At 47.8% G+C, this 72,089-nt stretch overlaps 3 long non-coding RNA genes across 4 annotated transcripts; all 3 read right to left on the reverse strand.

The window, feature by feature from the left end:
• Positions 1-41,225: 41,225 nt before the first annotated feature.
• LOC120975005 (uncharacterized) lies at positions 41,226-43,551 on the reverse strand. Its single transcript, XR_005770786.3, has 2 exons — positions 42,506-43,551; positions 41,226-41,557 (listed from the first exon to the last, which is right to left on the reverse strand). It is a non-coding gene; the product is annotated as an uncharacterized lncRNA (long non-coding RNA).
• Positions 43,552-46,726: 3,175 nt separating this feature from the next.
• On the reverse strand, positions 46,727-49,568 carry LOC123497339 (uncharacterized). Its single transcript, XR_006671029.2, has 4 exons — positions 48,926-49,568; positions 48,734-48,816; positions 48,545-48,625; positions 46,727-47,001 (listed from the first exon to the last, which is right to left on the reverse strand). It is a non-coding gene; the product is annotated as an uncharacterized lncRNA (long non-coding RNA).
• An 11,496-nt stretch (positions 49,569-61,064) lies between these two features.
• Positions 61,065-65,713, reverse strand: LOC109758549 (uncharacterized). Of its 2 annotated transcripts, XR_012202008.1 has the most exons (7): positions 65,343-65,713; positions 65,122-65,273; positions 64,109-64,316; positions 63,443-63,869; positions 63,266-63,372; positions 63,012-63,136; positions 61,065-61,573 (listed from the first exon to the last, which is right to left on the reverse strand). It is a non-coding gene; the product is annotated as an uncharacterized lncRNA (long non-coding RNA). The 2 variants fall into 2 exon arrangements; XR_005770794.3 differs by lacking the exons at positions 63,266-63,372; positions 63,443-63,869.
• Positions 65,714-72,089: the final 6,376 nt, after the last annotated feature.

Consider the following 72,089-nt stretch of genomic DNA (forward strand, 5'->3'; position numbering starts at 1 on the left):
TTTGAAGCACAAGTGTGGAAAAAGATAGTAGCATTGTCCCCTTTTTTGTTTTGGGCCTTTCCCTTCTTTTTATTGGCCTTTCTTTTTTATATATTTTTATTTGGAATTTCCCCTTTTTTTATTTGGCCTTTCTTTTTTTTCAAGGGACAATGCTCTAATAATGATGATCATCACACTTCTATTTATTTACAACTCATGGATTACAACTCGATACTAGAACAAAATATGACTCAATGTGAGTGCCTCCGGCGGTGTACCGGGATATGCAATCAATCAAGAGTGACATGTATGAAAGAATTATGAATGGTGGCTTTGCCACAAATACGATGTCAACTACATGATCATGCAAAGCAATATGACAATGATGAAGCGTGTCATAATAAACGGAATGGTGGAAAGTTGCATGGCAATATATCTCGGAATGGCTATGGAAATGCCATAATAGGTAGGTATGGTGGCTATTTTGAGGAAGGTATATGGTGGCTGTTTTGAGGAAGGTAGTGGGTGTATGGTACCGGCGAAAGTTGCGCGGTACTAGCGAGGCTAGCAATAGTGGAAGGGTGAGAGTGCGTATAATCCATGGACTCAACATTAGTCATAAAGAACTCACATACTTATTACAAAAATCTACAAGTCATCAAAACCAAGCACTCCACGCATGCTCCTAGGGGAAGGGTTGGTAGGAGTTAACCATCGCGCGATCCCGACCTCCACACAAAGGATGACAATCAAAGAAATACCTCATGCTTCAAATTTGTTACACAACTGTTACCATATGTGCATGCTACGGGACTTGCAAACCTCAACACAAGTATTTCTCAAATTCAAAATTACCCTACTAGCATGACTCTAATATCACCATCCTCATATCTCAAAACGATCATAAAGAATCAAACTTCTCTTAGTATTCAATGCACTTTATATGAAAGTTTTTATTATATCCCTCTTGGATGCCTATCATATTAGGACTAGTTTTATAACCTAAGCAAATTACCATGCTGTTTAAGACTCTCAAAATAATATAAGTGAAGGATGAGAGTTCATATATTTCTTCAAAATTAAACCACCATTGTGCTATAAAGGATATAAGTGAAGCACTAGAGCAAACGACAAACTACTCCGAAAGATATAAGTGAAGATCACTGAGTAGTTGAATAATTATGTAACTATGTGAAGACTCTCTAACATTTAAGAATTTAAGATCTTGGGATATTATTCAAACAGCAAGCAAAACAAAATAAAATAAAATGACGCTCCAAGCAAAACACATATCATGTGGTGAATAAAAATATAGCTCCAAGTAAAGTTACCAATGAACGAAGATGAAAGAGGGGATGCCTTCCGGGGCATCCCCAAGCATAGGCTCTTGGTTCTCCTTGATTATTACCTTGGGGTGCCTTGGGCATCCCCAAGCTTAGGCTCTTGGCACTCCTTATTCCATAGTCCGTCGAATCTTTACCCAAAACTTGAAAACTTCACAACACAAAAGTCAATAGAAAACTCGTAAGCTCCGTTAGTATAAGAAAATAAAACCACCACTTAGGTACTGTTATGAACTCATTCTAAATTCATATTGATGTAATATCTACTGTATTCCAACTTCTCTATGGTCCATACCCTCCGATACTCCTCATAGATTCATCAAAATAAGCAAACAACACATAGAAAACATAATCTGTCAAAAACAGAACAGTCTGTAGCGATCTGTAACTTTAGAATACTTCTCTAACTCTAAAAATTCTGAAAGATTAGGAAGTCCTAGGTAATTTGTCTATTAATCATCTGCAAAAAGAATCAACCTAAAAGCACTCTCCAGTAAAAATTGACAGCAAATCTCGTGAGCGCAAAAGTTTCTGTTTTTACAGCAAGATCGTAAAGACTTCACCCAAGTCTTCCCAAAGGTTCTACTTGGCACAAACACTAATTAAAACATAAAAACACAATCATAACAGTATAATAATTGTGTAAACACACAAGAACAGAAAGAAAAAAAGCAAAAATAAATTTTATTCGTTGGGTTGCCTCCCAACAAGTGCTATAGTTTACGCCCTTAGCTAGGCATGATGATTTCAATGATGCTCACACATAAAAGATAAGAATTGAAACATAAAGAGAGCATCATGAAGAATATGACTAGCACATTTAAGTGTAACCCACTTCCTATCCATAGGGATTTTGTGAGCAAACAATTTATGGGAACAAGAATCAACTAGCATAGGAAAGCAAAACAAGCATAGCTTCAAGATTTTCAACACATAGAGAGGAAACTTGATATTATTGCAATTCCTACAAGCATATATTCCTCCCTCATAATAATTTTCAGTAGCATCATGAATGAATTCAACAATATAACTATCACATAAAGCACTCTTTTCATGATGCATAAGCATAGAATTTTTATTACTCTCCACATAAGCAAAAAATTTCTCATGAATAGAAGTGGGAGCAAACTCAACAAAATAATTATCATGTGAGGCATAATCCAATTGAAAACCAAAATCATGATGACAAGTTTCATGGTTATCATTATTCTTAATAGCATACAAGTCATCAAAATAATCATTATAGATAGCAACTTTGTTCTCATAATCAATTGGAACCTCTTCCGAAATAGTGGATTCATCACTAAATAAAGTCATGACCTCTCCAAATCCACTTTCATAAATATAATCATCATAAATAGGAGGCATGCTTTCATCATAATAAATTTTCTCATCAAAACTTGGGGGACAAAAATACCATCTTCATCAAACATAGCTTCCCCAAGTTGCATATCATTAGCATCATGGATATTCAAGGAATTCATACTAACAACATTGCAATCATGATCATCATTCAAATATTTAGTGCCAAACATTCTAATGCATTCTTTCTCTAATACTTTGGCACAATTATCGGAATCCTTATTTTCATGAAAGACATTAAAAAGATGAAGCATATGAGGCACCCTCAATTCCATTTTTTGTAGTTTTCTTTTATAGACTAACTAGTGATAAAACAAGAAACTAAAAGATTCGATTGCAAGATCTAAAGATATACCTTCAAGCACTAACCTCCCCAGCAATGGCGCCAGAAAAGAGCTTGATGTCTACTAAACATCCTTCTTCTTGTAGACGTTGTTGGGCCTCCAAGTGCAGAGGTTTGTAGGACAGTAGCAAATTTCCCTCAAGTGGATGACCTAAGGTTTATCGATCCGTGGGAGGCGTAGGATGAAGATGGTCTCTCTCAAGCAACCCTGCAACCAAATAACAAAGAGTCTCTTGTGTCCCCAACACACCCAATACAATGTTAAATTGTATAGGTGCACTAGTTCGGCGAAGAGATGGTGATACAAGTGCAATATGGATGGTAGATATAGGTTTTTGTAATCTGAAAATATAAAAACAGCAAGGTAACTAATGATAAAAGTGAGCACAAACGGTATTGCAATGCTTCGAAACAAGGCCTAGGGTTCATACTTTCACTAGTGCAAGTTCTCTCAACAATACTATCATAATTGGATCATATAACTATCCCTCAACATGCAACAAAGAGTCACTCCAAAGTCACTAATAGCGGATAACAAACGAAGAGATTATTGTAGGGTACGAAACCACCTCAAAGTTATCCTTTCTGATCGATCTATTCAAGAGTCCGTGGTAAAATAACACGAAGCTATTCTTTCCTAGAGTTCGTACTAGAATAACACCTTAAGACACAAATCAACCAAAACTCTAATGTCACCTAGATACTCCAATGTCACCTCAAGTATCCATGGGTATGATTATACGATATGCATCAAAACAATCTCAGATTCATCTATTCAACCAACACAAAGAACTTCAAAGAGTGCCCCAAAGTTTCTACCAGAGAGTCAAGACGAAAACATGTGCCAACCCCTATGGATAAGTTCACAAGGTCACTTAACCCGCAAGTTGATCACCAAAACATACATCAAGTAGATCACGTGAATATCCCATTGTCACCACAGATAAGCACATGCAAGACATACATCAAGTGTTCTCAAATCCTTAAAGACTCAATCCGATAAGATAACTTCAAAGGGAAAACTCAATCCATTACAAGAGAGTAGAGGGGGAGAAACATCATAAGATCCAACTATAATAGCAAAGCTCGCGATACATCAAGATCGTGCCGAATCAAGAACACGACAGAGAGATCAAACACATAGCTACTAGTACATACCCTCAGCCCCGAGGGTGAACTACTCCCTCCTCGTCATGGAGAGCGTCGGGATGATGAAGATGGCCACCGGTGAGGGATCCCCCCTCCGGCAGGGTGCCGAAACAGGGTCCCGGTTGGTTTTTGGTGGCTACAGAGGCTTGTGGCGGCAGAACTCCCGATCTAGGTTATGTTCTGTGGGTTTCTATATTTATAGGAATTTTTGGCATCGGTTTCACGTCAGGGGGGTCTCCGAGTCGTCCACGAGGCAGGGGGCGCGCCCTCCACCCTCGTGGACGGCTCGGGACTCTTTTGGTCCATCTCTGATGCTCCGTGGGCTTCTTCTGGTCCAAAAATAATCTCCGTAAATTTTCAGGTCAATTGGACTCCGTTTGATATTCCTTTTCTGCGATACTCAAAAACAAGGAAAAAAACAGAAACTGGCACTGGGCTCTAGGTTAATAGGTTAGTCCCAAAAATCATATAAAAGAGCATATTAAAGCCCACTAAACATCCAAAATAGATAATATAATAGCATGGAACAATCAAAAATTATAGATAGTTGGAGACGTATCAGTCACATGTCGATGTGAACTATGGGTGTTAACCACATAAAGATGTGAACTATTGATGTTAAATCACATGGCGATGTGAACTAGATTATTGACTCTAGTGCAAGTGGGAGACTGAAGGAAATATGCCCTAGAGGCAATAATAAAGTTATTATTTATTTCCTTATTTCATGATAAATGTTTATTATTCATGCTAGAATTGTATTAACCGGAAACTTAGTACATGTGTGAATACAGAGACAAAACAAAGTGTCCCTAGTATGCCTCTACTTGACTAGCTCGTTTATCAAAGATGGTTATGTTTCCTAACCATAGACATGGGTTGTCTTTGATGAACGTGATCACATCATTAGGAGAATGATGTGATAGACAAGACCCATTCGTTAGCTTAGCAATATGATCGTTACAGTTTCATTGCTACTGCTTTCTTCATGACTTATACATGTTCCTCAGACTATGAGATCATGCAACTCCCGAATACCGGAGGAACACTTTGTGTGCTATCAAATGTCACAACGTAAATGGGTGATTATAAAGATGCTCTACAGATGTCTCCGAAAGTGTTTGTTGGGTTGGCATAGATTGAGATTAGGATTTGTCACTCCGTGTTTCGAAGAGGTATCTCTGGGCCCTCTCGGTAATGCTCATCATTATAAGCCTTGCAAGCAATGTGACTAATCAGTTAGTTGCGGGATGAAGTTTTACGGAACGAGTAAAGAGACTTGCCGGTAATGAGATTGAACTAGGTATGATGATACCGACGATCGAATCTCGGGCAAGTAACATACCGATGACAAAGGGAACAAAGTATGTTGTTATGCGGTTTGACCGATAAAGATCTTTGTAGAATATGTGGGATCCAATATGAGCATCCAGGTTCCGCTATTAGTTATTGACCGGAGATGAGTCTCGGTCATGTCTAAATAGTTCTTGAACCCATAGGGTCTGCACGCTTAATGTTCGATGATGATCGGTATTATGAGTTATGTGATTTGATGTACCGAAGCTTGTTCGGGGTCCCGGATGTGATCACGGACATGATGAGGAGTCTTGAAATGGTCGAGGCATGAAGATTGATATATTGGAAGGCTATGTTTGGACACCGAAAAGGTTTCGGATAGGTTCAGGCATTTTCCGGAGTACCGGGGGGTACCGGAACCCCCGGGGGCTTAATGGGCCTACATGGGCTTTAGTGGAAGAGAGAGGAGAACACCAAGAGGAGGGGCGAGCCCCCCAAGTCCAGTCCAAATTGGGAAGGGGGGTGGGCCCCCTTTCCTTCTCTCCCTCTTCCCCTTCCTTCCCCCTCCTAGTTGGACTAGGAAAGGGGGGAACCTACACCTAGTTGGAGTAGGATTCCCCCCCCCCTTGGGGCGCGCCCCATGAGGCCGGGCGGCCCCCTCCTCCACTCCTTTATATACGAGGGAGGGGGCACCCCATAGACACACAAGTTGATTTCTTAGCCGTGTGCGGTGCCCCCCTCCACAGATTTCCACCTCGATCATATCGTCATAGTGCTTAGGCGAAGCCCTACGCCGATAACTTCATCATCACCGCCACCACGCCGTCATGCTGACAGAACTCTCCCTCGACCTCAACTGGATCAAGAGTTCATGGGACGTCATCGAGCTGAACGTGTCCTGAACACAGAGGTGCCGTACATTCGGTGCCGGGATCGGTCGGATCGTGAAGACGTACGACTACATCAACCACGTTGATATAACACTTCCGCTTTCGGTCTACGAGGGTACGTAGACAACACTCTCCCCTCTCGTTGCTATGCATCACCTAGATAGATCTTGCGTGATCATAGGAATTTTTTTGAAATTACCGCGTTCCCCAACATCATATGTATCAAACATATCTATAAATTTTCCTTGTTTGATGCTACTTTTATATCATTATTGCATATCTTTGACACCAATTTTATCAAATTAATTTTACCGGGACCAAAAAATCATAAAAATATGATAACAGATTCAAGTCCATAAGATTCCAAGTAGCACGAGAGCCACGGGAGGGGTGCCCATGAGGCCCGCACAACCCCATCTAATGGCCCGGATCTGAGTTTGGCAGCTCCAAATCCATCGACTGGGACCTCGTCCCATCGGAGGACGAGGAGGAGTTAGCCGTCCAGCTCGCTCTCCGTCAACCCCATTGGTGTGATGGCGGTCTGATGTCGCTTGAACCTATGTTGCAATTTCCCCAAAGAGGAAGGGATGATGCAGCACAGCGGCGGTAGGTATTTCCCTCAGATATGAAACCAAGGTTATTGAACCAGTAGGAGAACCAAGCAACACAACATAAACAGCCCCTACACATAAATAACAACACCTCGCAACCTGACGTGTTAAAGGGGTTGTCAATCCCTTTCGGGGTACGGCGCCTCAAGGTAGGCAAACGAACGTGAAGAAAATTTTAGTAGATTGATAGATCGAATGCCAAACAAAATAAATAAGAATAAATTGCAGCAATTAATAGATCTGAAAATAAAAGCAAGGAAAAATAGGTCGCAAAGGCAAATATATGAGAAAGAAGACCCGGGGGCCGTAGGTTTCACTAGTGGTTTCTCTCGATAAAAATAGCAACGGTGTGTAAACAAATTACTGTTGGGGAATTGATAGAACTTCAAATAATTATGACAATATCCAGGCAATGATCAGTACATAGGCATCACGTCCAAGATTAGTAGACCAACTCCTGCCTGCATCTACTACTATTACTCCACACATCGACCGCTATCCAGCATGCATCTAGTGTATTAAGTTCATGGAAAAACGGAGTAATGCAATAAGAACGATGACATGATGTAAACAAGATCTGTTTATCTATTGCGTAGATATAGATCCCATCTTTTTATCCTTAGTAGCAACGTTACATACGTGTCGTTTCCCTTTCTGTCACTGGGATCGAGCACCGTAAGATCGAACCCACTACCGGGCACCTCTTCCCATTGCAAGATAAATAGATCAAGTTGGCCAAACAAAACCCAAATATCGGAGAATAAATACGAGGCTATAAGAGATCATGCATATAAGAGATCAAACAAACTCAAATAACTTTGATGGATATAAAAAGATATGACTGATCATAAACTCGAAGTTCATCAGATCCCAACAAACACACCGCAAAAAGAGTTACATCATATGGATCTCCAAGAGATCATTGTATTGAGAATCAAGAGAGAGAGATGAAGCCATCTAGCTACTAACTACGGACCCGAAGGTCTACAAAGAACTACTCACGCATCATCGGAGAGGCACCAATGGAAGTGGTGAACCCCTCTGTGATGGTGTCTAGATTGGATCTGGTGGTTCCGGACTCTGCGGCGGCTGGATGAATATTTCGTCGACTCCCCTAGGGTTTCTGGATTTTTGGGGTATTTATAGAACAAAGAGGCGGTCCGGGGGGCACCCGAGGTGGGCACAACCCACCAGGGCACGCCTGGGCCTCCTGGCACACCCTGGTGGGTTGTCCCCTCCTCGGGACTCCCCGAAGGTGCAACTAGGGCCCAACTTCTTCCTTTTGGTCCATAAAAATCATCCTAAAGTTTTGTGACATCTAGACTACGTCTGATATTGATTTCCTGTGATGTAAAAAACATGCAAATAACATGCAAAAAACAGCAACTGGCACTTGGCACTATGTCAATAGGTTAGTACCAAAAATGATATAAAATGACTATAAAATGATTATAAAACATCCAAGATTGATAATAAAATAGCATGGAACAATAAAAAAATATAGATACGTTGGAGACGTATCAGCATCCCCAAGCTTAATTCCTTCTCGTTCTCGAGTAGGTAAGTGATAAAAACAGAATTTTTGATGTGGAATGATGCCTATCATGTCATATCATATTCTTTTTCTTTATAGCATGGACATTTGGACTTTTATGTGATTCAAAGCAATAGTCTAGTTTTGACATGATAATTTAGATACTCAAGCATATCAACAAGCAACCATGTCTTTCAGAATATCAATGCTAAAATAAGTTATCCCTAGCCCATCATGCTCAAACATTGATCCATTCATGAAACACACTCGAATATTAACTATACCCAATACTTGAGTACGATCATATTTCCCCCTGGTTGGTGTTTTTTATAAGATAAGATGGAGACTCAAATTCAAAAAATAAAAATTGCATAAATTAAAAGAAAGGCCCTTCGCAAAGGGAAGTAGGGATTTGTAGAGGTGCCAGAGCTCAAAGCAAAAAATTAGATATAAAAACATTTTGGGAGGTGTATCCATCCCACTAACGAAAACGACTTAGAGTTCCCAACACTTTCCATGCTAGATATATCATAGGCGGTTCCCAAACAGAAAATAAAGTTTATTCCTTTCTCCACCATACTTTCACTTTCCATGGCTAACCATATCCACGGGTGCCCTCCATACCAACACTTTCCAAGGAATTTATTATTTGACAACATAAAGTAAAAAAAATCTTTTTGAATTCGGGACTGGACATTCCTAAAACCTTTGCCTTACTCTCATGCAATGACAAGTGAATAAACACTCATCGTGAGAATAACATATCCAGCATGGAAAATATTAGCCACCCCTCATCGTTCCGCGAGCGAAACGAACACATAAAAGATAAATTTATTTTGAAAATTAGAGATGGCACATACAAATTTGCTTAGAACGGCACGAAAATACCGCATATAGGTAGGTATAGTGGACTCATGTGGCAAAAACTGGGTTTAAGGATTTTGGATGCGCAAGTAGAGCTCATACTTAGTGCAAAATGAAGGCTAGCAAAAGACTGGGAAGCGACCAACCAAGAAATGAATAATCTCATAAGCAAACATTAAGCATAATTAATACCAAATAATGCACCACAAGTAGTATATAATTTTCATTGCATGATTATTGACTTTCGTGCATGCATAGGGAATCACAAACCTTAACACTAATATTCTTACTAGAGCACAATTACTCATCAACATAACTCACATATCACATCATCATATCTCAAAACTATTACTAAGAATCAAGTTTATTTTGTCCAATGATCTTCATGACATTTTTTTTTTCTTTATCCTTCTTGGATATCTATCACTTTGGGACTAATTTTCATGTGTTGCTTTTCATAAGCTCAAACAAATATAAGTGAAGATCATGAGCATAACAAATTTTCTTTCTCTCAAAATAATTTAAGTGAAGCAAGAGAGAATTTCTTCAAAAATTTACTAACTCTCAAATAAACCTAAGTGAAGCAAGAGAACATTTCTTCAAAAATACTAAGCACACCGTGCTCAAAAAGATATAAGTGAAGCACTAGAGCAAGTCCTAGCTCATAAAAGATTTAAGTGAAGCACATATAGCAATTCTAACAAGTCATGATATAATTTTGTCTCTCTCAAATAGGTGTGTCCAGTAAGGATTGATGACTTAAAACACAAAATAAAACAAGCAAAGACTCATATCATACAAGACGCTCCAAGCAAAACACATATCATGTGACGAATAAAAATATAGCCTCGAGTAAAATACCTATGGTTGTTAGAAGAAAGAGGGGATGCCACTCGGGGGCATCCCCAAGATTAGTTGGTTGCTCATTCTTGGATAATAGCTTGGGATGCCAGGGCATCCCCAAGCTTAGGATCTTCTATCCTTCTTTCATCCATCGTAAGATAACCCAAAACTTGAAAAATTCAATCACAAAAAACTCAACAAAACCTTCATGAGATCCGTTAGTATAAGAAAACAAACCACTACTATAAGTGTTGTGTCAAAATGATTCATATTTTGTTTTTGTATTATATCTACTGTATTCCAACTTTTCTATGGCAAAAACTCATCAAATAAAACAATAGAGCCATCAAAATAAGCACACAACACAAAGATAACAGAATCTGTCAACAACAGAATAGTCTGTAGTAATCTGAATTGTTCGAAAACTTCTGGAACTCTAAAAATTCGGCAAAATTATTACGTCCTAGGAAATTTGTATATTGATCTTCTGTAAAAAAAACTCAGATCATAATCACGTTTCTGTGATTTACTAAAATTGTTTTCGAAGGCGCATAAGTTTCTGTTTTCTCAGCAAGATCAAACAGCTATCACCCAAGATCCTAAAGGCCTTACTTGGCACAAACACTAATTAAAACAAAAAACACAACATAACAGTAGCATAATTGTGTAAACACACAAGAACAGAAAGCAAAAAGCAAAAATAGATTTTATTCATTGGGTTGCCTCCCAACAAGCGCTATAGTTTTACGCCTCTAGCTAGGCGTAAGGCAAGGATCTAAATTTTGTCATCTTTAGTTTGAGATCCATAAGATGCCCTCATGATTGATTCATAAGGTTGCTTAAATCTTGTTCTAGGAAAGTGTTCCATACCCTTCCTCAAAGGAAATTGGAACTTAATATTGCCTTCTTTCATATCAACCACGGCACCAATAGTGTGTAAAAACGGTCTACCAAGGATAATTAGACAACACGGATTGTAATCAATATCAAGAACAATAAAATCTATGGGCACATAATTTCTATTTTCAAGAATAAGAACATCATTAATTCTTCCCATAGCCTTTTTAATAGTAGAATACGCCAAGTGCAAATTCAAGGAACATTCTTCAAGATTGGTAAAACCAAGCACATCACATAAAGATTTCGGAATTGTAGAAACATTAGCGCCCAAGTCACACAAAGAAAAACACTCATAATTTTTAATCTTGACTTTGATGGTAGGTTCCCACTCATCATGTAACTTTCTAGGAATTGATACTTCTAATTCCAATTTTTCTTCAAAAGCTTTCATCATAGCATCAACAATATGTTTAGTAAAAGCTTTATTTTGTTCATAATCATGGGGTGAATTTAGCATGGATTGCAACAAAGAAATACAATCAATCAAAGAGCAACTATCATAATTAAAGTATTTGTAATCCAAAAGAGTGGGCACATCACTAGTTAAAGTTTTGACCTCTCCAAACACACTTTTATCAATTTTCTCAACAAGATTTTCACCCTCTGAAATATTGGGTCGCCTTCTACCTAAAGTTGACTCTTCTCCAGTCCCTTTTTCATCAATCTTAACTTTACTAAACAAGGAATCAATAGAAGAAACACCAATCATTTTAAGATCTTCATCACTTTTTTCATCTAACGAGATTGGTTTAGCGGCCATTTGATTCACTAAGGTAGCTTGTGCATCGGATATTTTTCCTAGCAAACTTTCAGCAAAAGCATATTTAGATTGGAGATTGCAAACTTCTCTACTAATATCATCAAGTTGTTTTGTGATAGCATCTAGCACAACAGAGTGCTCCTTAAGTTCTTCAGTAAAATACTTATTATGCTCAAATTGTGTAGTCATATATTCCTTAGTACTTTTCTCAATCTCAAGAAAAATATTTGGGTAAGGAACATCATAATATTTTTTTTGAGTCATCATGACTACGCAAGCAAGAACGCAAACAAAAACAGATCTGGCGAGAAAACGGCGAACGGAAAAAGAGAGGCGAATAAAACGGCAAATTTTTGTGAAGTGGGGGAGAGGAAAACGAGAGGCAAATGACAAATAATGTAAATTGCGAGGAGATGAGATTTGTGATTAGGAACCTGGTTATGTTGAAGATCCTCCCCGGCAATGGCGCCAGAAATTCCTTTTGATGTCGCTTGAAGCTACGGCGGTAGGTATTTCCCTCAGATATGAAACCAAGGTTATCGAACCAGTAGGAGAACCAAGCAACACAACGTAGACAGCCCCTGCACACAAATAACAACACCTTGCAACCCGAGTGTTAAAGGGGTTGTCAATCACTTTCAGGGTACGGCACCTCAAGATAGGCAAAGGAACGTGAAGAAAATTGTAGTAGATTGATAGATCGAACGACAAAAAAAATAAGAATAAATTGCAGCAAGGTATTTTTGGGTTTTTGGTTTAATAGATCTGAAAATAAAAGCAAGGAAAAATAGATCGCAAAGGCAAATATATGAGAAAGAAGACCCGGGGGCCATAGGTTTCACTAGTGGCTTCTCTCGAGAAAATTAGCAACGGTGGGTAAACAACTTATTGTTGGGCAATTGATATAACTTCAAATAATTATGACGATATTTAGGCAATGATCATTACATAGGCATCACGTCCAAAATTAGTAGACAGACTCCTGCCTGCATCTACTACTATTACTCCACACAACGACCTCTATCCAGCATGCATCTAGTGTACTAAGTTCATGAAAAAACGGAGTAATGCAATAAGAACGATGACATGATGTAGACAAGATCCGTTTATCTATTGCGTAGATATAGATCTCATCATTTTATCCTTAGTAGCAACGATACATATGTGTCGTTTCCTTTCTGTCACTGGGATCGAGCATCATAAGATCGAACCCACTACCGGGCACCTCTTCCCGTTGGAAGATAAATAGATCAAGTTGGCCAAACAAAACCCAAATATCGAAGAAGAAATTGTTGGGGATCGTTGTAGAATTTTAAAATTTTCTACGCATCACCAAGATCCATCTATGGAGTTTACTAGCAACGAGGGGAAAGGAGTGCATCTACATACCCTTGTAGATCGCGAGCGGAAGCGTTCAAGTGAACGGGGTTGATGGAGTCGTACTCGCCGTGATCCAAATCACCGATGACCGAGTGCCGAACGGACGGCACCTCCGCGTTCAACACACGTACGGAGCAGCGACGTCTCCTCCTTCTTGATCCAGCAAGGGGGAAGGAGAGGTTGATGGAGATCCAATAGCACGACGGCGTGGTGGTGGAAGTAGCGGGGATCCCGGCAGGGCTTCGCCAAGCGCAAGCGGGAGGGAGAGGTGTTGCAGTGGGAGAGGGAGGCACCAGGGGCTAGGGTACAGCAGCCCTCCCTCCCCCCCCCTTTATATAGGCCCCCTGGGGGGCGCCAGCCCTGGGATCCCATCTATGGGGGGGCGGCGGCCAAGGGGGGGAAACTTCCCCCCCAAGTCAGGTGGGGCGCCCCCCACCCCTAGGGTTTCCAACCCTAGGCGCAGGGGGAGGCCCATGGGGGCGCACTAGCCCACTAGGGGCTGGTTCCCCTCCCACTTCAGCCCATGGGGCCCTCCGGGATAGGTGGCCCCACCCGGTGGACCCCCGGGACCCTTCCGGTGGTCCCGGTACAATACCGATAACCCCCGAAACTTTCCCGGTGGCCGAAACTGGACTTCCTATATATAATTCTTCACCTCCGGACCATTCCGGAACTCCTCGTGACGTCCGGGATCTCATCCGGGACTCCGAACAACTTTCGGGTTTCCGCATACTAATATCTCTACAACCCTAGCGTCACCGAACCTTAAGTGTGTAGACCCTACGGGTTCGGGAGACATGCAGACATGACCGAGACGCCTCTCCGGTCAATAACCAACAGCGGGATCTGGATACCCATGTTGGCTCCTACATGTTCCATGATGATCTCATCAGATGAACCACGATGTCGAGGATTCAATCAATCCCGTATACAATTCCCTTTGTCAATCGGTACGTTACTTGCCCGAGATTCGATCGTCGGTATCCCAATACCTTGTTGAATCTCGTTACCGGCAAGTCACTTTACTCGTACCGTAATGCATGATCCCGTGGCTAACTCCTTAGTCACATTGAGCTCATTATGATGATGCATTACCGAGTGGGCCCAGAGATACCTCTCCGTCATACGGAGTGACAAATCCCAGTCTCGATCCGTGCCAACTCAACAGACACTTCCGGAGATACCCGTAGTGCACCTTTATAGTCACCCAGTTACGTTGTGACGTTTGGTACACCCAAAGCACTCCTACGGCATCCGGGAGTTGCACGATCTCATGGTCTAAGGAAAAGATACTTGACAATGGAAAAGCTCTAGCAAACGAACTACACGATCTTTGCGCTATGCTTAGTATTGGGTCTTGTCCATCACATCATTCTCCTAATGATGTGATCCCGTTATCAATGACATCCAATGTCCATAGTCAGGAAACCATGACTATCTGTTGATCAACGAGCTAGTCAACTAGAGGCTCACTAGGGACATGTTGTGGTCTATGTATTCACACACGTATTACGATTTCCGGATAACACAATTATAGCATGAACAATAGACAATTATCATGAACAAGGAAATATAATAATAACCTTTTTATTATTGCCTCTAGGGCATATTTCCAACAGTCTCCCACTTGCACTAGAGTCAATAATCTAGTTAGATTGTGATGAATCGAACACCCATAGAGTTCTGGTGTTGATCATGTTTTGCTCTAGGGAGAGGTTTAGTCAACGGATCTGCTACATTCAGATCCGTATGTACTTTACAAATATCTATGTCTCCATTTTGAACACTTTCACGAATGGAGTTGAAGCGACGCTTGATATGCCTGGTCTTCCTGTGAAACCTGGGCTCCTTGGCATGGGCAATAGCTCCAGTGTTGTCACAGAAGAGAGTCATCGGGCCCGACGCATTGGGAATCACCCCTAGGTCGGTAATGAACTCCTTTATCCAGACTGCTTCTTGTGCTGCCTCTGAGGCCGCCATGTACTCCTCTTCACATGTAGATCCCGCCACGACGCTTTTATTGCAACTGCACCAGCTTACTGCCCCTCCATTCAAAATATAGACGTATCCGGTTTGTGACTTCGAGTCATCTAGATCTGTGTCGAAGCTAGCGTCGACGTAACCCTTTACGACGAGCTCTTCGTCACCTCCATAAACGAGAAACATATCCTTAGTCCTCTTTAGGTACTTCAGGATATTCTTGACCGATGTCCAGTGTTCCATGCCGGGATTACTTTGGTACCTTCCTACCAAACTTACGGCAAGGTTTACATCAGGTCTGGTACACAACATGGCATACATAATAGACCCTATGGCCGAGGCATAGGGGATGACACTCCTCTTTTCTCTATCTTCTGCCGTGGTCGGGCATTGAGCCGTGCTCAATTGCACACCTTGCAATACAGGCAAGAACCCCTTCTTGGACTGATCCATATTGAACTTCTTCAATATCTTGTCAAGGTACGTACTCTGTGAAAGACCAATGAGGCGTCTTGATCTATCTCTATAGATCTTGATGCCTAATATATAAGCAGCTTCTCCAAGGTCCTTCATTGAAAAACACTTATTCAAGTAGGCCTTTATACTTTCCAAGAATTCTATATCATTTCCCATCAATAGTATGTCATCCACATATAATATGAGAAATGCTACAGAGCTCCCACTCACTTTCTAGTAAACACAGGCTTCTCCATAAGTCTGTGTAAACCCAAACGCTTTGATCATCTCATCAAATCGAAGGTTCCAACTCCGAGATGCTTGCACCAGCCCATAGATGGAGCGCTGGAGCTTGCATACCTTGTTAGCATTCTTAGGATCGACAAAACTTTCCGGCTGCATCATATACAATTCTTCCTTAAGAAAGCCGTTAAGGAATGCCGTTTTGACGTCCATTTGCCATATCTCATAATCATAGAATGCGGCAATTGCTAACATGATTCGGACGGACTTCAGCTTCGCTACGGGTGAGAAAGTCTCATCGTAGTCAACCCCTTGAACTTGTCGATAACCCTTAGTGACAAGTCGAGCCTTATAGATGGTCACATTACCATCCGCGCCTGTCTTCTTCTTAAAGATACATTTATTTTCTATGGCTCGCCGATCATCGGGCAAGTCAGTCAAAGTCCATACTTCGTTTTCATACATGGATCCTATCTCGGATTGCATGGCTTCAAGCCATTTGTTGGAATCCGGGCCCGCCATCGCTTCTTCATAGTTCGAAGGTTCACCGTTGTCTAACAACATGATTTCCAGGACAGGGTTGCCGTACCACTCTGGTGCGGAACGTGTCCTTGTGGACCTACAAAGTTCAGCAGTAACTTGATCCGAAGCTTCATGATCATCATCATTAACTTCCTCCCTAGTTAGTGCAGGCACCACAGGAACATCTTCCCGCGCTGTGCTACTTTCCGGTTCGGAAGGGGTGACTATCACCTCATCAAGTTCCACTTTCCTCCCACTCAATTCTTTCGAAAGAAACTCTTTCTCCAGAAAGGACCCATTCTTGGCAACAAAGACCTTGCCTTCAGATCTGAGGTAGAAGGTATACCCAATGGTTTCCTTGGGGTATCCTATGAAGACGCATTTTTCCGACTTGGGTTTGAGCTTTTCAGGTTGAAGTTTCTTGACATAAGCATCGCATCCCCAAACTTTTAGAAACGACAGCTTAGGTTTCTTCCCAAACCATAATTCATACGGTGTCGTCTCAACGGATTTCGACGGAGCCCTATTTAAAGTGAATGCAGCAGTCTCTAAAGCATAGCCCCAAAATGAGAGCGGTAGATCGGTAAGAGACATCATAGATCGCACCATATCCAATAGAGTGCGATTACGATGTTCGGATATACCATTTCGCTGAGGTGTTCCAGGCGGCGTGAGTTGTGAAACAATTCCACATTTCCTTAAGTGTGTGCCAAATTCGTGACTTAAATATTCCCCTCCACGATCTGATCGCAGGAACTTTATTTTTCTGTCACGTTGATTCTCAACCTCACTCTGAAATTCCTTGAACTTTTCAAAGGTTTCAGACTTGTGTTTCATTAGGTAGACATACCCATATCTACTTAAGTCATCAGTGAGAGTGAGAACATAACGATAGCCACCGCGAGCCTCAACACTCATTGGACCGCACACATCAGTATGTATGATTTCCAACAAGTTGGTTGCTCGCTCCATTGTTCCGGAGAACGGAGTCTTGGTCATCTTACCCATGAGGCATGGTTCGCACATGTCAAATGATTCATAATCAAGAGACTCCAAAAGTCCATCTGCATGGAGCTTCTTCATGCGTTTGACACCAATGTGACCAAGGCGGCAGTGCCACAAGTATGTGGGACTATCGTTATCAACTTTGCATCTTTTGGTATCCACACTATGAATATGTGTAACATCACGTTCGAGATTCATCAAGAATAAACCATTGACCAGCGGGGCATGACCCTAAAACATATCTCTCATATAAATAGAACAACCATTATTCTCGGATTTAAATGAGTAGCCATCTCGAATTAAACGAGATCCAGATACAATGTTCATGCTCAAAGCTGGCACTAAATAACAATTAATGAGGTTTAAAACTAATCCCGTAGGTAAATGCAGAGGTAGCGTGCCGACGGCGATCACATCGACCTTGGAACCATTCCCGACGCGCATCGTCACCTCGTCCTTCGCCAGTCTCCGCTTATTCCGCAGCTCCTGTTTTGAGTTACAAATATGAGCAACCGCACCAGTATCAAATACCCAGGAGCTACTACGAGTACTGGTAAGGTACACATCAATTACATGTATATCACATATACCTTTGGTGTTGCCGGCCTTCTTGTCCGCTAAGTATTTGGGGCAGTTCCGCTTCCAGTGACCACTTCCCTTGCAATAAAAGCACTCAGTCTCAGGCTTGGGTCCATTCCTTGGCTTCTTCCCGACAACTGGCTTACCGGGCGCGGCAACTCCCTTGCCGTCTTTCTTGAAGTTCTTCTTACCCTTGCCTTTCTTGAACTTAGTGGTTTTATTCACCATCAACACTTGATGTTCTTTTCTGATCTCTACCTCCGCTGATTTCAGCATTGAATATACCTCAGGGATGGTCTTTTCCATCCCCTGCATATTGAAGTTCATCACAAAGCTCTTGTAGCTTGGTGGAAGCGACTGAAGGATTCTGTCAATGACCGCGTCATCCGGGAGATTAACTCACAGCTGAGACAAGCGGTTGTGTAACCCAGACATTCTGAGTATGTGCTCACTGACAGAACTATTTTCCTCCATTTTACAACTGAAGAACTTGTCGGAGACTTCATATCTCTCGACCCGGGCATGAGCTTGGAAAACCATTTTTAGCTCTTCGAACATCTCATATGCTCCATGTTTCTCAAAACGCTTTTGGAGCCCTGGTTCTAAGCTGTAAAGCATGCCGCACTGAACGAGGGAGTAATCATCAGCACGTGATTGCCAAGCGTTCATAACGTCTTGGTTCTCTAGGATGGGTGCATCACCTAGCGGTGCTTCTAGGACATAATCTTTCTTGGCAGCTATGAGGATGATCCTCAGGTTCTGGACCCAGTCCGTATAGTTGCTGCCATCATCTTTCAGCTTGGTTTTCTCTAGGAACGCGTTGAAGTTGAGGGCAACGTGGGCCATTTGAACTACAAGACATATTGTAAAGATTTTAGACTAAGTTCATGATAATTAAGTTCATCTAATCAAATTATTCAATGAACTCCCACTCAGATAGACATCCCTCTAGGTATCTAAGTGAAACATGATCCGAGTTAACTAGGTCGTGTCCGATCATCACGTGAGACGGACTAGTCAAGATCGGTGAACATCTCCATGTTGATCGTATCTTCTATACGACTCATGCTCGACCTTTCGGTCTTCCGTGTTCCGAGGCCATGTCTGTACATGCTAGGCTCGTCAAGTCAACCTAAGTGTATTGCGTGTGTTCCGAGGCCATGTCTGTACATGCTAGGCTCGTCAACACCCGTTGTATGCGAACGTTAGAATCTATCACACCCGATCATCACGTGGTGCATCGAAACAACGAACCTTCGCAACGGTGCACAGTTAGGGGGAACACTTTCTTGAAATTATTATAAGGGATCATCTTACTTACTACCGTCGTTCTAAGCAAATAAGATGCAAAACATGATAAACATCACATGCAATCAAATAGTGACATGATATGGCCAATATCATTTTGCTCCTTTGATCTCCATCTTCGGGGCGCCATGATCATCTTCGTCACCGGCATGACACCATGATCTCCATCATTGTGTCTTCATGAAGTTGTCACGCCAACGATTACTTCTACTTCTATGGCTAACGTGTTTAGCAATAAAGTAAAGTAATTTACATGGCGTTTATTCAATGACACGCAGGTCATACAAAAAATAAAGACAACTCCTATGGCTCCTGCCGGTTGTCATACTCATCGACATGCAAGTCGTGATTCCTATTAAAAGAATATGATCAATCTCATACATCACATATATCATTCATCACATCTTCTGGCCATATCACATCACAAGGCACATGCTGCAAAAACAAGTTAGACGTCCTCTAATTGTTGTTGCAAGTTTTTACGTGGCTTCTATAGGTTTCTAGCAAGAACGTTTCTTACCTATGTAAAACCACAACGTGATATGCCAATTTCTATTTACCCTTCATAAGGACCCTTTTCATCAAATCCGTTCCGACTAAAGTGGGAGAGACAGACACCCGCTAGCCACCTTATGCAACTAGTGCATGTCAGTCGGTGGAACCTGTCTCACGTAAGCGTACGTGTAAGGTCGGTCCGGGCCGCTTCATCCCACAATACCGCCGAAACAAGATAAGACTAGTAGTGGCAAGAAAAATTGACAACATCTACGCCCACAACTGCTTTGTGTTCTACTCGTGCATAGTAACTACTCATAGGCCTGGCTCATGATGCCACTGTTGGGGATCGTTGCAGAATTTTAAAATTTTCTACGCATCACCAAGATCCATCTATGGAGTTTACTAGCAACGAGGGGAAAGGAGTGCATCTACATACCCTTGTAGATCGCGAGCGGAAGCGTTCAAGTGAACGGGGTTGATGGAGTCGTACTCGCCGTGATCCAAATCACCGATGACCGAGTGCCAAACGGACGGCACCTCCGCGTTCAACACACGTACGGAGCAGCGACATCTCCTCCTTCTTGATCCAGCAAGGGGGAAGGAGAGGTTGATGGAGATCCAGCAGCACGACGGCGTGGTGGTGGAAGTAGCGGGGATCCCGGCAGGGCTTCGCCAAGCGCAAGCGGGAGGGAGAGGTGTTGCAGGGGGAGAGGGAGGCGCCAGGGGCTAGGGTACAGCATCCCTCCCTCCCCCCCCTAATATAGGCCCCCTGGGGGGCGCCGGCCAAGGGGGGGAAACTTCCCCCCCAAGTTAGGTGGGGCGCCCCCCACCCCCAGGGTTTCCAACCCTAGGCGCATGGGAAGGCCCATGGGGGGCGCACCAGCCCACTAGGGTCTGGTTCCCCTCCCACTTCAGCCCATGGGGCCCTCCGGGATAGGTGGCCCCACCCGGTGGACCCCCGGGACCCTTCCGGTGGTCCCGGTACAATACCGATAACCCCCGAAACTTTCCCGGTGGCCGAAACTGGACTTCCTATATATAATTCTTCACCTCCGGACCATTCCAGAACTCCTCGTGACGTCCGGGATCTCATCCGGGACTCCGAACAACTTTCGGGTTTCTGCATACTAATATCTCTACAACCCTAGCGTCACCGAACCTTAAGTGTGTAGACCCTACGGGTTCGGGAGACATGCAGACATGACCAAGACGCCTCTCCGGTCAATAACCAACAGCGGGATCTGGATACCCATGTTGGCTCCTACATGTTCCACGATGATCTCATCGGATGTCGGGTGGTAGGTGCGACATATGCCAACGGGTGGCTTATCATTGTAGGAGCCAATAAGACGTCGCTGGTGCCTGGAAACGGGATGAGGCGAAGACATGCACGCCGGCGAATCTTACCCAGGTTCGGGGCTCTCCGTGGAGATAACACCCCTAGTCCTGCTCTGCGGGGTCTCCGCATGATCACTAGATTAGAAAGAGTAGCTGCAAATGCTCCTAGAGCTGTTTGGGCTCAAGGGAGAAGAGCAAGGCTAGCTCTCACTTCCCTCTCTCTATGGTTTGTGTATAACTCTAAGAAGCCAACCCTTTGCATGGGTGCCCCGGGGGGTTTATATAGGCCTACCCCCCGGGGGTACAATTGTAATCCGGCTGGGCGCGGGTCCCAGTCGTCAGTGTCTGCGCTCGCCGGCTTCTCCGCCGGCCGTTGGGGCCCTCCAACTGGTGGGTCCCGCCAGCTGCCGGCTTCTTGGTCGACAGGCCGGCCCCACCGCCTGGGGGTCTTGTCGGCGGCTATTTACTGTAGCCTCGCCTCTGATGACGAGGGCTTCGTCGAGGTAAGCGTGGCTACAGTGTGCCGCCTCGCGGGCTCTCACTGTAGCCTTACCTCGTCTTGTCTCCTTAATGTGGCACATGCTTCGAGGGAGGGGGTAGCCGGCTTATGGGGGCCGGCTACGCCCTTGGCTGACTGGGGGAGGCCGGGCCGCCTTCGCGCCTCTCTCTGGCTAAAGGGGCCCGCCGCCCGTGGGCCGTACTGGCGTTGGTCGTGGATGACGTCGAGGCCGGCATGGCTACAGTGCCGAGCCGGACGGGGGATGGCTGACCCGTACGGCGTCCTGTGGCCATGCCTGCCTCGGGCTTCGGGGGTAGTGGGCCGCACTGTGGCCACACCCCGTCTTGTCACCGTTATGTGGGTGTAGTTTTGGTGGGTGCGTTCTTGGCCGGCTTCTTGGAGTCGGCGCTCTTCATGGCCGGCTCTGGGGAGTCGGCGATCTTCATGGCCGGCTATGGGGAGTCGGCATCCTCTATGGCCGGCTCCCTGGAGTCGGCCGTCTCGTGGTTGTCTTGGGGAGGGTGGTTGCTGAGGCCGGGTCACCTTCTGAGAGTCGGCTTCAGAGGTAGCCGACCGGGGAAGGCGGCCCAATGCTTGAAATGCTTGAAGGCCCAAATGGCATGATAATTTTTGGAAGAGCCAGGGGCAGTCGGTTAGGCTACCCGTGGCTATTTACTCCGACAGTAGTCCCCAAAGCTGATTGGGCTTCGAGGTTGGGTGGGAGTCGAGAAGCTCGGTCAGCTTCCTATCTTGACAAGCCGGCAGCTGGGAGTCGACTTTGGTTGGGGGCGCCGTCGCGGCGAAAAAAATTGGAGTCAGAGGGCGGGAGCTCGCCAGCGCGTGCATCGGGCCGCGGGCCGGCCACTTGCCGCCTGCGAACCACGTGGCCTCTCTTGGCTAAAAGACTGCTAGGCCACGCGCGCTACGGGACATCGCCGCAGGTCGGGGGCCCGCCTCGCCTACGCCTGGGCCCAGGCGTGGATTCTCTGCGGCCCGAAGCCGCCCGCACGTCTTCCTGCGGCGGTTTCGGCACGCTTTTAGGGCGTAATAATCGCGAGGCGTGGGGGAGTGGGGGGAGTGGGTGCAGTTAATCCCACGTCTCACCCCACGCCCTGCCTCCCCGGCTTCACCTTGCGAAGCTATAAGTAGGGGGAGGGGGAGAGCGGCAGGCTCTCGCACGCTCCTCCTCTTTCCACCATCTTCTTCCTCTTGCCGTTTCTTGCAACAGCGCCTCGCCGCCGCGCTGTTCCACCACTCGCTCCTCCGCCGCCGCGCGCGTTTTCGCCATGCCCCCCGCCACGGAGCAGTACGGCGGGGATTGGGACGGCTCCAACGTCCACGAGGATCACGTCGAATTCCTCCGCAAGACGCGGCGGCTGCCCGGCACGGACAAGGTGGAGGTCCGTCTCGCGCCGGCGAAGGAGATTACGCCGGAGCCGCAGGAAGGCGAGCGGGTAGTCTTTCGCTCGCATTTCTTGCGCGGCTTCGACCTGCCTGCGAGCGCCTTCTTCCGCTCTTGGCTCGAGTTCTACCAACTCCAGCCGCACCACCTCACCCCGAACGCGGTGGTGCTGCTGTCTGCCTTCGTCACCTTGTGCGAAGGCTACCTCGGCGTCCTCCCTACCCTCGAGCTCTGGGGGGAGTTCTTCCAGTCCAAGCTGGGCACGCGCATGCAAGGCGTGCCAGCTCAGAGTGGCGCCTTCATCGCGATGCGGAGGGTGGCCGCCGACAACCCCTTCCCCGTTATCACGCTGATCCATTCGGTGAAGTTATGGCAAAAATCATACTTCTACGTGAGGAACGTCGCCCCGCAGGGCGACTACGTCAATCTGCCGGCTTACGTAGCCGGCCCACCGGCGGGCAGGCGGCCCCAGTGGTCCTACCGGGCCGTGACGCTGACGCCGGCTGGAAACGCAGCCGTCGCCCGAGTGCGAGCGATGATCCCGTCGGAGGGCATGTCGGGGCCTGACCTGCTGGCCGCCTTCGTCACGCGCCGGGTACTCCCGCTCCAGAGCCGCCCTCATCTGATCTGTCAGATGAGCGGCCAGCTCGATCCAAGCCGGATGTGTACCAAGGACATGCCGCACGACGAGGTGGCCTATATGGTGAACTACCTCACGAACTGCAAACTCTCCGCAGAGTGGCAGTTCGGCAAGGAGCCATATAGCCGAGCCAATCCGCCGCCAACGGTATGTTCTCCTTGTCTCTTCTTCTTCTCTCAGTTTTGTCGCCGAGTTCCTTTTGGCCGACTCTGACTAGCCGGCTTGTTTTCGACAGAGCCCTCTTCTTCGGCCTGCCGGCGGGTCGGATGCGGAGCTCCGATTCGTCCCCGACCGGACGAAGCACGATCTGGAGGACCCCGACTTGGCGGCGGCTGCTATGGACAACAACACCGAGCCGGGCGGTGGCCAAGCCGGCGGCAAAGCAGGCGGCTCCGGGCTTGGAGTCAGCTTCGACGACTGGCCGGACGATGACGAGGCCGAAGTCGTCCCGCGCCGTCAGCCGGCGTCTGGCCGCGGCGCGGGTTCCTCCGCTGCGCCGCCTGCTCGGGGCGGCGGGCAAAAGCGTCATGCCGTGCAGGGTTTGTTCGGCAGTCGGTCGAAGAAGCCCCGAGGCGGGGCAGTGGCGACTAGGCGGGAGGAGGCGGCCGCGAAGGCGGTGAAGCAACCGCAGACGGTGTCGGCGTAAGTTCAAACTCTTTCGTGTACTCTTTTTTCTTTTCTCTGGTGGCTCCTGAATCCTTGTCTTTTTCCCCAAACAACCAGAGCTCCATTGTCGCTCGAGCGGGCGGCTGCCGCCTCTGTCGTTGAGTCGCCGAGGGGATCTAGGAGCACCACTCGCCGCGTGGACCCCCGCGCCGACCTTCAGGCGGCGACGGAACGGAACGCGTGGGAGGTGCGGGAGGAGCGGGAGGCGCGGGAGGCGAAGGCACGGAAGGCGGCCGCTGCCCAGGCGGCGCAGGAGGAGGCGGCGAAGGCGTGCGCGGACGCCGCAGCCAAGGCCCAAGCGGAGGCTGCAACTACGGCGACGGCGGAGGGGGCCTTGTTGGTCACCCCACTGCGCGTCGCAGCGCCTGGGGCCCCGGAGCCTCCGCCAGAAGAAGCCGGCGGTGACCAGCCGGGGCTGGAGAGGGATGACGACGTCGTCATCCTGGAGAGGGCGCCGGTGCCGACCCTGCCGACTGGGGCGGCTCAAGGCGGCCGGCCTGATCTGCCGCCTGCGCAGTTGGCGGGGGGCGAGCCGGCCGCGAGGACTGAGCTGGCGATCCGGACGTCGCCGAGCCGGCGCGCGGGGAAGGCTGCGTCAGAGCCACAGAAGGCTGCGTCGGATCCGCAGCCGGCTGCGGGCTCCAACTCGTCGGCCCAGGATGTGGAGGTGGCCAGCGCCACCTCGGGGTGGACGCCGGGCGGAGGGACGGCCGTGATGAACGTGGCCGTGCAGGACGTCCGGACCCGGCTCCAAGCCCAGGCTACAGCGCTGAGGCGATACACCGACGAATTCCTTGTGACGCGGGCGGCCATCCGGGTTAGTCTTCTTATCTTGCTTCTTCTTGATCTTGATTTCTCCGTGGGGGCGCGTCAGCGCACCCACTGGGTGTAGTCCCCGAGTTCCAAGTCGGCTGCTGAGCAGGCGGCTTGGAACTTCTTAGTGGATTTGGCTTTGCTATTCTTGTTCTTACTTCGATCTTCTGCCTGTCTTGCAGGACTACCACAATCTTCGTGCGGCTGCCTTCAACTCCCAGGCTCGGGAGCTTACCCAGAAGACCGCCGACCTAACTGAGAGCCGGGGTAAGTACTTTGTTCTTTATCTCACGTGGGGGCGCGTTAGCGCACCCACTGGGTGTAGTCCCCGAGATTCGGGCCGACTGCTGAGCAGTCGGGTCGAATCTTCCTTGACGACTTCTTCTTATTGTTTCTTCTTTTTCTGCCGTCCCTGCAGCGGCCAACGCCGGTCTGAGGGCACAGCTGGGAGAGTCTCAGACTGCCCTTCGTGCCAAGGAGGCCGAGCTTGCCGCCTTGGTGCAGGAACGCGACCGCCTGGCCAAGAGGTTGGCCGACCAGGAGGAGGGCCACAAGGCGGCTCTGAAGGCGGTGCAGGACCGCGAAGCCGCCCTCCAGGCCGAGTACGAGACAGAAGCGGCTGGCTGGGCTGAAGCAAGGCAGACTCTGATCAATGCCTATGGCCAGATCGAAGATCTGGTTGACGGTAAGCCGCCTACTTCTTCGTCCTCTCTTGCCGTCTGCCGCTTTTGGCTCGTTTTCTGACTTGGTGTTTTCTCTTCTTTCTCTTTCTTTCTTGCACAGAGTACTTCCCTGGCTACTCTACCGCCGCTAGCCAGATCATCGAAGCCCGCCGCCAAGCACGAAGGCAGGCTGGCGTCGAGATTGCACCAAACGCGGGCCGTTCGCTGGAGGAGCAGCTCTTGGCGATCCAGGCCCGTCTCCAGCCGGCTCACCGACTGCTCCGCCGGCTTCAGCGTGCCGGGGCACAAGTATTGGCCGCCCTCTGGCCCGGCGAAGTGGTTCCTCGCACCCCCAGTCGGACTGCCGACTGGCTGGAGGTGGCAGTCGGCCACTTTGAAGCCTGGAAGGCTTCGGCGGCTCGATCCGGCGCCAGGCGGGCGCTGGAGTTCGTCAAGGCCTGGTACCCCGGCCTGAGTCTGGACCAGCTGGCTATCTGGCGGCAGCAAGCCGACACGGAGCTGGAGCTGGCGTGGCCGGCTATCATCTGGCGGGCTTTGGCGATCGCCGACTACACGGACACCAGCGTCTTCACCCCTGAGGTAGATGACAACGGTGTCGCCCAGCCGGAGGAGTGGTTCGGTCTGAACCCGGCAGACGGTGAAGACTCGGCGGAGGAGATCGACTCCAGTGACGAGGGCGAGGAGGAGGAGGAGGAGGGTGAAGACGCCGAGCCGGATGGTGGAGCGGCCGACCAGCCTCAGCCTGACCGCGCCTCCAGCACCACGTCACGCGCGGGTGCGTCGCCTGCCACCGGTGGTGACCAAGCCGAGACCCACCAGCCGGCGACGCCATCTCCACCGACCAGCCTGGCTCCCGCACCGCGCCTTAGTCTAGTCTGCTACCTTTTGTTTTCCTGTCTTGTCACTTTTGGAACAATATTCTGTTAAGTCTGCACAATTCCACCCACTGGGGGTGTATTCGAACTATGTCGATTGCCGGCCTGTTGGGGGCTTTATATGTATATATGACTTATGCATGCGTTTGGCTTTTCCTCGTTCTTTGCTTTTCATCCTTCTGCTGTTTCCTTTGCCGCCTCCCTTGGTTGCCGCCTCCCCAGTCAGACAGTTGCTCTGCAATCTGTAGCTGGAGAGGTGCTCGGCCAATTGGGAGGGCAAGTACTCTAGCTTTGTTGGATTAGAGCTAAGTGTTTAGGAAGCCGGCCAGCCGGCTGTTCTGACAGCCGGCAAGCGTGGTTGGAGGCCGTCTTTTTGCTATATAAGTTCGTTAGTCCTTAGCCGTTTTTCGTGTGGGCATCCTTTCTGCCTTAGCTCTTGCTAGTCGGACAGTCGGTTCTTTGAGCTGCGACTTTCAACAAGAGAGGACTCGGGAGCCGGCACATTACTTGTCTGACTTCAGGTAGAACTTTTAATATAGCTCAAGGCAGCCAGTCCCCGGGCCGACTAGTCGAACCCGGTGCCGGACATGTAATCAAATGTAGTAAATACATTCATGGATATGACACTCGTCATTCACAGGTAAAAGAAGGCAGTCCCCGAGTGCTCCTCGGGGGGGCTGTTATTTCATACTTAATACAAAAGGGAAGCATGATACGTACTGCTTTCAACTGTAAAATCTTCTCAGGAGATTTGCGTTCCATGGTCGCTCCGACTCCTTGCCGGAGTCATCCCTCTTGCGTGCTCTTGGTTTTTGCGCGTCGATCAAGTAGTAGGAGTCATTGCCTAGTGCCTTGCTGATGACGAAGGGGCCTTCCCAAGGGGCCGAGAGCTTGTGCTGGCCGGCTGTTCGCTGGATCAGCCGAAGCACAAGGTCGCCCTCTTGGAATGATCTTGGCTTGACCTTGCGGTTGTGGTAGCGGCGCAACCCTTGCTGGTAGATGGCAGACCGGCTGAGTGCTAACAGCCGGCCTTCTTCCAGTAGGTCGACGCCGTCTTCTCTTGCTTCCTTGGCCTCCACCTTCGTGTACATGGTGACCCGAGGCGAGTCGAACTCGATGTCGGTTGGGATGACAGCCTCGGCACCATATACAAGGAAGAACGGAGTGAAGCTGGTTGACTTGTTGGGGGTAGTACGCAGACTCCAGAGGACAGCCGGCAGCTCATCGAGCCAGCAGCCGGCCGATCGCTCCAGTGGTACAACCAGTCGGGGCTTGATGCCAGAGAGGATGAGTCCATTTGCTCGCTCGACCTGGCTGTTTGACTGCGGGTGGGAAACGGACGCTAAGTCCAGTCGGATGCCCTGCGTCGCGCAGAAACGTGCCAGTGGTCCTTTGGCGAAGTTTGTGCCATTGTCGGTGATGATGCTGTGCGGCACGCCGTACCGAGTAGTGATGTCGGTGATGAATGTTACGGCAGTCGGCCCGTTCAGCTTCTTGATTGGCTTCGCTTTGATCCACTTTGTGAACTTGTCCACAGCGACGAGCAGATGTGTCAAGCCGCCGCGGGCTGTCTTGAAAGGGCCCACCATGTCCAGCCCCCAGACGGCAAAGGGCCAGGTGAGGGGAATGGTCTTGAGTGCAGAAGCCGGCAGGTGTTGCTTGGAACTGAAGACTTGGCATCCTCTGCAGCTCTTGACTATCTCTTTGGCATCTTCCAAAGCGGTCGGCCAGAAGAAACCATGGCGAAAAGCTTTGGCCACAAGTGATCTTGAGGCTGCGTGGTGGCCGCATTCGCCCTGGTGAATATCTTTGAGGATTGCCACTCCTTTTTCTGGCTCGACACAGCGCTGGAAGACTCCAGTGACGCTGCGCTTGACAAGCTCTCTGTTGATTATTGCATATGCTCCGGCTCATCGTTGCACTAGTCATGTTGTGATCTCATCAGCCGGCAGCTCTCTGCTGACTAGGAACTTGAGGATGGGCTGGGCCCATGATGGAGCAGTGACTTCTTCTTCTGTTAGTGTAGCCACCATGACTCGGGTGGGTGGGTCGGGAGGCGTGGAATTGGAGTCGGCCACCACTTCTTGTGTTGCTGCAGTCCCCGGGCCGACTGCTGCAGTCCCCGGGCCGGGTTCTGAAGTCCCCGGGCCGGGTGCGACCACGGCAGTCCCCGGGCCAGTTGTCGAAGTCCCCGTGCCGCCTGCGGGGTTCCTCCAGTCGGATCCGGCTGCATCTGGCGCAGGCGGTACGAAGATAGAGTCCGACTCTGGAGACGGCTTGATGGACGGCTTGAGGAGGCGCTGGAGGGAGACGCCGGTCGGTATAGCCTGTCGGGTGGAGCCGATCCGTGCCAGGGCATCTGCTTGGTCGTTGTCGGCCCTTGGCACGTGAAGGAACTCGCACCCTTCGAAGTACCCGCTGATCTGTTGGACGAGGAATCGATAGCTCGCCATGTTCGCGTCCTTGGCGTCCCAGTCGCTAGACGACTGCTGGACCACCAAGTCTGAGTCGCCGTAACACAGGATCCGGCGTATGCCGAGCTCTTTGGCTAGCCGGAGCCCATGTACGAGCGCCTCGTACTCGGCCACGTTGTTGGAGGCGGCGAAGTGGATCTGCAGCGTGTATTTGAGTTTGTCGCCTTTGGGAGAGGTGAGGACGATGCCGGCTCCCAAGCCGGTGCGCATCTTGGACCTGTCGAAGTGCATCCGCCAATGGGTAGAGTCGGGAACCGGCGGTAGGTACTGGGTCTCGGCCCAGTCGACGAGGAAGTCGGCCAATGCTTGGGACTTGATGGCGGTGCGGGGTTGGTAGAAGATCGTGTATGGTGCCAATGCAATGGCCCATTTAGCCACCTGGCCGGATGCATCCCAGCTGCCTATGATCTCGGCGAGCGGGGCGGTGCACACGACCGTGATGGGATGCTCTTGGAAGTAGGGCTTCAGCTTCTTGGCGGCGAAGTACACCCCATAGCACATCTTCTGGTAGTGTGGGTAGTTCTGCTTTGAGCTGGATAGCACATCGCTTAGGTAAGACACCGGCCTCTGGACTAGCTGGGCTCGACCTTCTTCCGGGCGCTGGACCACAACAACTGTACTGACTACTCGGCTAGTCATGGCAATGTAGAGGAGCATGGGCTCCTTATCAGTCGGCGCTGCCAGGACAGGCGGAGTGGTCAGCATCTTCTTCAACTCATGGAAGGCTTGGTCGGCTTGGTCATTCCACTCGAAGTGAGTGGACTTCTTCATGAGTCGGTACAGGGGGAGAGCCTTCTCTCCTAGTCGGCTGATAAAGCGGTTTAGGGAGGCCAGGCACCCGGTGAACTTCTGCACATCTCGCAATTTGGTGGGAATCTCCATCCTCTCGATGGCCTTGATCTTCACAGGGTTGCACTCGATGCCGCGTTCGGAGACCAGGAAGCCTAGCAGCTGGCCGGCTGGTACTCCGAACACGCACTTCTCGGGGTTGAGCTTGATTTGGAATCGGCGCAAGTTGGCGAATGTTTCTTTCAGGTCTTCCAGCAGGGTGCCGCGCTTCTCTGTCTTCACCACAATGTCGTCTACGTAGACGTGGGCATTTCTGCCGAGTTGCTTGAGGAGGCATTTCTGCATGCAACGCTGAAAAGTGGCACCGGCATTCCTCAAGCCGAATGTCATAGTCAGGTAACAGAAAGCTCCGAATGGTGTGATGAAGGCAGTCTTCACGCGGTCTGCTGGGTCCAACTTGATCTGATGGTACCCCGAGTAGGCATCCAAAAAACTCAACAGCTCGCATCCGGCTGTGGAGTCTATCACTTGGTCAATCCGCGGCAAAGCAAACGGATCCTTGGGGCAGGCCTTGTTCAGGCTGGTGTAGTCTATACACATACGCCACTTGTTATTCTTCTTCAATACCAGAACTGGGTTGGCAAGCCACTCCGGAAAAAACACTTCCATGATAAAGCCAGCGGCAAGGAGCCAGGCTATCTCTTCTCCCACGATTCTTCGCTTCTCTTCTGACAGTCGGCAGAGGGGCTGCTTGACCGGCTTCGCGTCGGCTCGGACATGTAATTTGTGCTCGGCGAAATCCTTCGGGACACCCGGCATGTCCTTTGGGGACCATGCAAAAATGTCTCGATTCTCACGGAGGAAGTCGACGAGCTCGCCTTCCTATTTACTATCCAAGTTCGCCCCAATGACGGCAAACCTCTCCGGATTCTCCGGGTCCAGAGGTATCTTCTTAGTCTCCTTGGCCGGCTGGAAGGAGCCTTGTGTATCACAATATTTGGGGTTGGGGGACAGGGCCAGCTGCTTGTTGGCCATGGCCACGACCCGCTCCAGCATCTTCTTCTCTTCTGCCACTACGAGGGACTCGGCCAGCCGGCTACTGGCCATGGCACACTCGATGGACTTCTTGTAATCGCCGGCTACCGTGATGATCCCCTTCGAACTCGGCATCTTCATCTTCAGGTAGGCGTAGTGGGGCACAGCCATGAATTTGGCCAGAGCAGGTCGGCCAAGCAAAGCATGGTAGGGGCTCTCCAGATCCACTACTTTGAACCAGATCGCTTCTCGGCGAAAATGATCTTTGTCTCCGAAGAGAACATCCATCTTAATCTTGCCGATTGGGGAGCAAGACAAGCCGGGTACGATGCCATGGAACACGGTCCGGCTTGGCATGAGTTGCTTTGCCTTGATGTTCAGCTTCTCCATGGTATCACGGTACAGTATATTGATAATGCTTCCGCCATCTATCAGGACGCGGGAGAATCGGGCAGCTCGCCTCTCCGTTGCGAGGGTGACATCTAAGACCAGTGCATAGGAGCCAGGGGATGGCATCACCTCTGGGTGGTCGGCCTGGCTCCAGCTGATTGGCTTCTCTGACCAGTGCATGAACTCGGAAGCGCTAGAGGCGACTGCGTTGACCTCTTGGTGCTGACGGCGCCGACTGCGCTTGTCTTCGGCTTGGCTAGTGAAGACGACGTAGGCGGCGTGCTCTTCAGGGAATTCATCTTGAATGGCTCCGACTACCGGCCGAGCCGCCGGCTGCTGAGGGGCTGGAGGCGGCGGGCCGGGAGGTGGAGGCGGCACCAACCCTTCGCCCTTGGAGATTCGCGTGAGCCAGTGGCATTTTCGGGTCATGTGGTTGGACGGCTTCGCGCCGCTGTGGAACTTGCAGGGGGCGTCGAGAGCCTGCTCGTAGGAGAAGGCCGGCTGCCAAGCCGGCCTGCCACCCTTCTTCTTGGGAGCGGGCCGCTCTTCGGGCTGCTCGTCTTCAACTGTGGCCACCTGCCGACTGGTGGAAGTCGGCATGGGGGCCTTGCGCTTGTGATCGTTCTGGTAGGGGCGCCGATTGGAGTCGCCAGCCGGCGTCTTTGGAGCCGGAGCGAGCACCTTCCCAGAGACGTCCACTCGGAGCTCGGTCTTCATCGAGGAGTCGGCCGTGGCGTACTTGTCCGCGATGATCAGCAGTTCATCGAGGGTAGCCGGCTCGTCGCAGAGGAGTCGGTGCTTGAGGAGGGTGCCCTCTCGGCACCCGGCGGTGAAGTACTCGATGGCCTGAACCTCGTGCACCCCCTCGCAGGAGTTGCGGAGCTCGGCCCACCGCGTAAGGTAGTCGCGGGTCGACTCATCGGGCCCTTGGACGCACAGGGAGAGCTGGCGAGGCTTGGGGGGCCGCTTGTACGTGCTGGTGAAGTTGCGGACGAAGACTTCCGTGAAGTCCAGCCAGCTGTTGATGCTGTAGGGCTTGAGGCTGTTGAGCCAGGTGCGCGTCGTGCCTTGCAGCATGAGGGGGACGTACTTCACGGCTACGCATCGGTTGCCGTTGGCTATGCTGACAGCAGTGGAGTAGTCGATGAGCCAATCTTCCAGCTTCACAGAGCCGTTGTACTTGGGCGTGTCTCTGGGGAGCGAGAACCCTTTGGGGAAGGGCCCGTCGCGGATGCGGGGGCCAAAGCATGGCGGGCCGACATCGTCTTCTTCTTCTAACGCCAGGGATCGAGCAAGGCAGTCGATCCGGTGGCGGGCGTCGTTCTCGCCGACTCCTTCTCGGCGGCCTAGTCGGTCACCAAGAGTCGGGTGCGTGACGGGCAGCGGGGTGAGACGTCTCTCTCTTCGAGGCGGAGGAGGAGGCAGGTTTCCTTGGCGCTCCACCGCTCGAGGGCGGCCTTCCGCGTCGCGCTCGATGGTGATACGAGTCCGGCTGCGGCTAGCAGCCGGCTCCTTGTCTTTCCTCTGGCGGGCGCCGCTCGCAGTCGGCGAGCGGGACGTCGCGGCGTGCTCCCGGCGCGGGGGATGACTATCGGCGCGGGCGCCGGCTTCGTGCCGTTCTGCAGCCGCGTCGATCAGCTGCTGGATCCGCCTTGTCATGTAGGGGAGCTCGTCGGCTCCCAGCCCATTTAGCTCTTCGGCGGCCGCCTGAGCGGCTCGCAGATTCTCGAGCGGGGTGGCGTAGACGGGGCGATCTGCCCCCAGCATGCTGGCAATAGCCGCGCCGCGCTTCTAGACGAAGCCGGCTCGGCTCGGCCCGCTAGGCGGCGGCGTACCGAAGGCGGCGCGGTCGACTTCGCGCTGGTGGGCCTCGGTGAGGCGTCTCATGGAGGCTATCTTCTGGCCTTCCGCGACGAGGGCGAGGCGGCGTGCCTCCAGGGTCTCGGCGTCGGCGTCGGCCGGGATGGGGACGGATAGGTCGTGCGTCGCCGCTTGCAGGGCATCGTGGGCGTTGTCGCCCGAGTTGGTGACATGGCTGATGACCAACACTTCGGTGACAGCGCTGCTGCCACTATCAGCTTGAGGGAGAGGATCGTCGAAAACCACCACGTCGGAGGGGTAGGCGTCGAGCGATGCCGTGTCGGAGTCGACGAGCATCAGGTCGGTGGAGCCGACCGACTCCAAGTCCGCAGCAGGCTCGCTGGAGAAGTGAAGCTGGTCGAGGAGGCTGACGAGGCGGCTCTTGGGGTAGTCCGTGCCCGCGTCGGAAACGGGCTCGTCGGAGATGCGAGCCTCGCCGAGCAGATCGGCGAGGCAGCTCGCCGTGCAGGCGTCGTCGACGTCTTGCAGCGCGAGGAGGCAAACGCCATCGGGCGCAGCAGGCTGGCTGCGCTCGCGGGGGAGGAAGAGGGTTCCCGTCCAGAACAGGTCTCCGGACGACGGTGCACCTGGCCCCACGGTGGGCACCAAATGTCGGGTGGTAGGTGCGACATATGCCAACGGGTGGCTTATCATTGTGGGAGCCAATAAGACGTCGCTGGTGCCTGGAAACGGGATGAGATGAAGACATGCACGCCGGCGAATCTTACCCAGGTTCGGGGCTCTCCGTGGAGATAACACCCCTAGTCCTGCTCTGCGGGGTCTCCGCATGATCACTAGATCAGAAAGAGTAGCTACAAATGCTCCTAGAGCTGTTTGGGCTCAAGGGAGAAGAAGAGCAAGGCTAGCTCTCACTTCCCTCTCTCTATGGTTTGTGTATAACTCTAAGAAGCCAACCCTTTGCATGGGTGCCCCGGGGGGTTTATATAGGCCTACCCCCCGGGGGTACAATTGTAATCCGGCTGGGCGCGGGTCCCAGTCGTCAGTGTCTGCGCTCGCCGGCTTCTCCGTCGGCCGTTGGGGCCCGCCGACTGGTGGGTCTCGCCGGCTGCCGGCTTCTTGGTCAACAGGCCGGCCCCACCGCCTGGGGGTCTTGTCGGCGGCTGTTTACTGTAGCCTCGCCTCTGATGACGAGGGCTTCGTCGAGGTAAGCGTGGCTACAGTGTGCCGCCTCGCGGGCTCTCACTGTAGCCTTACCTCGTCTTGTCTCCTTAATGTGGCACATGCTTCGAGGGAGGGGGTAGCCGGCTTATGGGGGGCGGCTACGCCCTTGGCCGACTGGGGGAGGTCGGGCCGCCTTCGCGCCTCTCTCTGGCTAAAGGGGCCCGCCGCCCGTGGGCCGTACTGGCGTTGGTCGTGGATGACGTCGAGGCCGGCAAGGCTACAGTGCCGAGCCGGACGGGGGATGGCTGACCCGTACGGCGTCCTGTGGCCATGCCTGCCTCGGGCTTGGGGGTAGTGGGCCGCACTGTGGCCACACCCCGTCTTGTCACCGTTATGTGGGTGTAGTTTTGGTGGGTGCGGTCTTGGCCGGCTTCTTGGAGTCGGCGCTCTTCATGGCCGGCTCTGGGGAGTCGGCGATCTTCATGGCCGGCTATGGGGAGTCGGCATCCTCTATGGCCGGCTCCCTGGAGTCGGCCGTCTCATGGTTGTCTTGGGGAGGGTAGTTGCTAAGGCTGGGTCGCCTTCTGAGAGTCGGCTTCAGAGGTAGCCGACCGGGAAAGGCGGCCCAATGCTTGAAATGCTTGAAGGCCCAAATGGCATGATAATTTTTGGAAGAGCCAGGGGCAGTCGGTTAGGCTACCCGTGGCTATTTACTCCGACATCGGATGAACCACGATGTCGAGGATTCAATCAATCCCGTATACAATTCCCTTTGTCAATCGGTACGTTACTTGCCCGAGATTCGATCGTCGGTATCCGAATACCTTGTTCAATCTCGTTACCGGCAAGTCACTTTACTCGTACCGTAATGCATGATCCCGTGGCTAACTCCTTAGTCACATTGAGCTCATTATTATGATGCATTACCGAGTGGGCCCAGAGATACCTCTCCGTCATACAGAGTGACAAATCCCAGTCTCGATCCGTGCCAACTCAACAGACACTTTCGGAGATACCCGTAGTGCACCTTTATAGTCACCCAGTTACGTTGTGACGTTTGGTACACCCAAAGCACTCCTACGGCATCCGGGAGTTGCATGATCTCATGGTCTAAGGAAAAGATACTTGACATTGGAAAAGCTCTAGCAAACGAACTACACGATCTTTGAGCTATGCTTAGGATTGGGTCTTGTCCATCACATCATTCTCCTAATGATGTGATCCCGTTATCAATGACATCCAATGTCCATAGTCAGGAAACCATGACTATCTGTTGATCAACGAGCTAGTCAACTAGAGGCTCACTAGGGACATGTTGTGGTCTATGTATTCACACATGTATTACGATTTCCGGATAACACAATTATAGCATGAACAATAGACAATTATCATGAACAAGGAAATATAATAATAACCATTTTATTATTGCCTCTAGGGCATATTTCCAACAGAAATACGAGGCTGTAAGAGATCATGCATATAACGAATCAAAGAAACTCAAATAACTTTCATGGATATAAAGAGATATGACTGATCATAAACTCGAAGTTCATCGGATCCCAACCAACACACCGCAAAAAGAGTTACATCATATGGATCTCCAAGAGATCGTTGTATTGAGAATCAAGAGAGAGAGATGAAGCCATCTAGCTACTAACTACGGACCCGAAGGTCTACAAAGAACTACTCACGCATCATCTGAGAGGCACCAATGGAACTGGTGAACCCCTCTGTGATGGTGTCTAGATTGGATCTGGTGGTTCTGGACTCTGCGGCGGCTGGATGAATATTTCGTCGACTCCCCTAGGGTTTCTGGATTTTTGGGGTATTTATAGAGCAAAGAGGCGGTTTGGGGGGCACCCGAGGTGGGCACAACCCACCAGGGCGCGCCTGGGCCTCATGGCGCGCCCTGGTGGGTTGTCCCCTCCTCGGGACTCCCCCCAGGTACAACCAGGGCCCAACTTATTCCTTTTGGTCCATAAAAAATTATCGTAAAGTTTCGTGGCATTTGGACTCCGTCTGATATTGATTTCATGTGATGTAAAAAAATGCAAAAAACAGCAACTGGCACTTGGCACTATGTTAGTAGGTTAGTACCAAATAATGATATAAAATGACTATAAAATGATTATAAAACATCCAAGATTGATAATAAAACAACATGAAACAATAAAAAATTATAGATATGTTGGAGACGTATCATGGTCCGATACCAGCTCTTTCGCGCGACCAGCATCGGATTTTCACTGATTATTGTTGTGATTGCTGCATACATCTTTGAAACGAGCGCTCACTGATCTAATACATGTTTTTCACGGGAATTTGGGTCTCGAGATTTATTTGGTGGCTTAAAAAATTAATCTACCAGATTTCGAAAATTGAAGTAGGTACAGTCTAAGGAATTGATCTAACCTATGGAACCGACCTAGTCTTTGTCTGGTCGGGTGTCGTGCCCTGAGATGAGGAGACTAATCTGCCCGGGGCCGCGTTGCGGAAAAGGCGAGGAAACATAGAATCAACATTGTTGTACTAATCGATCTGATACCGTGTGGAAGCCTAAAATATGTCTTGTGTATTGTATTGATTTGACCCCTGTATGTTGTATTTGTGTGTGTGTGTGTGTGTATAGGACGGCAGTTTGGGACACCTAGGTGCCCAGGCTCCTTGCCTTTCCACCGTTCGATTGCATTTAGATGTGTGCTATTGCAACGGGTATGTGTATTAATGCATTAATCGCTAATTGGATACCATAAATAAGGCTCATGCACACCATGCATGGGAACAATTGAAAAAGGAAAGAGAATAACATGCATGGCGACGTTGCATATTTGGAGTCATTAATAGAAATAGGAGAGAGAAATCAGAAATAAATGCCTCATGATTTGTATACATTCATGTTCTTAGGTATATGGAAAAAAAATCGTGCGTGTATTAATAGGAGGTATACGGTACTGTTATGTGGGACGTATTTTTTCAACACTATCTAATTTAAACAAAATGGTAGTGATGTGTTTAAGGAGAATAATTCATAGTTCACATATTAGACCAAATATCTCATGCATATCCATAAATTTCACATACCCACAGTTGTCTCGTGGCTGAAACATTTCCGCTTTTATTATCAGATACCTATTAGAAAACTATCGTATAAAAATGCAATGCGTTTTTTTGTCACTTTACAAAAGCATTCCAAATCGAATACCCACAAATATTTTAAAATATTGTGGGTATGTCATATCCAATGCATTTTACATTATAAAAGTAAATAAGTGTGACATATTTAAAATATATAAAGAACAGTTGCCATATTTAAAATATATAAAAAATGATATAACAAGAAAACTAGCAAAACTATCGACATGCCTAGAAATTATTAAACAACACAATAAATAAAAAATGATATGACCATCAGTTCTTTATACACAGTAGAGAGTATGTGATACGTACGATGAATATATCATACAAAAATGGCTATCTAGTAATTAGGATATAACGTCCATTTTTTGCGGGAATAGAATATAACGTCCATACAAAAACTTGCGACTCAATGTAAATATTTTAAGAATTGAAGGTATCATATACCCACAGATGTTTAAGACATTTAAGAAAATTACAGGTATTATATACCCACAGTATGAGACCAGACGTATGTAGGTATTTTTTTTTCATCGAGCCCAACATTATGTATATCTCCATCAGTTCTTCATAGATAGTGGAGAGTATGTCACACCTACGTATATCCTTTGAGCCCAATGTACCATGTATCTCCATCAGTTCTCCATACGTATGCCCTTTGATTTTGTATATTTCTTTGGTATATCATTTCCATCTACCGTACCTTGGTTATATCAAGCATGTCGTCTCTATTAAGGTATATATTTTTATTTTGGACAGAATCAAAGGACGATCATGCATGCAAGGGAAGTTATGGATGGATGTATTGTTTGGAAACAAATGCATGCGTGCCAGTATCACATATGGAAAATCTTGCATGCAAAATTTAATGAGTTTGAATCCGCGAGGCATTAATGAAAAGCCAGCTAGGTGCCCAGGCACCTAGGTGCCCAGGCACCTAGGTGCCCCAAACATTTTACCTATATATATATATATATATATATATATATATATATATATATATACAGCCGGTCTATTCTGCAAATATTAGCAGAATAACTATTCTGATAACACTTCCGCACTGCACACTCAACGCAAGTGCACGTCATTCTCTGAACCAAGTGTGCTGCAGTACTCACACGAGTGAACTTCTCGTCGGAAAAAACTGCACGCGTTGTTTTTCGGTAATGTTTTCGCTCTAGCTTTCACCGTTTATGGGAATGAGGCGTGTAATATACCGTTGGAAAGCTATGGATTAGGCGCAACTTCGACATGTTGAACACTTTTCGAGATTCCACACGATTTAAGAGCAGTTTTGAAAATGGTGCGGCCCATGACGAGTGGCAGCGAGCGTTTATTCATGATTTCTTCTAAACCGCTCATCGGAACGAAGCAAATGATGCACCGTTGGAAAGATATCGTCGAGGCGCACCTTTTTCATATCTATCATTTTCTCTAATTCGTTACGGTTTAAGAGCAGTTTCAAATTTACAAAATCGCGGAATTCTGTTTTTTTAAATCAAATTTTCAGTACTGTTTTCGCTTCAGTTTTTTAACCATTTGTCGAAACGAGGCGTGTAATATACTGTTGAAAATCTATGGACGAGACGCAACTTTCATATGTTGAAATGTTTTTGAGATTCCTTATGTTTTTAAGTTAATTTTGAAAATCGTGTGGCGGACGATGAGTGGCAGCGGCCTTTTTTGTGAAATTTTTACAAACCGGTTGTCGAAATGATTCAAATGATATGTCGTTGGAAAGATATCGACGAGACGCAACTTTTTCATGTGGAACACTCTCTCTAATTCCTTACGGTTTAAGAGCAGTTTTAAATTTACTGAAATGCGGACACTCTGTTTTTCGCGACACCCAAATCGACGTGGGTACTTCATTCGACTGAAAACCGCACTGCATCGGACGAAAAACCGCACTGCATCAGACGTGTTAGAGAACTGCATGATTTCTTTTGTCGGATGTAAATTTTCTCACACGAGTTTTTATTGTTTTCTTTTTACTTTTTTTTACGAACGAGAGTGGACCGCAGAGCCCAGGCCAAGTGAGCCGCGACATATATCAAAGTGAACCACATTACTATTTTATTGTTTCACTAATTTTTAACACTTTCATGTTGGGCGCAAGTGAACAGCATCACTCTCAAAACTGAACCACATCCGCGGACCAAACGCACTGCAGGTGTTGACGTAGTCGACTAAATTTTAGAACACATGAAACAAATTGCGCCATCGCACCATCACATCAAACAAATTTATTCAAGACCGTGAGCATCGTGCCATCGCACTGCAAGCACCCTACTGCACACCCGTCCGCACCGCTGTGAAGACCCAGGCGAACTGCAGTGTTGCGCCCAAACAAAATATATATATATATATATATATATATATATATATATATATATATATATATATATATATATATATATATATATATATAGCCGATCTATTCTGCTAATATTAGCAGAATAACTATTCTGATAACACTTCCGCACTGCACACTCAACGCAAGTGCACGTCATTCCCTGAACCAAGTGTGCTGCAGTACTCACACGAGTGAACTTCTCGTCGGAAAGAACTGTGCGCGTTGTTTTTTTTTATATTGTTTTCGCTCTAGCTTTCACCGTTTATGGGAATGAGGCGTGTAATATACCGCTGAAAAGCTATGGATTAGGCGCAACTTCGACATGTTGAACACTTTTCGAGATTCCACACGGTTTAAGAGCAGTTTTGAAAATGGTGCGGCCCATGACGAGTGGCAGCGAGCGTTTATTCACTATTTCTTCTAAACCGCTCGTCGGAACGAAGCAAATGATGCACCGTTGGAAAGATATCGTCGAGGCGCACCTTTTTCATATCTATCATTTTTCTAATTCGTTACGGTTTAAGAGCAGTTTCAAATTTACAAAATTGCGAATTCTGTTTTTTTAAATCAAATTTTCAGTACTGTTTTCGCTCCAGTTTTTTAACCGTTTGTCGAAACGAGGCATGTAATATACTGTTGAAAATCTATGGACGAGGCGCAACTTTCATATGTTGAAATGTTTTTAAGATTCCTTATGTTTTTAAGTTAATTTTGAAAATCGTGTGGCGGACGATGAGTGGCAGCGGCCGTTTTTTGTGAAATTTTTACAAACCGGTTGTCGAAATGATTCAAATGATATGCCGTTGGAAAGATATCGATGAGACGCAACTTTTTCATGTGGAACACTCTCTCTAATTCATTACGGTTTAAGAGCAGTTTGAAATTTACTGAAATGCGGACACTCTGTTTTTCGCGACACCCAAATCGACGTGGGTACTTCATCCGACTGAAAACCGCACTGCATCGGACAAAAAACCGCACTGCATCAGATGTGTTAGAGAACTGCATGATTTCTTTTGTCGGATGTAAATTTTCTCACACGAGTTTTTGTTGTTTTCTTTTTACTTCTTTTTTTACGAACGAGAGTGGACCGCAGAGCCCAGGCCAAGTGAGCCGCGACATATATCAAAGTGAACCACATTACTATTTTATTGTTTCACTAATTTTTAACACTTTCATGTTGGGCGCAAGTGAACAGCATCACTCTCAAAACTGAACCACATCCGCGGACCAAACGCACTGTAGGTGTTGACGTAGTCGACTAAATTTTAGAACACATGAAACAAATTGCGCCATCGCACCATCGCATCAAACAAATTTATTCAAGACCGTGAGCATCGCGCCATCGCACTGCAAGCACCCTACTGCACACCCGTCCGCACCGCTGTGAAGACCCAGGCGAACTGCAGTGTTGCACCCAAACGAAATCTGGAAAGACACCAAACATATTCCTGAACTTCAACAATTACATAGCCGTACCGCAACTTCTGTTGTTGAGGAAGAAGAGAACCACCACGCCGTCTTTGCCGGTGTCGCGAACACCCTGGTTCCCGGTGCGGCAGAGCCCGTCCTCGCCTCAGACATAGCAACAAGAAAAGGAGCGGCGCAACTAGCGCCATGGAGTCTCGCAATGAACTGCAAACAAATATTGAGTGAGCTGCAACAAAAAGCAAAGGAGCTACTAAATGAAAACACTACAAAATGCAAGAACATGCCAAATGCACTGCAGGGAACATGCTCGCCCGCCGAACTGCATTGGGAACATACAGAGTTAGACGCCCTGTGGTGGAGTTGGCTATGGGCCATTAGGCAAACAAATACTCGCACAAATATGGGATGATGTCCATGGGAGTACAATATAAACACACGAATACAAAAGCCCCAGCGGATATGGCCATCATCTTGGGCTGCATGTAGATGGGCACCACATTGCAAACCCACGCCCGCGTGCCGCACGACCACACTGATGGAACTGCACACCATACTGAAAAATGCATTACCTTGCCAACAGAGAACCCGTCCTCACCTCACACAGAGCAGTAGGAGAAAGCACGGCCAGCGCCATGGATCTCACAGTGAACAGCAAAATGAAATTCAGCGAGCTGCAAATAAATATCAAGACGAGCTTCAAAAAGAGCAGCAAAAACAAGTGTTTTCTGAACTGCATGGGGCGGCCGTTGACCTTCAGCTCCAGCTCAGCGGATTTCTAGTGCAAAATGTACTTCCTTTTTAGAAACAAAATAAGGAGAATTTTGAGTTTTCAAAGAAATAATTACAAGTGAACCCCATGGCACACAAGTGAACGACTGCAAAAAGTAAAGGCACTGCATCCTCGGCCAAAAAACAAAAAGTGAACTACACGTCTGTGCTGCTCCAGCCGCTAGCGGCTCGCCGGAGAAATGCAGTGGCCACACCACCGGTGAATTTGTTTTTGTCGAACTGCACGCCATCGTTGGCTGTTCTTCACAACGCCGGTTGGCCGAACTGCACTGAATCTTTCCTCCCAATATAAAAAAGTAAACTACAACATCGATGCTCGCGTGTTTTCTTGTTCGTTAGTGGGGAACAAACAAGGAGCATCACCTGGCCGGGACGACGGACTGCATCCGCAACGGCAAGCTGCACTCTCACACGCTTTCTCACAGCACGCCTTGTTGCGAGGAAGAAGTCGAAGGGCGGCGATGTGGGATGCAGGGTCTTGCATCCGGCTGTGTCCATGGTCCGGAGCCACTGCCGCAAGCAAACGCGGCCTGACATGTCGGCATGCTAGGAAGGGGCGCGCGCTACGGCCAACACATGGGAATATCCTCGCTGGCTCTGAGCTGCATGCCGCACACACTGCACAGCACAACCCACGAAACGAACTGCATCAGGTGCCTCGACCATCTTCAGGCCAGCTTGGTAGAGGGGAGGGGAGGCAGGAGAGCTCGTCGGGGGGGTGGGAAGCAGTAGAGATCGCCGGCGGGCAGGGGAGCACGAGAGCTCGCCCGGGGAATGGGGGACCTGCGCCATGCAGCCAGAGGAGCTAAATCTTGGGACGGGGGTAGGCGCTCCTGGCCCAGATTTGGAGACCACCAGGGCGCGCCGTCGCGGGGAGGGGCACAAGGGCCGGGGTGAGGGGGCACCTCGCCTCTGTTTGCGATGCACGCGTCGCCGGGCAAGCACGGGAGGAAGGATCCCGCCGGATCCGACGATCGCGCGGCCGGGTTAGGTGTCTGGGAAGGGTTGGGAGGCGGATCCCGCCGGAGAAGGTGGGACGGTGGGACGACGGCTCAGGTGGGGCGGGCCTCACCGGAGAAGGTGGGGAGGGTGGTTGGTGGCTCATGGGACGGTGGCTCGGGGTGGGCCGCGCCACGCCGGAGATGGTGGGGAGGGTGGGACGACGGCTCGAGGTGGGTCGCGCCGCGCCGAAGACAGTGGGGAGGGTGGGATGGCGGCTCGGGGTGGGCCGCACGCGCCGGAGACGGTGGGGAGGGTGGGGGTGGGTGCGTGCGTCGGAGAAGGTGGGGATGGTAGGGGCGGCGGCTCGGGGTGGAGCACAGGTGCGGGGCGGGTTGGGGAGGATGTTGAGGACGAGGCAGGAGGAAGATGGTGGAGGTAGGTTGGGCCATGGGAGAAGGGAGGTTGGGTATGTGTTGGGCGCTGTACGTCGGGGTGTTATCATAATAGACCCACCCTATATATATATCATAATAGACCCACTATATATATATATATATATATATATATATATATATATATATATATATATATATATATATATATATATATATCATTTATTAAGAGTGTTATTCTGCTAACACCTCCCGCTTATTCTGCTAACACCGAAGGAACTACCCCCGCCCACCCCGACCCGCACAAAAAACACCTCCACCTTCTCCACATCTCGCTGCCCCTGCCCCACGACCTCATCTTCTCGACCCCCACCCCCCTTCTCCACCAAATTCCACCGCCGGAGCCCCGCCTCCTCCTTCCGCTGCCTCCATTGGAGCCCCACCCCACCCCCGCCTCCTTCCTCCAGCACGACAGGAGACCGTCCTCCACCACCATCCTCCATCTGCCGGCGCGCCCCCAACCCCCTCCGCGCTGGCGCACCCCACGGCCATGGCGGGAACCGGCCACCACTGGCCCCGCGCGCGAGGTCTCCTCCACAGGATCCGGCCTCCTTCCTCCAGCACGGCAGGAGAGCCTCCTCCACAACCCTCCTCCATCTGCCGGCGCGCCCCCAACCCCCTCCACGCCGGCGCACCCCGCGGCCATGGCGGGATCCAGCCATCACTGGCCCCTGGCGAGGCCTCCTCCACAGGATCCGGCTGCCACGGCCATCTATGCGGCTAGAAACAAACGGATCCGGCCGCCAACCGCCGCTCATCCCCCTCCCCCTTCCTCGCCGTCATTCCATTCCGGTGGATCCGACTCGTGCCGCTGTGCACTGCCCACCTCCTCTGCAGTTCAGTGGCACTCGTGTTGTTGCTCGTCTGCGAGACCTTGGCCTCGTCCCCAACCAGGATATGGTCCCCGTCGGACTGGCCTCCCCGCACCAAGCTTCTCCTCCGTCAAGCTCGCGGCAGGCCACGTGGGTGCAGTTTTCCCGTACTTCCCGACGTGGTTAGGTCGCCTCAGTGCTGCAATGTGGTTCCCTCGTGCATGCAGTTTTAGGCCCCCCTCCCCCGTGCTATTTTTTGTGGAGGGCAGAGCTGTTCAGGTGGCACTCCGATGCAGCTCGGTTGCGGAAGGGAGGGCGGCGATGACCTATAGTCATGGCGGTTGAATGTCTTGGTGCTGCTCCAGCGCCCGTCTCTGCTTCAGCTCCCCTGTAACTCAAGCAGTTCGCCGGAGCAACCCCCGCAGCACTTTCCTCCTTGATCTGTAGATCGGTAACATGCCCCCTTCCATGCCGCAGCTTGTTTGAGTGGTTGTCACTGTCCACACCACAAATCGTGGAGCCATGGTCATGTTGTCGAGTTCGCCTGTATTTGTACTCCATCACACGGGCATGTGCATTACACATCGCTCCCCGTCCGTGTTCAGCTCCAGCTCCCTTGGATCAAGCTCGATCATGTCGCAGTGCAGCTCACTATGCCTAAAGTTGTAGCTCGGGAACGAACGAGATGTGCAGCTGACATTACATAATTGTGCAGCTCACTATACATAATTGTGCAGCTCGCTGGACCCTGTTTGAAGTTCTAAAAAAAGTGCAGCCCCCTAGTGGTTCACTTTGTTAAAAAAAGGAGAAAGAAATCCCCACGGGAGGTTCACTTCTTTCTCTAAAATGCAATTTGTTTTGTTTGTGGGACGATTGGAAAAAGTAGTTCACTCCAATTTGTGTAGCAGCTCATTACCCCTATGCATGAAGTGTAATTTTTTTCGTGTGTTTCAAAAATCAGTCGATTACATCAACACATGCAGTGTGTTTGGTCCTTGAATGTGGTTCACTTTTGAGAGTGATGTTGTTCACTTGCACAAAGTGTGGAAGTGTGAAAAAAATTAGCAAAAAAAATAGTAATGCGGTTCACTTCCATGTATGTCGAGGTTCATTTGCACTCGTCTCTGCGGTCCACTCTCGTTCATAAAAAATGTTTTAAAAAAGAAAACAAAAACTCGTTCGGGAAAATTTGCATCCAACAAAAAGGAATCATGAAGTTCGCTTGACTGTCTGATGCAGTGCGGTTTTCTGTCCGAAGCAGTGCGTTCTTCTGTCGTTCATAAAAAAATGACAACAGAAACTCACAAAAGCTCATCTGAGAAAATTTATGCCGACAAGAAAATCATGAAGTTCGCTTGACTCTCTGATGCAGTGCGGTTTTCCGTCCGAAGCAGTGCTTTCTTCGGTATTTCATAAAAAAATGACAACAAAAACTCACAAAAAGCTCATCTGAGAAAATTTACGCCCGACAAAACAAATCATGAAGTTCGCTTGACTGTATGATGAAATGCGGCTTTCCGTCCGAAGCAGTGCGTTCTTTAGTCGTTCATAAAAAATTGACAACAAAAACTCACAAAAAAGCTCATCTGAGAAAATTTACGCCCGATAAGACAAATTATGAAGTTCGCTTGACTGTCTGATGCAGTGCGGTTTTCTGTCCGAAGCAGTGCGTTCTTCTGTCTGATGCAGTACACACGTCGGTTTTGGTGTCTCGAAAAACAGAGTATCCGCATTTTTAGTGATTTTAAAACTGCTCTTAAACCGTAAGGAATTAGAGAGCGTGTTCTACATGAAAAAGTTGTGCCTCGTTGATATCTTTCCGATGATGTATCACTTGCATCATTCCGCTGAGCGGTTTGAAATTTTTTATGAAAAAATGGCCGCTGCCACTCATCATTCGCCGCATGATTTTCAAAATTAACTTAAAAACATAAGGAATCTCAAAAACATTTTAACATATGAAAGTTGCACCTCGTCCGTAGCTTTCCAACGGCGTATCACACGCCTCATTTCGACAAACGGTTCAAAAACTAGAGCAAAAGCAGAACCGAAAATTTGAATTTTTTTGAAAAACAGAGTTCCGCGATTTAGTAAATTTGAAACTGCTCTTAAACCGTAACGAATTAGAGAAAATGATAGATATGAAAAAGATGCGCCTCGACGATATCTTTCCAACAGCGTATCATTTGCTTTATTCCGATGAGCGGTTTAGAAAAAATCGCGAAAACACGCTCGCTGCCACTCGTCATGGGCCGCACTATTTTCAAAACTGCTCTTAAACCGCGAGGAATCTTGTGTCACCCCGGCTCAGAGAAAACCGGAACGCCCTGTATTCCAGCCCAGAGATCGAGGAGGAGTCTTCTGGAATATGGCACTGCTCAGCATAGAACAAACCAGCTTCTATTATTACACGAATATGAATACAAGGTCTCCGATATTACAATAAATAACCTCGGTACGGCGACACTACGCCTGCCACTGTTGTTCTATGCAAGCAGCAGAACAACTCGATGCAGCGGAAGAACTCTAGCAGCGGAACAACGACGACGGTGGTGAACTCCACTCCGCAGGGACTCTGGCTAGAACGCTTATCCTAGCTCGCACGAACGGAAACCACGACAAGCAAGCAATCAAATCCGGCATGACCTGCAAACTGGCATGACACGTCAGGTCAGTACATTGAATGTACTTGCAAGCTCACAATAAACCAGAAGCATTCAAGGCAGACAACAGCATGGCAATTACAGGTTAGGCAAAATTTAACATGATATCATCAGAACAATATAGCATGAACAACTTGAACATGATACAGTTAACACAACATGAACATGGCATGAACATATTAATCCGACAAAACTATCATGCAACAGAATGTCACTACATGCACCACTTATTCTGCTCGGGCTACCTTGTAACCATCACATGCATCACTTACCGACCTCGGACATCACACAATCATCTTAGGATCAAATCAAGCTTGGTATAAACAATACCATAGTAATCATTAAATGACCATAAGGAGCTTGATCTTTACTCGCACAACATCACGAATATACAACAACTCGGTATCCTCGATACCACCGTGATCCTTGCGGCGATCACAACCCGACCAACACTTGGCCCGTGATCCTTACAGCGATCACAACCCGACCTACACTTGGCCCGTGATCCATACGGCGATCACAACCCGACCAACACTTGCCCCGTGATCCTTACGGCGATCACAACCCGACCACTAAATGGCCCGTGATCCTTACGGCGATCACAACCAACTTATCTCATGGTTATTAAGCACATTATTCTTATTACTGTTGACTCCTGGTGTGACCTAATTTCGACCTGGGCCCTTATCCGCGGGCGCGGCTATCGATAGATTTAATATACACTCTGCAGAGGTTAGTACACTGTACCCACACTACGGAACCCATGGCCTCGCACTCCCATTCGGGTGGACCAACGGCGTTCCGACAAAACCGATCTACTGCCATGATACTCTCCCGGCCACTCCGACCAACTCCCCTCTAGGCTAAGTCATGGGTGGCCCCGTGTCTACCTCAAGACACAACGACCACCGTCGTGGCCCGTCCCACTCTGGGACCCGGATCCAAAAACTAACTCAACAACGGGCACACAAGTCTTATGTCCGCCTACCTGATCAGGGTAGCGCGTGCCCATAACCTTCCCTCGTTGGAGGCACCGGCGAGAGGCACGACAATAGACCCAATTAGGACCGTCCCATACCGGTAAGCGTGGTTGCACTGGTCAGCATCGATTCAGCGGCACCATGACTCAGCCAACATTTGTTCAAGTTCAATTTAATCCGGTTAACTTGAATGCAAATATACTGAGCCATGATAAAATACATGAACATGATAGCAACATAATCATGAGGGTATCGCATAACTATCCACCATATCAACAATAAATCATATCCACTGAGCATGGCATACTGACTAGCATGACCATCACCAACATCAACATGTACCACTAGCAATCATAAACATATGAAAGGAGATACTAGCAGGTAGAACATGATAACAGAGCACAAGACAACATAGCACAAAAGTGAACATGCAACTCTAAACATTACCGGAACAGCGATAACCATCTTTTCAACAAGCAAACATTTAGTAAAGATTCAAGTTGAAAACCATGGCTACTGCATGACTATCATGAAATTGGGTATTGTGGCTTGCCTGGGGATGAAGAAGGCACCGGGGAGAAGTGCGGTGAAGCCGCGGAAAGATTTGCCGGAAACAGTTCTCTCTCGGAGGGGGCTGTTTACATGCAAGGGCAAAAAGGTCATTTTCACAATGTCAAACCATAGTGAAAATGAAACCAACAGAAAGAGCTCGACGATACGAAGAAGTGAGCATTGGTTTCACCTTAAACGGAGTTACGGTTGCGGAGTTATGAGGTGTAGAAGATCAGGGACCAATCTGTGAATATTTTCATCACCAACGGGTCCCTGGGAGGAAAAACTGAAAGCGCATAAGGATAAACATGTTTTCTGACAGTGAAAACGTATTCTGAACCGCAGTAGAAGGTAAATACGTTTTCACAAAAGAAAAGCGTACCCGGGGGAAACCCGTCTCCACTTATCCACGTGGGCTGAGGCGCCTGGGCCACTGGCGCGTGGGACCCAAGGGCAGGGGGCAGGGGGGCAGCGAGGTCGTCCTCTTCCTCCCGCGCCTCTGTTCCTCCCGTGGAACAGAGCGGGACAGAGGAGGGAAGCGGCCAAGGGGCCGGCCGGCTCCGGTGATCCCCGGCCAGGCCGAGGGTACCGGCGGGACCGCGGGGCTGCGCTGCACCCGTTCAGAGGGAGCACGGCCGCCGGGGAGGAGAGGGCTGGAGGGGAGAGGCGACGCCATGGGAGGGCAGAGGCGGCTCGGCGGAGGTGGTGTTCGTCGGAGCAGGGCGCTCCGGCGAGGGCTGAGGAGTCGGGGCGGCTCGCGAGGACGAGGGGGAGGCCGTGGTGATGTCGGGGAGGCACGAGGAGGCTCGGGATGGCCAGAGGATGCAGTGGCCGAACGACGGCGACGCGGCCACGGAACTCTCAGGCGAGGGGCAAGGGGTTTGCGCGAACTGCGAGGAGGTGGGGGAGATCGAGGACAACACCCGGGGAGGAGGGGATGCTCGAGCTGGCCGGAACCAAGGAGGAACCGCGGCGGCCGAGGCGAACAGAGGCGAACTCCGGCGAGATGTCGTGGCTCTGGTGGGCTAGGAGGGACGAGGAGGGGCTTGGGAGCTGCGGGAGAGTCTAGGGGTCCTTATATAGGCCGAGGGGAGGCTTTTGGAGCTCACGGGCGAGCTCCCGACCAAGCATTAATGGAGGGCAGTGGCTGGGCATGGCACGGGCATGGCATTTGCGACGCATTCATGGTGAACGGCGACAAGGCAGAGGCACAGGGCGATGCAGAGGCTCACGGGGCAGCTACTACACATGGTTGGAGGTCGAGACGAGGAGGGAGGAGACGAGCACAGGGACAAGAAGAAGCCAGAGCGCGCAATCTGCATGACGCAAGCGTGATCACCACGCGCACTGGTGCAAATAGCTCATTTTGGCCAGGACGACCACGTCCAGTGGATTGACCCTAGTGACCTTAGTATATTTGGGGCAATAAATCATTCCAGGGTCAAAGAAGAGATTTGCACTTAGCTCAAAAGTAAACCAGCTGCCAAGTGTTTGTGCTGTGCAGTGGGGACACCAGCTAGGTAACTCAGTAAATAGTTTGTCTGGTGATGATCATACACTAAGGTGACTACGATCACAAGAAATCAGCTTAAGAAGAGCAGTTTAAAAGGTGGTTGCTGTAGAAAGTGACCCACTGGTCAGAAATGGGAATTTGGATGATGCACTCACATGGTTGCATCAATTGAGCTGAAAATGGTTATGGCCCAATTATTTGAACATATTAAGATGCCCAAGGAGTTTCATGTCATTTGGAGGAACCAAAATAGCACTTGCTTCAGAAAGATTTATTCTGAGCAGAAACTTGGAAAAATTCCACAGGGCAAATGGTCAAAGGTATTGCGCCACAACTTGGTGTAGGTAGGTTATATGTACACTAGAAGGTATAGAGAAATGTACAGCCATAATGGAGCAAGATAAAATATACTTGCTTCACAAACTGAAATTTTGACCAAAAACTAAGAATTGAAGTTGTGCTCACATGGAGGCATGACATGAGCTCAACTTTGGTGGAGGGCTATGATATGATGCTATTAAGGTCCATGAAAAATTGAAACTCATTTGGATATTCCTAGCTTGTACCTCCTTCACAAAGCTTCTTTCTGGACAGAAACTTTGGAAAATCATAATTAAACAATTACTAGGCAAATGAGGTTGCATTTTGGCATGTGGCAATTATATGGAAATGAAAATATGTCCAAGGAGTTTTAGGTCAATTGGACAAAGGAAAATGGCACTTGCTTCACAATGTGCCATTTAGGGCAGAATAGGAAATGAATTATTGGAGGATTATTTTTTAACACGGCAATGAAAGTTTTATCCATATTTGATCAAGATATGTCCCAAAAAATTTATGAGAATTATTTGGGAATTTTTGGAGTGATGGAAATATAGGTTGCTTCACAACCTAGGGCAATTTGAGTTATTCCTTTAATAGAAAAGGAAATATTCCCAATAAAAAGAATATTGGGATTTGGGCTAGGATGAAAATGACAGGGTCTAGGGAAAGATTTGGGAATGACAAGCCACTCTGAAAGCAAAGAAGAGGGCATCTTCTTCAGTTTCCAGACCACAAAGCCACGAAAAAGAAAAACTCAGGCAAAAACCTCGGAAAACAAAAGAAAAAGAAAGGGACAAAAATCAGGCTGTCACAAACCTTACCCCCTTAAAGAAATCTCGTCCTCGAGATTTGGTTGCTCAGGGAACAAGTATGAACATTCTGACTTAAGGAAACCGTTTCCAAGTCGGGTATCCTTTTTCCTTTATTGTTGTTCCCATTAAATTTTTATCAGACTGGCCCTGGGGTAGTTTGCTTTACTGTATCCTCATTCTGACAGATCTTACCTGGCTTGCTCATGCTTATATAGGCTCCAATTTCTTTTTAGATCTGCTGACTAGCTGAGTGTGATTTAATTATCACGACTGAAATATATGTCCGTCTCACAAATCCAAAAGTGATTTCCGATGAGTGTGCCACCCGGCACTGACAACCTTTCATGTAAAGATGATTAGAATTTTCTGATGAAAACTCAAGCTCTGACTCTTTGCATTGGGTTTCTCCACTAAATGCAGGTCCTTTGGGTTCCAAACAGTGAGTTAAAACATAACCGTTTCCTGACAGATTCTGACTCATCGCAAAAGTTTCTGAATCATCTTAACTGGTTCCATTATCGTGAGTATCGGATCCGTACCAAATATTTGATAGTCTCCTGTCGCGGCCAGCATAAAGGGTTTGGCCTGTATGATAATATCTGCAGACTTGGCTGACGGTGGTTCTGACGAAAAAAATTTGTTCACGGCAGGCTATCCATGATGATTCATATAAGTGAGGACTCAGGCTTCCAGACTGTTATTCCTCATGCCGATTACTCATGTTGTAGGCATATCCATGTGGATCAATACTGACTTAGACTGTCCGGGGGATCTGCACCATGGGGGTCGTGTACAATTTTCATACCTACATCACTGGTCTTGCTCCTTCATTATTGTTTTCTTGGTCTGGATCTTTGGCTGAAAGAGTTGGGCCATATTGCTTCTTCGTATGACCATAGGTACTGTCGGTGCAATTTTTTTTCGGCAATTGGAGTTTATCTCATTTTTCTGATAGGGTAACCCATTAAATGGCAGGTCTATCACTTCTCAAGTTCTGACCGCAGAAAAATGATCATCCGAAATCCTTGCAAGAAATCAGCAAATAAATCAGTAGCCACCAGAACGGCCTTTACAACTCATATCTGGGACATTACTGAAATAACTCAACCACGGCTCAGGACAGCCGAAAAGCAGCTCAGAGCATGAGACCGGGTCGATAAGAAGAAGGTGACAGCTCCCTAAAATAGCCAGCAGCTCCCTAAAATAGCCAAAAAGCAGCTATAGGACTACTGTCACAAAAAGAAACGCAACAGCTGTACGAGACGGCCGAAAAGCAGCTCAGACTCATGACAGTTGTTGAAGAGAGAAACAAGAATCGGCATCCACCCCGGATAGCTAGAAACAGCTCAGATCACAGGTGTGGTGCCGTCATTGGAGAAAAAGGGGACAATGGCTCATCAGGATCATTTTCCAGGTTCACGGGTACTTGTATTGAGCTCATTGAGGTCGTCAATCCTCATAATCCTTTGTCACACTGCGGTGTATACTGGCTTTCTTCTCTTAATCATCCTCACGTGGTTATCAGATCCTCATCCGAGTGACTTGTAAGATCTTGATGGTATGCTCATTGCATATATATGAGGACCTGATTCCGAGACAGACGTGTATTCTGACTGATTCTTGATTCTGACAAAAATATTGAGGATCTGATTCTTGGGATTCACTGCCATATGCTGTCAATTCACAGCGTACTACCTTGTACCAATGTCTTACAGAGGAATATTTGATAGCTTGTGCTTGAAACTTTCATCAGACAACATGCTGAAGAAGACTGAATATCGTGCTTCAGAAGCTTACCCCCTTAAAAACTTTGCTGGGGAAAGACTCGGTACCTTATGCCGGAAGCTTTTGCGGTTGCTTACTAAAGAAGGCAGACTACCTTGCGCGAGAAGTCATCCATGTATCATACTGAGGAAGATAGATGAATCTTGCCTTGGAAGCTTCTCTGGTATCTTGCGAGGGAAGATTGGGTTGCTTCCACCAGAAGCTTCTTATTGTGATATGCGGACCGAGTACCACATATACATACCATCTTAATATTTCTGATGTTGATTTCCTGTATGAAACAGGGTTTTACTGGACTATCCTCCTTTCTGAGTATATGCCATATATTTGCTTGCTTCCAGGTACATCGAGTTCCAAAATCATCCTCAACGAAAAATTAAACTTGTATCTGAGCCATACCTTTGATAATATTCTGTCAACCTTGCGCACAACTTATCTTCTTGCTGATTTAATCATTTTGTTGTGATGAGTGCACGCTAATGCAAACTTGATACTGACGGTCCATCCAGGATTTCTTTTGCATCCAGACAAGATATTCCCAATTTTTCAGTGCAGTCTGCTGATAATTCCATTTTGTTTAGCTGAGTTTCCAAATATATGCATTTCTTGCTGACTCTTCGGGTCCAGTGTCGGCTGACGAGCAACTTTAATAGGGGAAGAATTTGTAACACCGAAGGCCCAAAGAAAGGAACAAAAGAAACGACTAAAACAAAAGCACACAAGCATCCTACTAATATAATTAATCAAGCAATCACCATATATTACTGCTACTCACACAATAATATGCATGCACACCTAAGCACGCAAATCTCGCGGAAACTCTGGTATTGCGGTCTAATATGCTGTGACAATGTGCATGAGGACGAATAAATGTGTGGAAGAATTGGTGTAAACAGCGCTACACCAAGTGCTAGCTTAGCCAGATAGCAACCTGGACAAGCTCGGAGGTAAGGACGTACTCGATAATCATGTAGTGGGACACGAAGGTCGCAACTACATTATTATCAAGCGGACGGAAAAAGATTCGTACTCGTCCAAGAAATAGGATACCGGGAAAAACTGAGGCTGCTGACATTGCCCTTTCTTGATAACTACGATCATTAAGGGTTGCCAACACGACAAAAGAAAAGAACGACCCGGGATAGACGCATGTCCATCACCGAAATGATAGACGGGACTGAAAGAAAGACATCGGTGCGATACCTGAGCACCATTTTTGCAAACAGTGTCGGGATCACTTGGCATCACTCTGCTGGGACAGAAACGACACCAAACAGCGAAAGAAAAAGGGACTCGAGAAATGCAAAGGTTGAGCTGTAGTGGATCCAAACCGACGCCAGCTACACTCACCAGATAAATCGTTAGTACAAATACTAAGGCTATATGCATGCTATGCAACAAAAAAATGCTGCAACCAAATGCAATAAACAAGCCAGACTCTATACTACCGATTTCTAATGTTCGCGCGGTCTAGGGCGTCCTACAGCCAGACTTGCTTTGATACCAAGCCTGTGTCACCCCGGCTCAGTGAAAACCGGAACGCCCCGTATTCTAGCCCAGAGATCGAGGAGAAGTCTTCTGGAATACGGCACTGCTCAGCATAGAACAAACCAGCTTTCTATTATTACACGAATATGAATACAAGGTCTCCGATATTACAATAAATAACCTCGGTACGGCGACACTACGCCTGCCACTGTTGTTCTATGCAAGCAGCAGAACAACTCGATGCAACGGAAGAACTCTAGCAGCGGAACAACGACAACGGTGGTGAACTCCACTCCGCAGGGACTCTGGCTAGAACACTTATCCTAGCTCGCACGAACGGAAACCACGACAAGCAAGCAATCAAATCCGGCATGACCTGCAAACTGGCATGACACGCCAGGTCAGTACATTGAATGTACTTGCAAGCTCACAATAAACCAGAAGCATTCAAGGCAGACAACAGCATGGCAATTACAGGTTAGGCAGAATTTAACATGATATCATCAGAACAATATAGCATGAACAACTTGAACATGATACAGTTAACACAACATGAACATGGCATGAACATATTAATCCGACAACACTATCATGCAACATGATGTCACTACATGCACCACTTATTCAGCTCGGGCTACCTTGTGACCATCACATGCATCACTTACCGACCTCGGACATCACACAATCATCTTAGGATCAAATCAAGCTTGGTATAAACAATACCGTAGTAATCATTAAATGACCACAAGGAGCTTGATCTTTACTCGCACAACATCACGAATATACAACAACTCGGTATCCTCAATACCACCGTGATCCTTGCGACGATCACAACCCGACCAACACTTGGCCCGTGATCCTTATGGCGATCACAACCCGACCTACACTTGGCCCGTGATCCTTACAGCGATCACAACCCGACCAACACTTGGCCCGTGATCCTTACGGCGATCACAACCCGACCACTAAATGGCCCGTGATCCTTACGGCGATCACAACCAACTTATCTCATTGTTATTAAGCACATTATTCTTATTACTGTTGACTCATGGTGTGTCCTACTTTCGACCTGGGCCCTTATCCGCGGGCGCGGCTATCGATAGATTTAATATACACTCTGCAGAGGTTAGTACATTGTACCCACACTACGGAACCCATGGCCTCGCACTCCCATTCGGGTGGACCAACGGCGTTCCGACAAAACCGATCTACTGCCATGACACTCTCCCGGCCACTCCGACCAACTCCCCTCTGGGCTAAGTCATGGGTGGCCCCGTGTCTACCTCAAGACACAACGACCACCGTCGTGGCCCGTCCCACTCTGGGACCCGGATCCAAAAACTAACTCAACAACGGGCACACAAGGCTTATGTCCGCCTACCTGATCAGGGTAGCGCGTGCCCATAACCTTCCCTCGTTGGAGGCACCGGCGAGAGGCACGACAATAGACCCAGTTAGGACCGTCCCATATCGGTAAGCGTGGTTGCACTGGTCAGCATCGATTCAGCGGCACCATGACTTAGCCAACAGTTGTTCAAGTTCAGTTTAATCCGGTTAACTTGAATGCAAATATACTGAGCCATGATAAAATACATGAACATGATATCAACATAATCATGAGGGTATCGCATAACTATCCACCATATCAACAATAAATCATATCCACTGAGCATGGCATACTGACTAGCATGACCATCACCATTCACCAACATCAACATGTACCACTAGCAATCATAAACATATGAAAGGAGATACTAGCAGGTAGAACATGATAACAGAGTACAAGACAACATAGCACAAAAGTGAACATGCAACTCTAAACATTACCAGAACAGCGATAACCATCTTTTCAACAAGCAAACATTTAGTAAAGATTCAAGTTGAAAACCATGGCTACTGCATGACTATCATGCAATTGGGTATTGTGGCTTGCCTGGGGATGAAGAAGGCACCGGGGAGAAGTGCGGTGAAGCCGCGGAAAGATTTGCCGGAAATAGTTCTCTCTCGGAGGGGGCTGTTTACGTGCAAGGGCAAAAAGGTCATTTTCACAGTGTCAAACCATAGTGAAAATGAAACCAACAGAAAGAGCTCGACGATACGAAGAATGAGCATTGGTTTCACCTTAAACGGAGTTACGGTTGCGGAGTTATGAGGTGTAGAAGATCAGGGACCAATCTGTGAATATTTTCATCACCAACGGGTCCCTGGGAGGAAAAACTGAAAGTGCATAAGGATAAATACGTTTTCTGAAAGTGAAAACGTATTCTGAACCGAAGTAGAAGGAAAATACGTTTTCACAAAAGAAAAGCGTACCCGGGAGAAACCCGTCTCCACTTATCCACGTGGGCTGAGGCGCCTGGGCCAGTGGCGCGTGGGACCCAGGGGCAGGGGGGAGGGGGCCAGCGAGGTCGTCCTCTTCCTCCCGCGCCTCTGTTCCTCCCGTGGAACAGAGCGGGGCAGGGGAGGGAAGCGGCCAAGGGGCCGGCCGGCTCCGGCGATCCCCGGCCCGGCCGAGGGTACCGGCGGGACCGCGGGGCTGCGCCGCACCCGTTCAGAGGGAGCACGGCCGCCGGGGAGGAGAGGGCTGGAGGGGAGAGGCGGCGCCATGGGAGGGCAGAGGCGGCTCGGCGGAGGTGGTGTCCGTCGGAGCAGGGCGCGCCGGCGAGGGCTGAGGAGTCGGGGCGGCTCGCGAGGACGAGGGGGAGGCCGTGGTGAGGTCGGGGAGGCACGAGGAGGCTCGGGACGGCCGGAGGACGCGGTGGCCGAACGACGGAGACGGCGGCCGGACTAGGGCGACGCGGCCACGGAACTCTCAAGCGAGGGGCAATGGGTTTGCGCGAACTGCGAGGAGGTGGGGGAGATCGAGGACAACACCAGGGAAGGAGGGGATGCTCGAGCTCGCCGGAACCAAGGAGGAACCGCGGCGGCCGAGGCGAACAGAGGCGAACTCCGGCGAGATGCCGTGGCTCTGGTGGGCTAGGAGGGACGAGGAGGGGCTTAGGAGCTGCGGGAGAGTCTATGGGTCCTTATATAGGCCGAGGGGAGGCTTCTGGAGCTCACGGGCGAGCTCCCGACCAAGCATTAATGGAGGGCAGTGGCTGGGCATGGCATTTGCGACGCATTCATGGCGAACGGCGACGAGGAAGAGGCACAGAGCGATGCAGAGGCTCACGGGGCAGCTACTAGACATGGTTGGAGGTCGAGACGAGGAGGGAGGAGACGAGCACAGGGACAAGAAGAAGCCAGAGCGTGCAATCTGCATGACGCAAGCGTGATCACCACGCGCACTCGTGCAAATAGCTCGGTTTGGCCAGGACGACCATGTCCAGTGGATTGACCCTAGTGACCTTAGTATATTTGAGGCAATAAATCATTCCAGGGTCAAAGAAGAGATTTGCACTTAGCTCCAAAGTAAACCAGCAGCCAAGTGTTTGTGCTGTGCAGTGGGGACACCAGCTAGGTAACTCAGTAAATAGTTTGTCTGGTGATGATCATACACTAAGGTGACTACGATCACAAGAAATCAGCTTAAGAGGAGTTTAAAGGGTGGTTGCTGTAGAAAGTGACACACTGGTCAGAAATGGGAATTTGGATGATGCACTGACATGGTTGCGTCAATTGAGCTGAAAATGGTTATGGCCCAATTATTTGAAGATATTAAGATGCCCAAGGAGTTTCATGCCATTTGGAGGAACCAAAATAGCACTTGCTTCAGAAAGATTTATTAAGAGCAGAAACTTGGAAAAAATCCGCAGGAAATGGTCAAAGGGATTGAGCCACAACTTGGTGTAGGTAGGTTATATGGATACTAGAAGGTATAGAAAACTTTACAGCCATAATGGAGTAAGATAAAATATACTTGCTTCACAAACTGAAAGTTTGACCAGAAACTAAGAATTGAAGTTGTGCTCACATGGAGGCATGACATGAGCTCACCTTTGGTGGAGGGCTATGATATGATGATATTAGGGTCCATGCAAAATTTCAACTCATTTGGATATTCCTAGCTTGTACCTCCTTCACAAAGCTTCTTTCTGGACAGAAACTTTGAAAAATCATAATTAAACAATTACTAGGCAAATGAGGTTGCATTTTGGCATGTGGTAATTATATGGACATGAAAATATGTCCAAGGAGTTTTAGGTCAATTGGGCAAAGGAAAATGGCACTTGCTTCACAATGTGCCATTTAGGGCAGAATAGGAAATGAATTATTGGAGGATTATTTTTGAACATGGCAATGAAAAGTTTTGCCATATTTGATCACGATATGACCCAAACAATTTATGAGAATTATTTGGGAATTTTTGGAGTGATGGAAATATAGGTTGCTTCACAACCTAGGGCAATTTGAGTTATTCCTTTAATAGAAAAGGAAATATTCCCAATAAAAAGAATATTGGGATTTGGGCTAGGATGAAAATGACAGGGTTTAGGGAAAGATTTGGGAATGACAAGCCACTCTGGAAGCAAAGAAGAGGGCATCTTCTTCAGTTTCCAGACCACAAAGCCACGAAAAAGAAAAACTCACGCAAAAACCTCGGAAAAACAAAAGAAAAAGAAAGGGCCAAAAATCAGGCTGTCACAAATCTCGAAAAGTGTTCAACATGTCGAAGTTGCGCCTAATCCATAGCTTTTCAACGGTATATTACACACCTCATTCCGATAAACGGTTAAAAAACTAGAGCGAAAACAGTACCGAAAAAACAACGCGTGCAGTTTTTTCCGACGAGAAGTTCAGTCGTGTGAGTACTGCAGCACACTTGGTTCAAAGAATGACGTGCACTTGCGTTGAGCGCGCAGTGCGGAAGTGTTATCAGAATAGTTATTCTGCTAATATTAGCAGAATAGACCGGCTGTATATACATCTGGGCTATTCTGTTACGCGTAACAGGATATTATTCTGTTACCCTTTTTGAACTGACGGTTTCAGGCGGTTGTACTGATGTTTTCGAAGCGGTTGAACTGATGCTTTCATTTGTGTTTAACAGATCGTCTTCTTTAGTTCAAAAACTTTTTGTAATTTTTTTGTCGGAACGGGGCGTGTAATATACCGTTGGAAAGCTCTTGACAACCATATTTCAAGTATATTGAACGTTTTTGCAAAATCATTATGGTTTAAGAGCAGTTTTGAAAAACCATTTTTTTCAAAATCGAAAACATGAATTGTATTTTGGACTCAATTTTCAAACGGTTTGTCGGAATTGAGCAAATAAGATGGTGTTGGAAAGCTGGTGAAAATCCGCATCTTCCATATATGTATTGTTTTTTCTAATTCTATATGATTTAAAAGAAATTTGAAAAAGGTGAAATTCTGGGCGAAACGTATTTTCCCATTTTTTGCAAACGGTTTGTCGGATTAACGCAAATGATACGGCGTTGGAAAGCTATGGAAAATGCACAACTTTTTCGTATAGAAATGTTTTTCTAATTCCTTACGGTTTAAAAACGAATTCGAATACGGTCAAATTTGATTTTGAACGCGATTTTTTAAAACGTTTGTCGAAATATGGCAAATAATATACCGTTGGATAGCTATCGAAAATGCGAAACTTAGTCATGTTGAACGTTTTCTCTACTTCACAACCGTTTAAGAGTAATTTTGAATACGGCATGACGGATCCTGCTGTTTTCTCGTCTGAAAAACAGAGTAATCGTACTGATATATGTATATGTTTTTACTGAGCTATTTTTTGTTGAGTAATTTTGAATGGTTCCAAAAAAGGGTACTTGTACTGATGCTTGCATGGTTTTGTACTAAGCGTGTTTTCACTAACTAGACTTTGCTCTGTTTTTTGGGTAATATTTTTCTCGTAAGTTTTCAACGGTTTACTGTATCGTCGCCCCTGTACTTATATGGTTTGTATCATCGAACTGAATGATATTTTATTCAAAAAGAAAATGTGTTTGTTTTGTTTCTTTTTTTTAACTCAACATTTTTTTGACAACGTTGTTCTGAACTTCTCTCATTTTACGACTTGTACTGAGGTACTTACTAAGCAGGATTTTCATGGGGTTTTTTTTTTGCTTGAACTTTACAATTTGAATTTCTGCCATTTTTTTATTCCGAACGGACCACCGTTTTTAACTCGTACTGAGGTACTTACTACGCCCGAACTGGGGTGGCTGTCGCGTGTCTCGGCGAGGAAGAAGACGAAGCTCGGGGGCGAGGCTGGATTCGGCCGGCGGCTGGTCCGGTCGGTAGGATGCTGCGCAAGGCGGGGGGTGAACACATCAATGGACACATGTACTACATAACAATGTGCATCTGTACTATCCATAACAAAAAACTAATCTATTACGCTGTGTTGAACTTATAACTTTTTTAGCTGTGAACTTGTTGTATTTTTACAATGCCAAAGCTAGCAAATAGTACAAGATTCACACAACAAGGGGCTAATTACATAGAGCAGCTGCACTAATACAACGGTCAGATCGGTAACTAGTAGCTAGTAGCAGTGGTTACCAACACACATACACATAAATTGATAACAAGGTAATGTACAAGTTCATGTACAGTAACGCTACAAGTTCAAAAAGAAACCTGAGATAATCCTCACATATTAGTTTTTCTGTAAACAAAGAAAAACCGATTAGACATACGGTCAATGAGTAATTTTAAATTGTGCTGAAGGCACACAATAAAGAGTCGTCATTCTGTACATCCTGACATAATCAAATAGACTGCAGAATTTCCCAAGCGAACTTCCACATGTTTTTGTGAATTGAACCTTATTCATATTTTACATAGAAGAATTTGCAGTAGCATTTTTTGTGCGGATGGAATCTGCTACATAGAGAAATGGCAACCAAAATTATGTCACTTGCCGGCTAGCATCCATGAAAACTGAGACAAAATTGAGTCTTGTAGAAGATCAAAGTAATAAAACACTTGCTGCATCCATCAGCAATTATGCATGACCAAGCAATGTGCAAAGCAAAGGCGCTGGTGTTCTCCCTGTGTGTGTGCTCGACTTGGACGGATGTGCAGCACTTGGTGAAGTTGGTGGCCGCGACCCGTGATTCTACTCGTACTGTTTTCAACACTCCACTTGGACGGCTGCCAGCACCCCTGCTGGACGAGCTCGTGCCCAAGTCCTAACAAGCACCTACATAACATCAAAATTTTCAACTAGAGAAACATGATTTTTTAAGCCTTCTATGCACTACAAGACATCAAAAACAGCATTTATATATAGCCTTCTATAGCCTGCTGGACAAGCACCTACATATAGGGGAGTCAGCAATATAATGACAGGTTAAAGGTTCAAAGACTGGTGATTTTACAAGGCCTCTCAAGTCTGAACTGATATGAACTCCTTTTTGCCGAGCTACTGATTTTTTTATATATAGCCAGCTATCTTTTTGAACACACACATTGAACCATTTGTGGGGTTCTTAACGAGCTGATGATAAAAAACATGTTGAACTGAACTTTAGGTTTCAAGAAGTACCGAATGCTTTTGGGTTCTTTTATGTACCTTTTTGTTATCTTATTTCTGAACTCCAACTCACAATTAAAATCACAATACACACATGTACTACGGTACTCTGATTGTACGATTTCTCGCAAAACCATGGGAGTATACTCTGTTCACATCCATTCCGGGACTTTCTTTCCAGAGAGTGGAAGAATTTAGGACAAATGAGATGCTACTATGGCTCGATCAGCGCACGTTGATTAAAGGGAGTACTGATCATTCATGCTGCCCTGGAAGATCAAAGCCAGCAAGTTACCAAGGATGGGGATTCGTTTTGGTGTTTTTTATGGGTCTGTTACGCAAACATTTCTTTGTTTCAGAACTGGCAATAGAATTATGAATGTCTGATTTGAGAATCGAATTCAAAAGTGAATCTATATATCTGGAAGAAAGGCAGCACATCAAGAATGTTTGATTATGTAAAATTTGTGAAAGAGAAGCTACTATCGGAACTCATGTACCCAGTACAAGTTCGGTTTTGAAAATAAAATTAACAGTACAAGAGATAAGTAATGAGCTAATGCAGCTCTTGAAAATGCTGTTCTAATTCAACGCTAGGGAAGTAAGAAAATATAACATTATACGCCATCAATGACTAATCGTAGTACAAAATGTTTCTTTTTCGCACATTTTTTCTGGGTTAAGTTCCTATGGCTAGTAGCTATCAAGGATTCAAGTGATCTCTCAGCAAAAGTAATTTTGTACTCCCCATGTAGTAATACCTAGACTTGCTGTCACATGTGTTCTTTGTCATCCACAACACAACAATGTTTCTCTGTGCTACTCTCTCTAAGCTACTGAATGTCAATACGACATTTGTGTTGTAACACATTCATCAAAATATTACTGCCTACGAGATGAGAGATGAGAGAGCAATATTACTGCCTACGAGATGAGAGATGAGAGAGCAATATTACTGCGTACGAGACAGAGGTTCTGCCTTCTTCCGTCAGGTCTGAATCAAAGCGGCACTAGTTCAATTCAAAATAAAATGTCGGTTCAAACAGGAGGCACGGAGATCTTCGCCGTCGGGAGATGGAGAAGAGAGATTTCGAGCAAGGTTTACCTCACGATGACCGGGAAGGAGGCGCGGGCGAAAGTAGGCATTGCGACAGTGAACGGCCTCCGGCGGCGGTGTTGGACTGCTGGACGCAGCGGTGTCGAACCACCCACCTAAATACTTTTAAGCACCTACGAAGCATCAAAGTCACAAGTAAAACTTGCAGTCAGAGGATTATGTGGAATTTCAATTTGTACAACTAAATACTTTTAGCCCTTGTACAAACACAAGAATCTGAAGAAAAAAATGCTGGCCCTCACTTGCATATACCAGCAGGCACCTACGGAGCACCAAATTCATAACTCCAAAATACCAATATTTGTGCAGTTTCCCAAACTTCTCTCCATCAGTAGAGCATCACAGTTCACTACAAGAAATCAATCAGCAGCACTGCAACAGTGATGATGTAGCTAAGGGAGAGAGAGGGAGGCACGAACTGGGGTCCAGCCTGGCTGCGGAATCCTCGTTCTGGTGCCGTCAGGTACGAAACTTCAGCAATGTACAGGAGCTCATCGCTGCAGCAGGAGATCAAGCCTGGGAGGGCACGAGCAGCGTCACGGAGAGGAAGGAGTGCGCCAGGGGTCATGGTGCGCATGAGGCCGGTGACGGAGCATGCAGTGACGCAAATGGCAGTGGTAGCAACGCACGCAGTGACGCAGGTGTCCGAACTGACGGCCGCGACAAAACTCGGCCAGCCTGAAGCCATGGGGTTGGACTGATGGACGCAACGAACTCCGCCACCTTGGGCTGTCGTGGGCCGCGGTGGCTCTAGTAGAGGAGCTAGGCGTCCATGGAGGAGCCGCAGGCCGGCGAGGCAGTGAACTTGCACATGCAGATGGAGTGAACTTTTCAAAATTGGATCACCTAATGTCATAGCAGTCCCCACTTAGGAATTTGCAGAAACAACTAGCATGCAACAGAGAGAACACTTGTGTATGGCTATGGAAGAACACAACAACCAGTGGCAGTCTATTGAGTACTATTTGTAGAAGGATAGTCAGGGTCCAGGAATCAACTCCATTTTTCAATCAACTCGTATTTGATCAGTACTAGTAGTACTGAACAATAAGTATAGATTTGTAGCAGCGGTAAGGAATCATTACCATGAAGAGGGCGACGAGGTTCACGTTTATTTTGGCCCCTCTTCGTTGTTGAGATCGATGATGATGAGCAGCAAGTGGGGGAGGGCCGCCGTGATCTGCTAGGTAGGAAGCAGAGGAGGCCATGAGGGCACCTCAGATCGTCGGAGGGAGGCCGCCATGAGGACACCCGTGTTGGCCCACTAGCCGAGAAAGAGGAGCATCGACGAATCTACACCAAGGACACAAAACTATGAACTTCATGAAAAAGAAATTTGAATGTCAAAGAAGTTAGTGTGTGAATTGTTCTGATATAAAATTTTCGTATTCTTAAGAAAGGTAAAAGGCCTACGTTGGCTCCATTTGCAACACGACGACGGAAGTAATTTATCAGAAGATTTTGACATTTTGAGGCCATGCCTTTTGCTTGCACAGCAGTAAGTTCAATTATTTTCTTCTATATATGCTCAATTTGGTGATGAGTTTTTCTGGCAACTTATTTTGGGGGCAATTATTAAGGTAAAGGTGTTTACCACATGTAAGTGTTCAATATCTTTTCAACAATTCAGAGAGTACAAACTAAATAAATATTGATAATCGATCAGCGAGCATGCATCACAAAGCAAATATTCGAAGCAAAATGAGATGGCATTTACATAGACGAAGCAGGCTGCTGAATCAAATCACTGATATAGTAGCATTTTTACATAGACGAAGCGGGGTAGCACACATATAGGCTGAACTATTTTATTTAACTGTCCAAATTTTTGGGTCACCCGAATTTGAATCGCACTAGTTCTTTTCCTGTTCAATTAATTTTATCCGAACTTTACTGTCTCTCATTTTTGAACTGATGTGATTTTTTTGCCAAAACTACAACCAAAATTACGTGTGCTGAACTACCATTTTAATATATAAACCTAATTGAGTTTCTGATAGATACTCAACTGTTTTGTAAACATATAGCGAAACTAAATTCATAAACACAAGCATGTTCGGCAATCAATTTTTTCTCTTGAATATGCAGAGGGACACACCTTGTTCTTACGGTCAGATTCATACATCTGGGCAAATAAGTGCGTATAGGAGCTTCAGGACAAGGTACATCGGCACAAGTTTTCGTACATCTTCTTGTTGCATTGAAAAATGGCTTGTACGTAATCCCATCGACAATGCATCAGAGTTGAACCTGTAGGCACACATTCTATACATGAACTTGGACGAAACAAACGCATGAATGTCTGAGATAGGTGCTTACCAAAAAGCAATTCATCCTCGTAGCTCCCCGCACATGGATTTGGACTGAAGCATCTTGGTCACCGGACTGCAGGAGAGGGCGGGCCGTGGCGCGAGCTGGGGGGCAGGGGAGGGCGGCGGCGCGATAGGTGGCAAGTGCGGGAAGACGGCGGCGCGATGGGGGACAGAGGAGGAAAGCGGCGGCGCGAGCGGGGGCCGGGGGAAGAAGGCGGCGGCGCGAGCGGGGGCCGGGGGAGGAAGGCGGCGGCGCGAGCGGGGGCCTGGGGAGGAAGGCGGCGGCGCGAGCGGGGGGCGGGGGAGGAAGGCGGCGGCGCGAGCGGGGGCCTGGGGAGGAAGACGGCGGCGCTAGCAGGTCGTGTTATGGGCTTCAGCGGGCCATTTGAGTTGCTCCGGTTGGTTTTTTGGAGAGTGAAAAATTGCATCGCGCCCTTATAAGAGCTGATAGTAACAGAATATTATTCTGTTACTAGTAACATCGCCCTATTCGTCACCCTGGGTGAGGAATAGTTATTCTTCACCCCCTCCCTATTTTGACATCAATGCACCGTATTTTTACGTTTTGTAAATTTTGTCTTATTTCATACATAAAAAAAGAACGTAAAAAAATATGTACTCGCCGTAAAAAATATTTTATGTTACATAAAATTACAAATGTAAAAACATATTGTAAAACATACATAAAATGTGATTTTTCTGATCTTATAACTTTTTTTAGACCAAATTTTACATATTGAATTAATGTGCATGTAACTATTTATATTCTAAACGTAATTTATTTAGGAAGTGATCGTAAGATTACCTCGGGTGAAGAATAACTTATTCTGCATCCTGGGTGATGAATAGTAACACTATATATATATAGGAATGCTTAGATTTCCACTCATTCCCACACAATATTTCCTTCACCCTTGTTAGAAGCATGCTTAGTTATAGACAACATGAAATGTGAGATCCTTCGAAACTCTAAGAATACATGATTGATTACTACAGAATAATAAATGAACCAATTAAGTAAAGGAAACTATCTGTTGGTAAAAATTGTATGTGAACTGCATAACTCATTGCATGTACACTTTCGTCACTAAGAGTTCTTTCATAAGTCAATGATTTTGTTAACTGTCAGAAAACTTACAGAAAAATTACACATCTTGAACAATAGGATGCAAGTACCTGATGATTCAACAAAATAAGGATTGAAATGTAGAACCTATAGAAGGGAGAGCGGGATACTCCAGTTGGCTGAATGTAGAAAAAATAGAACTATTTGAACACCTGAGCATTTTGCCCATTCTTCATTTGATCCGTACTCACCTGACAGCTCCTTGTATTCTTCAAATATTGCCAACTGAACTTTATACAAAAAAAGGTAGACATGATAAACCTATTTATCTCTCGCTGAACTACTCTGAATTTTGTGGTACCTGGTGAAGATTAAGAAAATAGTTATGCCCTGCTATATTTGGTGATAAAAAAGATATCAAATGTGACTAAATAGTTCTGCTTAAGCATATGTACCTGGACTCTTTGGTATAATCCGAACAACAAAAGCTCCCTCAGATAGATAATGCTATAAGCGCTAGGAATCATCTAATTAATTTTAGACCCCCTAAGGAAAAATTGATGTCATGTTGCAACTGGGACTGTAAAAAGAAAGCTTTTGTTCTTAGAAAATTTATCAATAGCTTATCACATAATGGAAGTCTGGTAGGTTTAATTTAAATAGCGAAGGAGCACAGAGTCCGAGATTACCTTTAAACTGATGGTGTACTCTACAAATTAATATGCACAGCAACTATATATTATATTTTCCATGTCGTGCTCTACATGTTCTTGGAGGAATGTTTTTCCTGATCTTTTCTTCTTTTTCTTTCTTTGGGGTCTTGGAATACACAGAACTACATGAACTAAATACACTTTAATGTTTCAAAACCTGCGGGCTTTAGCTATGCCTCAGTTCTAAAACATTGTAAAAATTCAGCTCCCTGATGGTCCTTGAGCTAGTAGTCGAATTCCTAGCTCATATACTTTTCTTAGGAATACACAGCTGCATATCCATTAGAAAGTAGGGGCACAACTTTTTCACACATAAAACTAACCGGTAGGCTGGTGATCAGAACTAACCAAAGCCTTATTAATTAGTATACATGATGTCCAGTACCAACTCTTACTGAATTTGAGTACCTACGTCAATAAAAATACACTGAATTTGGTGTTGCCGTGTAGAAAGGATCAAACCGATCAAGTATAATCAACTATTACTACCTGCAGGCTCTAGCATGCGTTATCCTTCTTCGCAAACTTGCAACTACTACCCTGTCATAGCGTAGTTGATGACATAGACATTGATGAAGCATGTGACATAGACATTGATGGGATTAAATATATAAATTAAATGGAAGGAAGCTGGTAATATATAGTAAATTCGAGAGGAATTTATTGCATAATTGCAATGTTAGAGAGACCCATCACAGAATTTGAACTGAGGCTTTCATCTCTGGACCTTTTACCCTTATTCCCAAGCAGACACCAAAACAAATATCTCAAGTATATACCAAAATTACAATGGGCATCCCTTGAAGGTCATGATTATTATGCTGATAAAGAACTGCAGATTTTTATATTTGCGCATAATATAGCTAGGCTCACAAGCTACATTGCCACATACGTGAAGCTGAAGTAGCGCTGAACATGTTAGAGTTATAATATAGGTCATGTACCCCTTTGTATTTATCCCGTTGTATAAAGGGTTTCCTGCATATGTTACACACCTGTACATGTATATATATCGGCCTATGGCCTCATGGGAATACAAGTTGCTTATTCCTAACATGGTATTAGAGCTAGGTCAATTTTTTGCACGCTGCAACTCGTGCTATTGATCCGTCCCGATCGAGTCGGCCGCCGCTGCTCCCGCTCGAAGTCGCCGTCCTCCCGCTCGAAGTCGTCGTCGACCGCGGCTGCTCCCGCTCGAAGCTCCCTCCCGCCGACGCTCCCTCCCGCTCCCGCAGCCGCTGACGCCGCCGAAGCTCCCTCCCGCTCGAAGTTGGCCGCCGCCGCAGCTCTCCCCGTGCTCGGCCACCGCGACCTGCGGGCCTTCGTGCTCTCCCTCGCGCGCCCCCGTACCGCGCTCCCCGTGCTCGGCCCCGCGCCCGCCCGTGCTCGTCCGCCCCTCCCGCGGCCGCCGTTCGCACGTGGTCTTCCGTGGTCTTCCGCCTGCTGTTCGGTGGTTCCTCTGATTACGGGTCTCTCCAAAAAAAAATTGTCTGCTGCATCGGGCTATGTTTCTGTCCCTCGCTGTCCGGTGATCTTTGATGGTACTAACTACACCGAGTTCGCTGGCTTCATGCGCATTCACATGCGTGGCATCCGTCTCTGGGGTGTTCTTTCTGGCGAGGTCTGCTGTCCGCCACGTCCGGTTCCTCCGGTGGCCCCTACTCCGCCGACTCCACTGGTTCTTCCTACGGATGCTAATCAGGCCGCCAAGGATGCGGCTAAGATTGCTGATGAGGCTGCTGATCGTGCCTATGATGAGAGGGCTTTGGCTTATGAGGAGGCTCTTCAGACGTATCATGGTGCTTTGTCTGTTTACACTCAGTGGCTTGATGATGATGCTCGTGATGCAGCTGTTCTCACTGCTAGTGTTCTGCCTCAGTTTGCTTCTGAGTTTCTGGGTCTTCCTACTGTCTTCCAGATGTGGACCTGTCTTCGTCAGCGCTATGAGCCCTCTGGTGATGCCTTATATCTTTCTGTGGTTCGTCAGGAGCATGCTCTTCAGCAGGGTGACTACTGTTGATGACTTTTATGCACAGAGTTCTGCTATCTGGCGCCAGCTTGATTCTCTCCGCAGTGCTGGTTGTCGTACTTGCCCCTGCTGCCAGGCTGTCCAGGCCGATTTGAGTTTCATCGCGTCTACGAGTTCCTGTCTCGGCTCCGTAAGGAGTTTGAGCCCCGGCGTGCTCAGTTGTTTGCTCGTGGCCGTATTTCTCTCATGGAGGCGCTCTCCGAGATTCGTGCTGAGGAGACTAGCCTACGTGGTGCTGGTTTGCTGGAGGTTCCCTCTGTGCTCGCTACTCGGGTTTCTTCCACTCCACCTGCTGCACCGCCCCATTCTCGCTCGAGTGCTCCGCCGCTCTTGCCCACTCCTTCTGGAGGCTCAGGTCGGCCCCGTTCACATTGTGACTACTGCAACAATGATGGTCATATTGCGTCCCAGTGCTATACAAAGCGGAAACACCTGCGCAAGGCGCGATCATCCTCCTCAGGGCCTTCGTCATCTCCCTCGCCAGCTTCAGCCATTGCTTTGACTGAGCAGGATATTCTGAGACTTAAGCGTCTGCTCGCGGCTTCAGGTTCTTCCTCGACGGGTACTGCTGGTTCTGTGACTGATGCTTCCCGCACTGAGCACCCGCCCTCTACACAGTCAGGTACATCCCCATGGGTCCTGGATTCTGGAGCTTCTTTTCATATGTCTTCTCATTCTTACGCTTTGTCTTCTCTTCGCTCACTGGATTCTCCTGTTCATGTCTTCACTGCTGATGGTACTCCACTTTCTGTTGCTAGTAGAGGCCATCTTTCTACTCCTTCTTATTCTGTTCCTGATGTTGCTCATGTTCCTCGACTTACCATGAATCTGTTTTCTGCTGGTCAACTTACTGATTCTGGTTGTCGTGTCATCCTTGATGTTGACTCTTGTTCTGTCCAGGATCGTCGCACGCACACTCTGGTTGGGGCTGGCCCTCGCTGTCGTGATTCTCAGGGTCTTTGGGAGTTGGACTGGCTTCATGTTCCTTCCGCTACCACCACCATCGCCAGTTCCTCCGCTGCTGTCGCTTCTGTTACTGGTTCCTTCAAGCAGTGGCATCATCGACTTGGTCATCTGTGTGGTTCTCGATTATCGTCTTTAGTTCGTCGAGGTCTTCTGGGGTCTGTCTCAGGAGATGTCTCTTTAGAGTGTCAGGGTTGTCGTCTTGGCAAGCAGATTCAGTTACCATATTCCCATAGTGAGTCAGTGTCTCAGCGTCCTTTCGATTTAGTCCATTCTGATGTATGGGGTCCGGCTCCTTTCACTTCGAAAGGTGGTCATAAATACTATATTATTTTCATCGATGATTTTTCACGTTACACATGGCTTTATTTCATGACTTCACGTAGTGAGGTGTTGTCTATTTATAAGCGTTTTGCTGCCATGGTTCATACTCAGTTCTCTTTGCCCATTCGTGTTTTTCGTGCTGACTCCGCTGGTGAGTATATCTCTAAGATGTTGCGTGGTGTCCTTGCTGAACAGGGTACTCTTGCCCAGTTCTCTTGTCCTGGTGCTCATGCTCAGAATGGTGTGTCTGAGCGCAAGCATCGTCACCTTCTTGAGACGGCTCGTGCTATGATGATCGCCGCCTCTCTTCCGCCTCATTTTTGGGCCGAGGCTATCTCCACTTCCGTCTATCTCATCAACCTTCAGCCATCTGCTGCTTTGCAGGGTGGTGTTCCTTTTGAGCGTCTGTTTGATCGTTCTCCCGATTATTCGATGCTTCGCTTGTTTGGTTGTGTTTGCTATGTTCTTCTTGCCCCTCGCGAACGCACCAAACTAACCGCTCAGTCTGTTGAGTGTGTCTTCTTAGGCTACAGTGATGAGCATAAGGGCTATCGTTGTTGGGATCCTGTTGGTCGTCGGATGCGTATCTCTCGAGATGTGACTTTTGATGAGTCTCGTCCTTTTTATCCACGCCCATCTTCTTCGCTTTTTTCAGTGGAGGACATCTCTTTCCTCACTTTTCCTGACTCCCCTATCACTCCTGTCGTGCCTGTGCCTATTCGTTCCACTCCCTTTGCTTCTCCACCCCTCGTCGATTCGCCGCCACCATCTTCCCCAGTCTCCTCACCGAGCATGTCACCGGATTCTACACCTTCATCTCCGGTGACTTCTTCGTCGCCACCCCCTGATTCTACCTTGGCGATTCCTCCTTCTCTTGTTCCATCTTTTCCTCAGCATTACACTCGTCGTTCACGACCTGTGGATGTTTCCTTGGATGAGTCGTCCTCTTCCTCTCAGCCTACTTATGGCTTGCGTTCTCGTCCTCGTCCGCCTATTGATCGCTTTGGATTTCCCTCCGCTGGTGCTGCTGTTCTTGAGCCGACTTCTTACCGTCAGGCTGTTGTTCATCCTGAATGGCAGTTTGCGATGGCAGAGGAGCTTGCTGCTCTTGAACGCGCTGGTACCTGGGATCTTGTTTCTCTTCCTCCTGGAGTCCGTCCCATCACTTGTAAGTGGGTCTACAAGGTTAAGACTCGCTCTGATGGTTCTCTTGAGCGTCACAAAGCTCGTCTCGTGGCTCGTGGTTTTCAGCAGGAGTATGGTCGTGATTATGATGAGACTTTTGCTCCTGTGGCCCATATGACCACTATTCGTACACTTCTTGCTGTTGCCTCTGCACGCCACTGGACTATATCTCAGCTTGATGTTAAGAATGCCTTTCTTAATGGTGAGCTGCGTGAGGAGGTGTACATGCAGCCACCACCTGGGTATTCTGTTCCTGATGGCATGGTGTGTCGTCTTCGTCGCTCTCTCTATGGCCTTAAGCAAGCCCCTCGCGCCTGGTTTGAGCGTTTTGCTTCTGTGGTCACTACTGCTGGTTTTTCCGCAAGTGCTCATGATCCCGCATTGTTTGTTCATCTTTCTCCTCGTGGCCGGACTCTTCTTCTTCTCTATGTTGATGATATGGTCATCACTGGGGATGACCCTGAGTATATTGCC

The sequence above is a fragment of the Aegilops tauschii genome, chromosome 2 (genome assembly GCF_002575655.3).
Source record: "Aegilops tauschii subsp. strangulata cultivar AL8/78 chromosome 2, Aet v6.0, whole genome shotgun sequence".
Classification (NCBI taxonomy): Eukaryota; Viridiplantae; Streptophyta; class Magnoliopsida; order Poales; family Poaceae; genus Aegilops; species Aegilops tauschii.